At 35.8% G+C, this 72,089-nt stretch overlaps 3 protein-coding genes and 1 long non-coding RNA gene across 8 annotated transcripts; all 4 read right to left on the bottom strand.

The window, feature by feature from the left end:
- Positions 1-7,927: 7,927 nt before the first annotated feature.
- LOC113350527 lies at positions 7,928-10,791 on the bottom strand. Of its 2 annotated transcripts, none has more exons than XM_026594674.1 (2): positions 9,502-10,791; positions 7,928-9,401 (listed from the first exon to the last, which is right to left on the bottom strand). In XM_026594674.1, exons 1-2 carry the CDS (start codon positions 10,590-10,592, stop codon positions 8,132-8,134), a joined length of 2,361 nt encoding a protein of 786 aa, XP_026450459.1. In that variant the 5' UTR covers positions 10,593-10,791; the 3' UTR covers positions 7,928-8,131. The 2 variants fall into 2 exon arrangements, with proteins under 2 accessions (XP_026450459.1, XP_026450460.1); XM_026594675.1 differs by having other exon boundaries at positions 7,928-9,398.
- Positions 10,792-46,588: 35,797 nt separating this feature from the next.
- On the bottom strand, positions 46,589-47,942 carry LOC113352862 (uncharacterized mitochondrial protein AtMg00810-like). Its single transcript, XM_026596622.1, has 3 exons — positions 47,653-47,942; positions 47,376-47,568; positions 46,589-47,215 (listed from the first exon to the last, which is right to left on the bottom strand). The coding sequence occupies exons 1-3, from the start codon at positions 47,940-47,942 to the stop codon at positions 46,589-46,591; spliced, it is 1,110 nt and encodes a 369-aa protein (XP_026452407.1).
- Positions 47,943-58,197: 10,255 nt separating this feature from the next.
- LOC113354548 lies at positions 58,198-62,479 on the bottom strand. 4 transcript variants are annotated; one of them, XR_003361942.1, is made up of 11 exons: positions 62,365-62,479; positions 62,145-62,214; positions 61,973-62,035; positions 61,828-61,876; positions 61,662-61,708; positions 61,341-61,397; positions 61,071-61,229; positions 60,285-60,421; positions 59,824-60,092; positions 58,689-58,910; positions 58,198-58,606 (listed from the first exon to the last, which is right to left on the bottom strand). XR_003361942.1 is itself a non-coding variant. In XM_026597848.1 (6 exons), coding segments are annotated over exons 1-5 (378 nt in total). In that variant the 5' UTR covers positions 61,510-61,557; the 3' UTR covers positions 58,198-58,910; positions 59,824-60,051. The 4 variants fall into 4 exon arrangements, 1 of the variants encoding a protein (XP_026453633.1); XR_003361944.1 differs by having other exon boundaries at positions 61,071-61,211; XR_003361943.1 differs by having other exon boundaries at positions 62,388-62,479.
- A 113-nt stretch (positions 62,480-62,592) lies between these two features.
- LOC113354549 lies at positions 62,593-63,526 on the bottom strand. Its single transcript, XR_003361945.1, has 3 exons — positions 63,279-63,526; positions 62,878-62,961; positions 62,593-62,656 (listed from the first exon to the last, which is right to left on the bottom strand). It is a non-coding gene; the product is annotated as an uncharacterized LOC113354549 (long non-coding RNA).
- Positions 63,527-72,089: the final 8,563 nt, after the last annotated feature.

Below are 72,089 nucleotides of genomic sequence, written 5' to 3'. Positions count from 1 at the left end.
CGGAGATATAGTTAACGCTGGTTGTGGGGCGTTGGTAAAGAATACGCCGGTTGTGGGGCGTACATATAGTTCACGCTCGGAGAAGGGGCGTAGGTATAATCTACGCCTGGTGTGGCGAACGTATAATCAACGCCTGAATGAAGCGTACGTATAATCAACGCCTGTTTCAGGCGAACGTATAATCAACGCCTCATTCAGGCGTACGTATAATCAACGCCTCACTCAGGCGTACTTATAATCAACGCCTCACTCTTCTCTCAGGCGTACGTATAATCAACGCTTGGTTTCACTTAGGCGAATGAAGGAATCAACGCCTCATGCCAGGCGTACGTATAGTGTTGGACTTGTATTAACACACGTATCGAGCACGTGTGAAATTAAAGCCCAGACAATCTCTAACCACCACGTATAGCCCACGTGTTCACTTGCCCTTTACCCTAATCTTCTCCGTCTTCTTCTTTTCTTTTCTACCTCCTCTTTGTTTCTACCGCCCACAAACACAGCTTCTAAATCAACACATCACAGTAACGAGCAGTAAAAGAAAAGAAAAAAACGAGATACTTGATGAACCCGGGTTACAAAAGAGGTATGTTTTTTTTTTCTTAATCTCTTTTGTTTTATCCATATTTTTGTATAATTTATTTAGGGTTTTATTTGTTAAAATTAGTTTATATAAAATTGGGTTTTAACGAACAAATATGAATATGAAATTGGTTAAATTTAATTGGGTATGTGTGTTTTATGTTTTTTTAGAGATTAATATGTATGTGAAAAAACCATATTTGCTGCTTATGTAAATTTGGTTAATTTTTTTTTTTTAAAATAGTTATAGAAGATCTAATTTGTGGGCGGAATAGATTTATAATTTTTGGGTATTGTAAAAATCTGTGGTTATGTAGATTATGTGGGAAATAGTTCTCACCCTTCATCTGTTTCAATCAACCTATTTCAATTGAGAGCTTCCTTTTATTGCTTTTCTGCATGTTGTCTGTTGGTAATTAATTTTAGTGAATATGGTTATCAATAATTGTAGTTATGTAAATTATTGGATTAATTTTAAAATTATTGGATTAATTTTAAATTATTATAGTTATGTAAATTATTGGATTAATTATTGTTTTTCTGCATGTTGTATGTGAATATGGTTACCAATAATTGAATTTGTATTGTTTTTTATTGAATGTTGAGGTGATTAATTTTAGTTATGTAAATTTTGGGAGTTACATATGTAGAAGAGCTAATTGCGTGAGTGTGGAATTGACTTTTTAGTGATTTTTATGGAATCTTGAAGTGATTAAATTGGGTTGTGGAATCTTGTAATGATTTTCGAAATGCATCGGTGACGATTTAATTTGTGTTTGTGGAATTATAGAATTTGGAATTGATATGGTTTGTGTTAAGGATTTATAGTATTTGGAATATAAATGGTGATGGACTAATAAAAATATTCGTTAATGAGGGTTGGTCTTTTAATAATGTAACTGCATCTATATTGTGTGTGCACAGATGTTGAACAAATTCACAGCGCGGTTCAATGGTCGCATGAAGGCGAAAAAGAAACAAAAATTTGTAGACGAAGAGGATTATAACTTAATCCCTACTGGTACAATTAAGGAGGTTGATATTCCCCGGTTAGGGAGGTTTCCTATACAGCAAGATGATAAACCGCACGCTACTACGGACATCACATTTACAGGGGAGCACAAGTTGAAGTATCAACATCGTGGATCTTTGGCATCGGTAATTCATCACTATCAAACTATTTCACAACACTGTCCTAGAGCTAAATATATTATTAAAAAAGCGGAATGGCAAAATTTACTGGACATACAATGTAGCGAAACCAACCATTCAATGGTTGATTATATTGCTGAGCGGTTTTGGGATACAACAAACACTTTTCACTTCCCATTTGGTGAGATGGGATTCACCCCCCTAGATTGGCTCATGTTGACTGGACTGAGTATCGGTGATGGGCCTGATGTTCCTTATGATTCGGGGAAGTACCAATTTGAACATGTTCGTGAGCATATCTTTCCGGATATCCAAGATTTCACGCTCTGTCCAAAAGCACCGTCGCAGGTTTCAAATTCAATTACAATTAAATATTTAAGGTCATATTTCTTCGAAGACAAGTTGGTTGCGGCTGAAAATGATAGCACCCTTGCTCATAGAGTAGCAATTGCCTTTTTCATGTATGTTTTGGGACATTTTTTCTTTTCTAATGCAAAGACTTATATTGATGCTGGATGGTTAGCTGCTTTTGAAAATCTTGATGTAGTATCCACGTATGACTGGGTGGTGCTGCGTTTTCGAAATTGTATGCGGCACTCCGTTTATCTGGGAGGAGACAGAAGGCACTATGTGGTCCATTCCAAGTATTAGAGGTATTCTTTCAATCTAGTTATTTTTCCTCTCATTGTTTATTTTGTTGCTAAGTTATTAAATTGGCTAATTATTTTGATGGAGTAGTTTTGGGGGTATGAATACATGGGCATATGTCGACCAGAAATCCCAGAGGCGAGTACAGAACAAAAATGGCCCGTATCTTCTAAATGGAATGTACCGAAGAATACAAATGATATTTTCCGTTGTAGGGATTTACTGAGTAAGCTTACTGCTGAACAAGTGACATGGCGCCCATGGGAATCATACAGAGAAGTTCTTGCATCTGATATGGGATGCACGGCTACGCAGCTATCAGACTCGAGATATATATTTTCTTACATGGGCATTGTGAGTTAATTTGTAAATTTTATTATATAACATACTTACTATATAACATACTTTTTTTCTATATAACATACTTACTAAATTCTTATTCCCTTTCTAACTGTACAGCACAACATGTATCTTGGTGAAAGGTGTTGGCGGCAAAACCATTGTACTTTCGCTGTTCCTATAAGACTACACACAGTTATAGGGGATATTGGCAATATTCAAGCCGAACGCCTAAAAAAAGAAGGTTTGGTCGATGCAACAGAGATAGTGCAAGTTGTTAAAGATTATGATATATATTTACAATACTGGAGAATGGTAACCAACTCCAAAGATTACGTGACTCATCCTATTTGGGAAGCCCAAACATATGGGTATGTCGGTGACTTGTATACGGTCCCAATTGAACAACCTGTTGAACATGTACATATCCCTCCTCCACATCTATTATCCCACGTAAGTGTACTTTCGACTTTTTATTGTACGTTCGATTTTTGTTGGTATATTTGTACTTATGTATTTTATTTTTTCTTGACAGCATGAAGCTTACACATTATTTCAAGAAAATGCTGATTTTAATCAACAATTTCGCGAATTTACATTAAAACAAACGAAGGAGAGGATGGACGTTATTATGTCGAAAGAAGCAGAAATACAAAGGCTAAATAATGCGAACGTTGATTTGCAGCAACAACTATCTCTTTTCCGTATGCCGCACACTGTCCAACCTCCCTTGGATACGGTTCCTTTTCCCAAACAATGCCATCACAAGTTTGGAGTGTATGAATCAAGGATCAGCTTCAACAATGTCCTCAGTCAATACCAATCCGAGAACGCACATGCCTTTTGTGGCACCAAGATCGTCCACTTCGGATAATGATAATATGAAGGGTTAATTTGTTATGACTATTTAGATGACCTGTCTTTGGAGTTATCTTTTCTTATCTTATATAGTATAGTCATATCATATATAGTATAGTCATATCAGGTCACTGACAAACACTTTATCTTTTTTGGAAAACACTTTTGCGTGAACCCAAAAAAATATCTATTTTGGTTTTTTTAATGCTCTTGAAAATGGGTTATAAATTAAAGACCTGATCACTCAATATATGAATAACAATACATCTCTTCTGCTTCATATAGTAATGGAACACTATGAGAAAACCGCTCATTATTGCTCTTCTGTTTCTTCTTCATCTTCTTCTTCTAATAGTAGTTTTTATTCCTCGGATGATGATGCAATAGCAATTATGCAAAATAACATGGCCGTTAGTTTGGGAGTCCTTGTTACAAATTCAAAATGGCCTCAAACTCGTATCAGAATACCAAGAGATCGTGAGTCAGGGGCTGAACTTCTATGGAACGACTATTTCTCTCCGTACCCAAACCAACCACCCAATGTTTTTCGCAGAAGATTTAGAATGCGTCGACAATTGTTTAACCGGATAGTGGAAGGTGTTACCAATGCAAACAGATATTTTGTTCAAAAGCCCGATGCTTGTGGAGTTTTAGGATTAAACCCTCATCAAAAAGTAACAGCAGCAGTACGAATGTTAGCTTACGGATGTGCGGCAGATGCAATAGACGAGTACTTACGCATAGGAGAAACAACTGTGCTGGAAGCTACTCGTAGGTTCTGTAAGACGATTGTGAATGTGTATGGGAAAGAATATTTGCGTGAACCAACGGCTGGTGATATTGAACTGTTGCTCAAGCAAAACAAAGACCGGGGATTTCCTGGGATGCTGGGTAGTCTAGATTGCATGCATTGGAAATGGGATAAATGTCCGTCGGCAGAATCTGGGGCTTACACCGCGTATAAAGGGAGCGAAAGTATCGTGTTGGAGGCAGTGGTGTCGTATGACCTATGGTTTTGGCATGCTTTTTTTGGTATGCCCGGTTCTAACAACGATATTAATGTTATGAACCGTTCATATGTTTTTCGAAGTCTTGTAACAGGAAAAGCACCGCCGGTGAGCTATGAGGTGAACGGACATTCATATGATATGCCGTATTATCTAGGTGATGGAATATACCCAGAGATTCCTACTATTATTATGGCCATTAAACATCCGGTTGGTAGGAAAAAGGAAATATTTTCATCGATGCAAGAGGGTGCAAGAAAAGATGTTGAACGGGGATTTGGTGTACTTCAACAACAATTTGGAATCATCAAACAACCTGCAAGAATGTGGAATCCAGATGTGCTTGCCTATATCATGAAAACTTGTATTATCTTACATAATATGATAGTCGAGGATGAGCGTCTACCCGGTGACTGGCCACATATTTAGAAGTGCTTAACGCAGCACGTTAATATATTAAGAGCATAGCAGCAACCGGTTAATATATTGAGGCAATCGTGACGAGTTTTCCCAAATTAGAGCTCGCAACCGGACGTGCAATGCGTAACAAAGATGCACATATCGCTTGCGGATGACTTGACGAATATATATGGGCAGAATATGGGAATTAAAAATTGTCGTTGTCATTTCCTTCTCTATGTTAAATTTGGTAATCATCCTCAAGTTTCCCAAATGATTTTGTACGTTCTATTATCTCTTGGTATGTAAACATCCTCAAGTTAATTAAGGTCGTATGTTTCAAAAAAGTAGAAATTTAATTCAAATCAACGGAAGTAAATTTAAAATCCAAAAATTCCATAATAATAATGCTAATTGTTCAGATAATAAGAAATTTAAAACATAATACTACTCTCATAAATAGGAGAAATAATTAAGGTTTGAACTTCCGCCTTTGTGTTAAGATTGGTTTCTTTTATCCGAACTATGTCCGCCCTGCGAAGTTGGAAGTACTCTTGTTGTACAGGTTCCATTTTTCAAGATCCATCATAATGATGCGAATTCTTCGTCTTCAGCTTGCTTGGCTATTTTTGCGCATGTTCAGTGTTTTGCTTCAAACTCTGCTGCTTTGTTCCATCTTGAATCTTGATTGTGTGGTAATGAGTATTGAAATTTTGTGTTCTTTAATAATTATTCCCATCAATTCCTCTTAGTGACTGGATTTCTCTCTCCATGTTTCTTCAATCTTTTTGCTGTTTTTTTCCCCATCTTACGAAGATATGTGTTCTCTATGTCTCCCCCATCTGTGTCGTACGGTTCTCCTTGAGTTGTTGTTTGCGGTCCTTCATCATCTTCCTCGTTATTCTCATAAGTGTCCAAATCATGCGTCGTATCGAATACAAAAGTCGATCGCCGATTATATTTATATTTCTAACACAACTGGGTAGCACTCTTCGTGCTTAAATTTTTCCCATCGTTGCATTCCTTGAACCTCTTGTTAACTTCTTCAAGCTGTTAATGTTTTTAAAAACACTTAAGTACATGGGCACTTATTAAATATTAGAAAACAATTGTTCGAAAAATCAAGAATGTTACCTTCTTTTCAGGACCCCATCCAGTATGATATTCACCTTCAACTTCTGTCTCTTTTGCCGAAAATAATGCCACATCTTTACTTATTCCCTGATATCGTTTTTGCCAAGAACTCCAAGACCGCTCTGTATTATTAGGTAAATGAAGTTCAATATCATCCTTGATACGAGTCCACAACGTCGCCTCTGATTGATCAGCTCCAACACTAGAATCTTGAGATATAGATAAATGAATTTTACACATTGTTACATCTTCGATTGTCGTAAAATTTGGACCTCGTGCTACTCTTGGTGCCATTGTAAGCGAATCCGTGAAAATTTTCCAAATGATTTGAAAGCAGAAATAATATTTCTTCTTATTGGTGTCATAGATAGTTTGAAGTATTAGTTGGAGGAAAATGTCACAGGATCTCATGTGTATATATAGGTGTTTCTTCCGAAATTTTCAACGTTCCAAAATGTTTTCCAAACTTTCCAACGTTCCAAATTATCCAACGTTCCATTTTCTTCAACGTTCGAATTACCAACGGTATAAAAAAATTTCAAAATCAATTTTGTCTAACGATTTAAATTTTTTTTTTAAACTCAAGCGGAGCTATTAAGTCCGCTCAACAACAGGCGTTAACTATATAAACGCCTGGCGTGGGGCGTTAACAATATCAACGCCGGGCTGGGGCATTAACTATATATACGCCTGGAGTGGGGCGTTAACTATATCAACGCCGGGATGGGGCGTTAACTATATATACGCCTGGCGTGGGGCGTTAACAATATCAACGCCGGGCTGGGGCGTTAACTATATATACGCCTGGAGTGGGGCGTTAACAATATCAACGCCGGGATGGGGCGTTAACTATATATACGCCTGGCGTGGGGCGTTAACAATATCAACGCCGGGCTGGGGCGTTTGTATAATCTTCGTCTGAATGGGGCGTTAATTTTATGAACGCCTGGCGTGGGGCGTAAACTTTAGCAACGTCCCAACGGGCGAACATTTCAGCAACGCCTGAACTGGGCGTAACTTATATACACGCCTCTTTATGGGGCGGTGACTTTACTTACGTTTCACAACAGACGTAGATTATATACACGCCCGATGACAAACGGTGATTATACATCCGCTCCACTATATATAGTTTTGGTCTTGGTCCCAGACCAAATATGGTCCTGAATTTGGTTTTGGTCCAGATTTTAATCTTTACTCCGTCCCGTTGCGTCTTGTTCATGGACCATAATTATAGGTTTGGTCGTCCACTGCAGTTGCTCTTAGACATGCAAAATGCCGAATTTACTGTGTGCCTTTTGTGTGAGATGAATAGATGATCGGGTAAGGAGACAATGCCCGGATAAACTGGATATATGTACCTCCGGGACTTTTGAGTGTCTTTCTCATGGCTGAGAATGAGATGCCCGCCAGATCAGTCAGGGCCCCGATAGTTTTACTTCGATATCCTGTCAATGCACTTCGGACCAAGACGCTCTTAAAGACGATACATGGTCACTTAAACACAAGACACAACTGACAAGTGTGCACCCGAAGCTCTACTACGAGGGCATCACTAAGGCGCACTTGCAGTTATGCTGCAGGAAGACACCTCCATTTAGGGATGATTAGTTGATTACCAATCTTGGTGGGGGAACTTCCCAAACAATAATCTCTGGAGTTTGGTTCTCTAGTCTAAAGAAATGCAAGGCGTATAAAACACTCATGGTGTGTCAGGTCATTATGTCAGATAACACACTCTGCATAACAATTACATTGCCTTCACGGCAACAATATTAGCATCCTATTCAGGTTTCAGACAGAAAAAGTAAAACAGAAACTCTCCATCTTAGTGCAACCGCAACAAACCGATTTAAGGAAGAGTTAAGTTGTAGAAATCAATCATCTAAAATACAACACTGCCTGGAGGCTCTCATGAGTTAAAGATACACAATTACACATAAATAATGTTACACTTGATAAAAGATGAAACTGAAATGTTACTCAGAAGTAAATAATGGATCCATGTAGATCTAAATGCTAGACCAGTCAAAATTTGGGAGTGTGGTCTCTGACAAAGTCGGTTCTATCCAACCGCACCTTAAGTTGTCTTTCGAGTTACAATAATCTGTGCCATAATTTTCACTCTCAAGAGAATGATATTCACCGGAATCAAGAGAATAAAATAGAATTCCTTCGTTCTGCAACCTTGGAAAGTAGATTCTGTTCTCCATTCGACTAGTCGGAGCAATTGTTGCCATACAAGAAGTATTGCTGATAAACAACACAAGCCTTCCTAAATGCTTAACTTCAACCCAAACCATTTCCGTCATATCCAATCTAAATACCCGAACCCATTTTCCATAGTGGCCTAACAGTACAGATAACAGCTTTCCTTCAAGCTCTACCAAGTAACTCTTATAGATGAAATCACAATTAGGTGGGGGTACCATGGACAAAACTTCCCACCTAGTACCATTCTCTAATGTAAATACACCTAAAGTTCCGTTCACATCCAAGCAATAAAAAGCTCCTTTGTAGAAAATTGGACTGTTAAGACTCGGCTCGAAATCCATGTTTGTTCTATTGGGTGGTAAATAAACATTATCATACTGATTTGAATACGTCCAAAATTCATCCCCACGTTTAATGAAGGAGATAAATACTGAATCATTAGCGAAATTACTGATGGCAAAAACAACGCAATCTGAAGAAGTTGGCAAGGACGAGAAAGAGATACCTCGGAATTGATAATTACTTGGCAAGTCTGGAAGTTTGATGATTGCTTTCGTGAATGGATTGTAGAAGAACACACTAAGGTAACCTTTTGACAAGAGTAACCAACCACCTTTGGAGAAGCGAATTGTTGAACCTTCTAGTATCTCAGGAATGCTCGTGAGGTAGTTCTCATCTTTATGCATCGGGTTTATAAAACTGTAGACAGATTCATTATCCTTGGCGAAGACCAGCCATGGAGACGAAACAGTGCTTTGTAAGCTCCTGGTAGAACAGCAACTTCTCCAATTCACTATAGGGAATACCAATCGATAGTTTCTACAGACAGCACGTAAATGTACATAATCCAAAAGACTTAGACAACTTGATATGAACCACACTATATCATCATCAAGTCTATCCCAACCCTTTACTTCTTTGATATCCTCTTTCTCATCATCATTGTTCATAATAGTTCTTCTACTGATTGTCTTTTTTGCTACGCTAGATTTTTCTACTGCCTTAGTATTGTTACTTCCATTACCTGACATAGAATCTGTTGCTCTTCGTCTATCATCGTCATCCCTACTAAATAAAGGCAAACAAAAAATTACAAATCATCAATCATGAAGGCGGTGAGTTTTCTTTTAGAAATCGCATGTATACTACAAGTGTTTTTCAAGCTTACCTGAGTGTTGTGGGAATCATGAGCCAGTTAGGAGGGAACCATGGCTTTGGTAGTTCTGGACATGGCAGTGAAAGCATAACGGATTTATCTTCCAGGGCATACTTGTAGAAGCACATCTCATTAGGTTGTGTAAAATACACACAACCCTGTGTAAAACCTAACCCCCTGGCTGAGCAAGATAGCCTAGTAGTTCGACTTATAAACAAGACATGATCATCCAAGCTTGTCACCTCCACCCATGACATTGTAGAGAAATCCAACTTTAATATAATCATAATGGTTACACAATATTGATAAACACCTCTAGTAATGAAACATTTATCAATCATAAAGATTTCATCAGAAGTCTCCACATAATACCTTAAAATTTGAGAATCAAGGACTCCCCCCATTGACTCATATGTGACGTCGTTACTTACCTGAATTTTACTTGTAGAGGGTATTTTAGGCTCAAGCTCATGTTGTATCTCTATCTCTAAATGTTCATCACCAAAGCACATTATATATAACTTTCCTTTAAAATAACACATCGACCGAAGCTCGCCAACGCCATATATGTCCTCAATCATATATGTTCTCCATTTTTCGTCACCAGGATGACAAAACAGAAGACTTGCTTTCCCTTTTTTTCCTTCTCTTCTAAAAAGCATAAAAACCATGGAATTTCCATTCCCAGCTTCTAATGTAGCACTAGTACTACTACTCTTAGGTGGTGAAGTCAATAGACAGTCACTTAAACAATATCCATCTAATGTATACCAATACAGAAAAGAAGGCAACTCTATACTCTCCATTGTCAATGGATTCAATAGAAAACAATCTCCATAATTCCATGGTGTGTAATCAAATTCATCATCATCACAAAGAACAATTAACCACCCTTGATGAGAATTCTTCTGATAAGCAGATTTACCTTTCAATTCTGGTATGAATTTTCTACAATTTGTGTTATTTGGTTCAGAAAAATTATAAAAAGCTTGAAATTTCTCACCTTTTCCATATGGGATAACTAGCCAGGGTGCTGCCTTTGGTAATGGGAGAGATCTACGATTACTCCTTTGATCTGTTGATGCTAACTCTGCCTTCTCCATTGGAGGCTGCAGACAAAGTGAAACTGAAGTGAAAACCTAATTCATTAACTTAGCATTTATAGGGGAGATTAGTTACCTAATCCATCTTAAACAAGGATTAAGGAAAGAGTAAAACTGTAATTTAACATGTCTTGGAAAAAGAAGCCGATACAAACTAGGAATATCAACTTTTCCTCTTCAACAACTTCATCAAGCGGAGGAACACAAAATGCATTGCCAAAGTTAGCACGTTTCTTAATTTTAAATCAAACCCTTTGTTTTAACTTTTAAGGGGAACTTAGGCGCAGGCCCAGAATTTTTTTATTTTTTACCGCCAGGCCCACAATTAATTTCTGATACAGTCGCACCCATAATTATTTAAAAATATTTAAAACGTATTGAAAGACTCTATTACCATTCATCGTTTTTGGGCATAATTTTTTTTCTTCTCCGCCGGTTTCTTTCCCTATTCCTCCATTAATCTCTGTAACGGATCTGCAAAGATTTTTTCTCCATCTTTTAAAGAAATAAATCATTTAAAATCGATGATTCAAAGAAGTAAATCATTTTTGACTAAACCCTAGAATACATTTCAACAAAAATGGATGAAACAAACGAAGAAGAAAAAATCAAGTAGAAGAAACAGAAAAAAAGTTATGCAGCTAAATTTTAACTGCATAACAAGTTATACATAAGTATAATATGTTGCATAACTTGTTATACAGTTAAAAACTAGTTTATAACATGTTATGCAGAAATAATAATATGCATAATGTCTTATGCATCTAAACAAAAATGATGCATAACCAGAAAAGTGAAAACAATAATGCATAAGACATTATGCAGCTAAAACAAAATAATGCATAATGTCTAAAAAACCCTAGAAAATCAATTTCACACTCTAAAAAACCAACCTAGAAACTACTTACAGTTTACAAATCCTAGAAACAACATTTCGAAAAAATGAACGAAACACAAACAAAATGTGCATAACAAGTTATGCATAATAGGTCATGTGTTTTACTTTTAAATAACAAATGTTACGCAGGAAAAATAGTGTGCATAACTGCTTATGCAGTAAAATCAACTATGCATAACTCCGTAGCTTATTATGCATAACTGGTTAAGCAGTAAAATCAACTATGCAGAACTGCATAACTTATTATGCATAACTGCTTATGCAGTAAAAACAACTATGCATAACTGCGTAACTTATCATGCATAACTTGTTATGCAATAAAAGCAAACATGCTGAACTGTGTAGCTTACTATGCATAACTTGTTATGCAGTAAAAACAACTATGCATAACTGCGTAACTTATCATGCATAACTTGTTATGCAGTAAAATCAACTATGCATAACTGCGTAGCTTATTATGCATAACTGCTTATGCAGTAAAAACAACTATGCATAACTGCGTAACTTATCATGCATAACTTGTTATGCAGTAAAAGCAAACATGCTGAACTCCGTAATTTATCATGCATAACTGGTTATGCAGTAAAAGCAAACATGCTGAACTGCATAACTTATCATGCATAACTGGTTATGCAGTAAAAGCAAACATGCTGAACTGCATAACTTATTTGCATAACTGCTTATGCAGTAAAATCAACTATGCATAACTGCGTAGCTTATTATGCATAACTGGTTATGCAGTAAAATCAACTATGCAGAACTGCATAACTTATTATGCGTAACTGCTTATACAGTAAAAACAACTATACATAACTGCGTAACTTTGACTGCATGACTTGTTATGCAGTAAAATCAACTATGCATAACTGCGTAGCTTATTATGCATAACTGGTTATGCAGTAAAAACAACTATGCATAACTGCGTAACTTATCATGCATAACTTGTTATGCAGTAAAAGCAAACATGCTGAACTCCGTAATTTATCATGCATAACTGGTTATGCAGTAAAAGCAAACATGCTGAACTGCATAACTTATTATGCATAACTTCTTATGCAGTAAAATCAACTATGCATAACTGCGTAGCTTATTATGCATAACTGGTTATGCAGTAAAATCAACTATGCAGAACTGCATAACTTATTATGCATAACTTATTATGCGTAACTGCTTATGCAGTAAAAACAACTATGCATAACTGCGTAACTTTGACTGCATGACAAGTTATGCATTGTTTAGAGTATCTGCATAACCTGTTATGCATATAAAGTTATGCCTTCCCTGATGAGTGTTATTAAATCATGTTGCAGTTTCAGGAGAACTTTAGAGATGAGTACAGTGCAATTGAATTGGAACTCTGTGAAATCGAAACTAAAAGATTGAATCGAAAAGATCTACATTGATCGTAAATTCAAAAACAAGCTTAAAATATCTAAAAATCGATTCGAAAACCTAAATTAAACTCTGTAACTTAGAATAATATATCATAATCTTAAAGAAACTAAAACCTAGAATCGAATCAAGATTAAACAAGATAAGAATCAAAGTTAAACAAGATCAGAATCAAAGATAAAACGAACGAACCTGAGCTTGAATTTCAGATTATCTTTGCTGAGTAAATTGAATCTCTCAATCAGCTCCTTCGCAACTCTCGATAATTCAATACTTCAGCTCTCGCTCCGGCTCTATCTCAATCTCTCAGAACAAAATCTCAATACAAAATCTCAAAACATAAAGTGAGGTTAAACTTGGAAATAAAATAAAAAGAAAACTAAATTTTGAAAATTTTGGGTCTGCTACGAATTTTTGACGGGAAAATGGGTGCGCGCCTGAACTTTTCTGTCCGTGTGTTTGACAGTGGTGGAAGTTGAGAAAATGGGTTTGTCTGTAGTTTTCACAATTGGGAATCTCTACAAGAAGGACAAGAAGGAATTGACACGACCTCTACAAATACCACTGTCAGTTTTTCAAATACTTTTTCTTAAAACTTATTTCTTTAAACAACGCGGAACAAAGTAGAGTTCATCATAATTGTAAAAACATATCAAGTCCTTATTACGAATGTGTTGGAATAAAAACCAGAAAAATTAGGTAAATTCCCAAGTATTTTTAAAACATGGCTCTAATGGACGAGTAAAAATTGATCAACTAACCCAATGTTATTAAAAATTTCTCCTGAGTCCTGACTCTTGAGAATTTGTGTATTACCTTTTGGTAAAAATGATCTCTCTAATAAGTTAACATTTGAATACACCAAATTGTTTCCTTATAATGATCTCCCAAATCCATTAAATGTTGATTGGCTCGTTTAGCCGTACCAACATTAACCAGCACAATTTATATTTTTAACGTAACTTTTTTTTTTTGGTTTGAAACCAAAATTTTGAAGCATATTACATTACTTTTCTCTTTAATTTTTATATTTGCATTCTTTACAACCAAATTTTTACTAAAAAAAATTAGATGAAGAAGGTGAATTGGAAAGAAAATCATTTAAATTTGGCAAAGTTATCCAAGAGTTTTATCGAGGGAGAATGCTTTATATTATTTTTTTTTTATCGGCAAAGAAAATAGTTTATTGACAAAAATATAGAGGGTATAAAATATTTATACCATCCTAATCCAAAAAAAGAAAAAGACTCAAACGCCTTATACTTTACGAAAACTTATTTATCAAACCTAAACACATCAATTAATTTTTTTTAAAAACATATTGGTTTGTGTAATGGATTAAAGTTGATGTGCACGGAGGTATTTTAGCTTAATTTCTCTCCAATGTCTCAATTTCATCACCACTTTATTATTATATAAATCGAAAACTTCAAAATAATCAGCTAGCATAAATAAATCACTACTGAGGTTTCCTTCGAACTCTGGTGTGGTGATAACAATAGAGGTATATATAGACTTCACTCATTTTCCTAAGAGCAAAATGGAAACACATATCGTGTGTATCATGTGCCAAACGTGAACCATGAACTTGATGTTAAAGCATCCAAATTTGTCGTAGAATATCATCAAATTGTTGTTCTTTTTGTGCCAACTTCCAATGGATTACACACAAATGGACAATGTGGATTCTGAGCAGTGGATGAACACACATGCGGTATGTGGCACAGTGAGATCTGCCTCAGCCGAAATATTTAAGACCGCAAAATAGGCCAGACCGGATTGTCAGACTCATTGACTTTGTTACATCAGGGCAGGCTCCATCATTGGCCTGGTATTATAATTGATAACTTTAGACTTGTCGGCTTTCTCTTGCGGAACTGGTTGCACATACTACATCGTTGACTTGACAAGTACACTGGCTGCAACTGGTTGCTTTGGCAAATAGAGGGACATAGTTGAAATATATAATGGCTGCAGCAATAAGTAGACACATAATGCTTCATCTCATTCAATATGTGAAGTGTGAAGAACAACATATGTTGATGTCTTGACGAAGGTGAGTTGTTATAGATTGAATCATTTTTTTGGGACCATGATTTTTTTGCGGGGAAGCATGATTTTATTTTAGGCAAGACATTATAAGTAATTCTAAGTCATCCCTTATCTAAATGTTTTTGTTAATACCAAATTTATCCTCCTTAATTAAATGTGTTAGTTTAATGATTAGTTAGTTATTATTTAATGATTATTATGATTAGTAATGATTAGTGATTAGTATGACTAGTAATGATTAGTTACCATTAAGAAGTTCTATTACAAAAAATGAAAAATTTTCTTTGCCAGAAATTTTAAATTTTTTTTGCGATTAAGTTCGTTTACCCAAATTTATGACCAAAAACGAACTTAATGATTAATGATTAGTATAATAATCATTACCAGTAAGAAGTTCGGTTACAAACAAAATTGAAAATTTTCCTTGCGATCAAACCGAACTATATATTTCGTGTGACCATTAAATAGTTCGGTTACAAAAATATTTAGAACTTTTTACGATCAAACCGAACTTAAAGTTTGGTAGGGAAATGTTTTTTGCAACTAACCGAACTACAAGGTTCGGTTGGGAAATGTCTTTTGCAACTAACCGAACTGTTAGGTTTGGTTGGGAAATATTTTGCGAAATAACCGAACTAAGGTTCGGTTGGAAAATGTTTTTTGCAACTAACCGAACTACTAAGTTCGGTTTGGAAATGTTTTTTGCCACTAACCGAACTATTAGGGTTCGGTTGGGAAATGTTTTTTTGATACTAACCGAACTAAGGTTCGGTTGGGAATTTTTTTTTTTGCGAAATAGCCAAATTGTTCTTCATGTTCATCATTTCCATTAGGTTCGGTTAGTTCCACAAAGTTTTTCACATAATTCCTAACCGAATTTCTCTCTCCAATTTCCATTTTCAACTCATTTGATGATTAATACTCGTTCAAGGAAAGAGAGAGGAAGAAGAGAATAATTTTTTTGTTTCAAAACTAAATTTTTTTTCGATTCCCCCTGTTTTTGTTTTTGTTTTTGATTTTGATTTTAGTTAATAAATTCATTTAGATTAGATATATATGATTATTAGATTTATATAGTTATTATGTTAGTTTTAATTTAAATCAAAGTAAAGGGTAAATATGTATTTATCCAACTTTAGGACACCCCTTATAAGTAGGGGAAATTAGGGGGAGACCCAAAAAAAATAATATTCTCATTCTCAGGCCCACAATTAATTTTGTATACCGTGACACCCACAATTATTTCTCTGACACCCAAAATTATCCAAAATTATTAAGAATTAATACATAACTCGTTATGCATACTATTTTTTCAGGCATAACTCGTTATGCAGCCTAATTTTTCAGGGGTATAATTGGCAACGCAACTTGGATGTAACATATCTAAAAATCCGCGCCTTGGAATTTTACAAATTTTATATTGTTGGAAATCTTTTTAAGAGAGCTACACAACGAGTACAAACAACAATATCAAAATTTTGTTTTTCACGAAAAAAATCGGAGGTGATCATCATTTTAGGCTAAATTTTCGAAAACTTGATACATAACCATTATGCAGTCACCAAAAAAGATGCATAACACCTTCTGCAGACGCATAACGAATTATGCAACCATTTTCTCCACTGCATAACAAATTATGCCACTGCATAATTTGCATAACAAAGTTATGTAGTCATTGTATTATAGGTGCATAACAAGTTATGCTCTCTTTATTTTTATAGGTTTCAATAGTCACAAAAAAGTTACTACATAACGTGTTATGCAACCATTTTCTAAATTGCATAACAAGTTATGCAACAACTTTTGTATATGCATAACAGGTTATGCAACCATTTTCAAATCTGCATAACAAGTAATGCATCAATCAAGTCTTAGCTTCCTTGTTCAGGTCATGACATCTGCAACACCTCTGATTCAATCGACTACTCATACAGCATGCATCCTCTTCCCTCCACTTCCTTGCTTATTCTCTGACCATCTAACCAACAACAATATCTCATATATTCTCGACTAGTGCAACCAACAAACATCTCCACTTCGAATTCAAATCAGCCAACAAACAGTCCATCTCCGAGTTCCCATTGCAGTCGCAGTTTTATCTCCACATTCTCTATCTTTAATTCGCAGTATGAACCACAGTTCTATTTCGGTTCCAGTTTTGCCAACTAAACTTATCTCAGTCATTAGAGGACGCAAAGCCAACACAACTAACTCCAAGTCATCACCGACAACAGTTGTTCACCCACCTTCGACTTCTTAACCTCCAACTCTCGACAGTTTTAACCCTTGTTTATCTTTGCCAAAAAACACCATTTTTAGTCATAATCTACTGTAGATTGTAGAGAAAAACATCCATGCCTTCATAGATCGAACCCTTTCGTGCAGACCCTAAACCGATGGCAGCGACAACAGCTCGAACACAACACCCATCCTCCATTCGATCAAACATCCAACAGACCATTCATCCCCTTTGCGAACAGCTCCATTGGACCACTTGACATTTCTCTTCTTCAGTGATGTGCATTTCTTTCATGCCCGGTAGTAACAACTCTAACCAGCTACCCAATCCAGCGAACATACAATGAGCTCAATCTTTCAACGAATCCCATTTTCAGTCTGTGCATCAGATTCTTGTTCACGTCCATGGAAGCGATCTCAATTTCCTCAACTCTACACTTTATGCAGAGCCAATTTTGCTCGCTGCCAGTTCCGCTTCTCGGCTACAGCTCAATTCCGTTTCTCCCTGCCAGTAACAACTTACCCTCTCCTTGTTTTCTCATCTTCTCCACAGTAAACTCACGGCTAAAACTCCACAGATCCATTATATTCCACCATCTGCATCTCCCATTAAGCATACGTGAAACCATCTAGTACTTGAGAAGGTTGTGTGCAGCACGTGGCGTAGGTTGTGTTCTTCGAGTGTACTTGAGAAGGAAACCTTCGGCTGAGACACATGGTACTCGTAAAATCCATGGAAGAAGATTAATAGATACACAATCTGAATTGAAATTGCCATCCGAAAATAGTAAATGCATAAAGATTTACTAGAAGCCTAGAAAATCTCCAATTAATTATAATGTCTTAATCTTGCTTGAAATTGTCCGGTTCATTACCAGATTCTCTTTCTGTTCATCACAGCAGTTTCTTGCTTGAAACCCCCATCAACCACTATATTCTTCAATAGCAACAACCCATGGCAGTAACAGCTCCATTAACCTTCTCAGACCCTATAATCAACCAAACCGATTTGTTATTTCATCACATAACTTCAATTTCTCCTTCTTTGTTCTCTGTTGCATCTCAACTTCATGTCTTCATTGTAAACTCTAACACAACCACCGTAAATCCATTTTTCCATCTACGAATTCAAACCCCCTTCCTATAATTCAATTTTTATACATCTGACCTTCTGTATAATGACCTAATTAAACCTATCAGAACACATTCCTCAATCGTCAACAACATCAGCGATTCAACTTCCAAATCCCACATCGATTTTCAACAGTAAAACCACTTCAAATAATATTTTTACTGGGAAGAAGAAGGTCCAGAAACAACATCAACAGATCTAGAAGCAGATAATAATCTTTTTCCTCTTCTTCTCAATACAGCGGCAGCCATGGAAAAAGAAGAAATCTCGGGAAAACATGATTTTTATATATTTTGGGTTTGAGAATAATTTTCTTCCAGAATTTGGGTGCGTACCTGTAGTTTTGGGAGCGTGGGTTTCACAGTAGAAACATCAGGAAGAATGGGTCTCCCTGTAGTTTTCACTTATAAGTATAGGGAGGTTGACCTAATAAGATCATGGTCCCCAAAAAAACCATGGTCCATACAAAATAGTTCTATAGATTTCATAGGGCAAAAAGACTTATGTCTTATAGGTTAGCCCAAGCCCAGTTGGGTTTCCAACCTAATTTAACGGTCCTAGAGAAACTGGGAAGCTTACTACAAAAAGGAATTGACACGACCTCTACAAATAGCAGTGCCACTGTCAGTTTTTCATATACTTTTTCTTTAAACAATGCGGAACAGAGTTCATCGTAAACATATCAAATCTTTATCACGAATCGGTTAATAAAAAGAATTGCTCAAGTGAGCGCGAGTAGACCTATCACGATTTGAGCCTAAGAAAGTTGGTATTGCTCGTGCTCATCTCATGACGAGGATCTTCACGATCAAGGCTTAATCACTCGGGAAGCACATGCTGTTGAAGTTGATAATCAAGACTTAAATAAGCCTTTGATACATGAGTGAGAACTATATACTTCTTCAGATGTGATTTGGCACTAACTATTAAGATACTCAGAGCTCACAACTACATGGGTGGGGAAAGCTTGTTAGGAGGTTGTTTGGGCGGAACTGAAGGTGAGCTAAGGCTAAGTACTGATTATAGCTTTAGCATCGTTTTCAGTTGTAACATATCTTTAGCCATACGACCCCCAAGTTTTGAATTTAACCACCAATTCGTATTATTGCCCACTCTACTAGCTAAAGAAGAAGAAGCATAAGAGGCTCTGAAAATGGGCAAAAGGAATTCATGCACATAAAATTTGATCTTGAAGCTGGTAGAGGTCCTGAGAGTTTTAAGCGAAAAAGTTCTCTCAAATATTTTTTTTGTCAAATCTAAACCGTTTTACATTCCTTTATAATATCAAAATCAAGAGACAAATAATCCGTATTATAAGATAGATTATTGAAAATTGCAAAACTAGGCCTTTCTTATTAAGTAAGTTTCTTTTGATCAGTTCAAAACCAAAAACAAAAACTTCTGGCATTCTTTAATCATATGGATATATCAACCCGTTAATACTTCAAAATCAATACCGTTTCCTTGTGTAACTTAGATTCACCCACAGTTTACTCCAATATCTCAGTGTCTCTCTAACAAATTACTTGTGCTTGTTCCAATATATTCATTTTATATTATCCTTAACAATCTGTGATACACACACTATTTATACAAACTTGATTCCGAATGAGGATTTGCTCTAGAATTTAGTTACTGAGGGAGTAGTTGTATGACTCTGTAGACATGATAAAACTGTCGTGACTTCGGAACTAAAAAAGAAAAATAAATAGTGTGAACATTTTGGTTTATTGGGTTTTCATGAATTTGTATGAATTCGTTTGTTACAAATTATTTTTTGTGCTGCACGTTTTATACTTGATTATTTTAGCCTCATTAGGTTTCTCTTCCGGAACTGGTTGCTTCTGCAATTAGAATTCTGTAACACCGCGTTTGGTTGGAAGAATTGGATTACTAGGAATTCAATTATGGGGAAATCCAATTCTTGGAATTGAATTCCATGGAATTGGATTCAATTCCAAAAAATTAGCGTTTGGTTGAGGTAATCCGATTTCTTTTGTTTTTATCTTGGAATCCAATTCCATTGCACTAATAGACCAGTACAATGGAAATCAATCATTTTGGAGGGAATTGGATTCCTAGGAATCAAAATTCTCAATTACATAGAGTTGGCTTGGACAGTTTGGTTCAAGGAATTGGTCACATTCCCAGGAATTGGATTCCAATTCCTTGAACCAAACGCGCTGTAAGTTCAATCGGAAACATACTTTGTCACTGGTGAGTTATCGTAGTTTTCATTTCAAGACTTTATTTGACAAAGAGTTGATGCAATATAAGCACAACTGCAAAATATGGGCCTCTGCGTAGAGGGATGTTGTAAAACAATGGGCCTCCCTTGGCCAAAAACTATCATGGTATGGGTAATTTATTAGGGTTGTAAAATGTATACTGAGTTTTCATTTAGACAGAAACATATCACTTTATCAACTGCTTGTAATCAACTTACTATCGAGCGGTTGTATGACAAGCACAGTGTGGATAGGGTTCCCATAATTTTCATGTCTTCTGAAGAGAATGTGCCATGCCAACTCTCAACAACCATGAATGATTAAAAGTTAAAAGATTTAGCTCACCATCTCAAACGAATACAACATGTGGCCTATTGATTAAGTGTTGCATAATTACTTACACGGTTACACCAAATGCTTTCACATTACCCCCTAGGTCCAAACTTACGCTCTCCTATTTTTTGCAGTTTGACTTTGACCCCCTTTCTCTGCAAAATCGTTTTAGTGCCCTAGGGACCTCACATGTGGAACAAAAAAAAAAGCAACTCCCCTCGAAATGTGGGTGGGCGTGGGCCTTCCAACAGAAAATGCAACACCCGGAACACTACAATCAGGTCCCCTTGCAACATTTCCAGCGCCTTGTAACCTGTGGGACCCCTAGTAATTTGGATTTGACGAGAGATGATGTCCATTATATTACGATGATTTTGACATTAGGTCTTAAATATTTATCCTCGTCCGTTGAAATAGATTAATCAATTATCCGATCAGATCGAACTGCTATCAATGCTTACAAACTATATTTTTCTAATTTACAAATTGTTTGTTGAATGAGAAACCAAAGAGAAACAATAGCAGGAATAGGTGGTGACTGCACTTTACGGGATGATGAAATCTACCATTGTCGAAATCTAAATCCGAGAAAGCGTTCTTATTCTTATTGGTTACCCGATCTTATATTAATCTTGCCCATAGTTTTCCTTTAATTTGGATCGACGCGTAGTTTACTCTAACATCTCAGTGGTAACATACTTCTCTAGGTTATCTGTTTTCGCCTCAAAATGTTGCGAATCATTAACGTATTTTCCATACAATATTTAAACAAATATAATTATTAATGATAATTCTTTCTGAATTTTAGTTACTGAGTAATTGTATGATCTCCTGACATAGAACTGTCGTAGCTCGGGAAAAAGAAGAAAAAAAAAACGCGTGAATATTCTGGTGTGTTGGTCTTTCATGATATAGGTTTGTTTGATTTGTGTGTTGCAAATTATTACTAGTTTTTATCATATACATCCGATAATTCCTGCCACTCTTTGATTTATAAGGGCCGATATCAGCTCTACTAGGAGCTGATACCAGTTCATCGATCCAATGGTCGCTTGGATCTTTTTGTCCTATATGCAATGGTATCAGTTCTTAGTAGCTAGAGCTGGTATCATGCCCTTATAAATCATGCACACTTCTTTTATTTTTTTTGAAGCATGAAATTGTAATAAGATTATTAAGAGGAAATTACATTTGGGTAAATTTTATCCAAGGAGTCATCCATTATAACTTGGTTAATGCAAGATGGGACTATGTGATCCCACACCAAGGCTGAAAGGTTTCCTAAGTTGCTACGGTCCGCAACAAGGTTCGCCAGCCCGTCTGCAGCTTGATTACCTTCCCTGTAGATGTGTGTAATGACGCATTGTGGGAGTTGACTCATGATTAGCTTGGTTTCTGAGATCATACCTGAAATGTACCTACGCGGCTCAGCATCTGAAGATAGGAATCGAAGCAGATTTTCTGAATCGGTTTGGAATTGAACTTGTGCCCAACTTCGTTCTTTTGCTATTCTAGACGCTATGAGCATGGCCCAAGATTCAACGGTCAACGCAGTGGTGATCCCAGCAGTTGTGCTACCGCTATTAGGGTGTTGGCTGATGAATCTCTGCATATGAAGCCTGCTCCAGCTAATCCGGGATGTCCTCTCGCTGCGCCATTTGTGTTGATCTTAATGCAACCTAAATTAGGTTTTGTCCATCCTACCATGATTGTTGTGGAGGCTCATGTGACATTTTCAGGGTTGATAGAAGCTGGAATTCAAGGTAGCACGGGAAGGAGATTCGTCTGGTCCCAAGAGAATTCTTGTTGAAGACTGAGAGCCATATGTGCTACGTTTCTCGGGTTTGGTTGCTTTTGACGATAAATGTAGTCATTCCTAGCTATCCATAAAGACCAGAAAAGGAAACAAAAAACAATATTGATGGAACTGTGTACTTTTAGCTGTAGGATTTGTGAGATTTTCGTTTGAGGATTTGGAAGGTTTGGAAGATTTTGGACGACACTTGAATGGTTAGGAAGTCCCATGATGAGAATGTTCCATGCGGTTGTAGCTACTTGACAATGAATGAGAATATGATCAGCGGTTTCTGGATGAGAATTGCATAGTGGGCATATGTCGGTGTTGGTGAGGTGGATATGGTGTAAAATGGCGAGGGTTGGGAGGCCCTCATTGATTGCTTTCCACAAGAAAATCTGTATTTTTGGAGGACATGGAAGTGTCCATAGGAACTTTGATGGTGGTAATGGATGGGCATGATCTGATGTGCTTACTAAGAAATTGTATCCAGATGATGTAGTGTATTTTCGAGATTTGGTGAAAGGCATATGATTCTATCAGAGGGGTTGTTTTGGGGGAGGTGGATATTCACGATTCTTTAGGTTATGTGTGGGAGTAGAAGGTTTAGTTTATCATGGTTCCAGGTGTGACTGAGAGGATCAATGAGGTCATCGACCATCTGAATGGAGTAACAGTTCTTCGAATCCAAGATATTAGAGAATTGAGGGATCCAATTGTCTTGGATGGGGTTGTTAATCCATTTCCAATTGTGTGGAAAATATGTTGTTTCATTGTAGGAATGAGAGATGCTAATTGCCTCCATTGAGGGCTGTTTGAGGAAGGGAGTTTAGTTGGAGTTCCTGCAAAAATAGGTTGTTGTTTCAGATATTTTGCGTTGTAGAGGGAAGCCAAGACCGGATCTGGTTTCTCATAAATGTTCCAAACCCGCTTCATAAGTAACGCCTTGTTATGCTCGCTGCTTCTACGTATGCCTAGCCCTTCTTGTGACTTGGTTCTAGTCAGCTCGTCAAATCCCAAGGGGTGAAGTTTCTTGACAGACGAATCATGCCCCCAGAAAAAATTCCTTGTAATTTGATCAATTTTTTTGTGTACATGTGTATGAAGATATTGTGCTTGCATTATGTGGTTGGAGGTAGGGATTAAGGTGGATTTTATTAGAGAAAATCTTCCTGCAGGTGTTAGGTATTCTGTCATCCATCCCTTTGCCTTATGCGCCAGTCTATTTAGCAGAGGTTCAAACAAGTGGAGGGAAACTCTTCCTTGTTTGAATTGGATTCGTAGATAAATGGGCATATCAAAAGCTTGTTGAAGGGTATGTACCTGAGATGGGTCAAGCTTTTGGTGGTGAACAATAATGGATTTGGATGTATTAATTTGTTGTCTTGCTGAGGTACTGTAACGTTGGAGAAGGTGTTGGAGATGATTCGTACCCTCTGATGAAGCCTTGTATGTTATGAGAAGATTGTCTGCATACATAAGATGGAGAATTGGTGGAGTTTTTTTGTGAAATTCGAAGTCCCTCCACAGCTTTTTGTGTCTCAAGATTTCCTAGGTTTGTTGAAAGTATTTCCGCACATATGATAAACACATATGATTAGAGTGGGTCCCCTTATCTTATTCCTCTGGTTGGAGTGATATATCCATGTGGTGTGCCGTTAATGTTGATAGAATATGTGATTGTTGATATGCATAGCATGATGTATTCTATAAAAATTGCTGGGAAACCTAATTTGGTAAAGGCTTTTCTAACAAACCCAGTCCAAGCTATCATATGCTTTTTGAATAACCCGTTTAAGAGCTATTTTGGGATCTTTGGTGTTGGTTGATGTTCTGATATGGTGAAACAACTCACCAGTGATTGCTATGTTATCTTGGACAGATCTTTGGGGTACAAATGCACTTTGGTAAGGGATTATTAGGAACGGAAGTAAAGGGCGTATGCAGTTGACTAGAATTTTTGAGATGATTTTGTATGTGACATTACAAAGTCCTATAGGCCTAAATTGAGATGGTTTGGATGGATGATATACTTTAGGGATTAGAGTTAGGTTTGTATGTTTCATGAGTGGATGGATATTTAGGGAGTTGAAAAATCTACATACCATTTCTATCAACTGTAAATGGGTTGTTTCCCATAAGACTTTGAAAAACTTACTAGTATAACCATCTAGACCTGGAGCACGTTCAGAACCAATAGAGAATATGGATTTTTTAATCTCCTCGGGGGTTATTTCTTCCGTCTGTGAGGTGCATTGGCGAGGCGTTAACCTTGGGGTTATTTCATTAAACATACTTTCATCGATCACTGTACTTGGTGCCGTATATTGATCAGTAAAATGATCAATCATTAGTCTGACAATGGAAGTTTTGTCTGTAATCCAATTATTTTGTTGGTCTTGAAGTTGTTGAATGTTTTTACGGCTTTGATATGTTGCTTTAGTATGGAAGAAAGTGGTGTTACGTTCGCCCGATTGTAACCATTGAATTCTTGATCTTTGCTGCCAGTACGTTGCATGACAATCAAGTAATGTCATGTGCTGAGCCCGGAGTTGTTTTTCCTGAAGCAACCAAAACGCTAAGTCATTGCCAGTACGGGTAGCGCATTGATGTTGTGCCATTTTTATTTGGGCAGTTGTTTCTTGATCATAGTGGGGAGGTGACCGAAAGTTTCCTTGTTCCAATCAGTAAGAGTTTCACCAGTCGAGATGAGCTTGAGATGTAGGTTTACTGTGGGATCTGCATCATTCAGTCTGGTCCATGCAGAATTTACCACTTGTGGCAGTTATGGGTGGGTAAGCCATAAATGCTCGAATTTATAGTTTTTGCTCCCTTGCCAGTCAATTGCTCTCGTTTGAAGAAGAAATGGGGTATGGTCTGAGTCTATTCTTGGTAGATGAGTAACTCCTGCATGTGGGTAGGACGTTCTCCAACGTTGAGTTGCCATAGCCTGTCGAGTTGTTCTAGGATATTATCTTGTCCTTCCTGATAGTTTTTCCATGTGAACGGGTCGCCTCGGAATCCCAAATCCATGAGTTCCATTTGATCAATTAAGTTAAGGAATGGTTGAGTCTGAGCATATGTTACTTCTCTACCCCCTTTTTTCTCTGATTGATCCATAATCTCATTAAAGTCGCCAATGAGGATCCAAGGATCATTGATGTTGGAGAAAATTGATGGGAAGTCATCCCAGAAATCTTTTCTTGCAGCTGGATGTGGGGGTCCATAGATGCATGTGCACAACCATGGTTGATCGGGTGCCGGGGGAGTGACACGGACGTGTATATAACTGTGGGAATGTAGGATGATTTGCACATCGTAGTTATCTTTCCATATTAAGCATAGTCCTCCCCTCCTACCAACTTTAGGAACAGAGAAATGGTTCTGAAATTGAAGTGATTGTGCAATAAAAGTCATACGATTGTTAGTAGCCAAAGTTTTAGATAAAAAAACAAATGATGGTTTTTGCAGAGATATTAAGCTTCGGAGATGTTGTATTGTGGTTTGTTAGTTGATTCCTCGGCAGTTCCATGGTATAATGCTCATCTTGGAAAAATCAAATGAGGTTACAAAAGCAGCCGGCAAAGATTAGTTAAGGTGGATACACGAAGAGAATTTCAATGACTAGGTATAATATAAAAATTAGAGAATTGCATAAGACGTAATCAATTTAAACAGTAAAAGGGAAGTTATAATGTAATTGAGGTAGAGAAAGATTTGATAAGACAGTAGTTTGATAGGACTTACCTGGGGGATTGAGATAATCCTTTCTTCATATTCGGCACATACAACGGAGGAGTGAAGGGGTTGGGAAAAACCCGATTTTTAACAAGAAAACTAATGCGAAGGAATGTTGGGAACCAACGAAATACAAAAAGGTTGCACAACATGGTTATATCCCAAGATAAAACAAATTCTAGTTAAAGGACACCAAACGAAAGCCTTTAAGAAACGCCACAAAAAAAATTAAGAGGAAATTTAAGAATATATGTAGATGGTCAATCTATATCTTAATGAAATATAAGAACATAGACTATTGAAAATTGAAAATGTTAAATCTCTATAGTCATTCTAGCCTAAAAACATGATCCTAGATTATAGAACATGGAAAGCTAAACATATATTCAAACCTAATTCAATAAACCACACATCAAAAATAGAAATATTACAGGGAAACGACCGGGTGTCAGGTGTCAAGAAAGATCAGGTGGGATTGCGTAGGATTCTAAACTAACTTTCCAAGGAAATTGCATACTGCAATTCGAAGAAAATTACCACAAACATGACTCATATTATCTTTTGTAGATCATTACCACAATTTCAATAGAAATTACATGACAAGGAATAACCCATTCAAACCTCAAAATCACACAAACCTGATTGCAATTCATCTACACAACCAAAAGGAGCACTAAATGACAAACAAGCATACAATTCAAGAGAAGGAAGGGAAAACATAAAACTTCACCTTGAACAACAAAACTTCCAACCACCCAGAAGATTAAAAAGAATACAAACATCAAATTACTGACCAGTTATGTATATGTATTGAAAGTTGAAACCAAACAATGAAGTTAACATACCATTAGCAGATCATCTAAAACCACAAAATCAATTTTATTCACCTGATAAGTTTAGCAAAACACTTTTATCATTACGTCTCGGAAACATTACTAGGATAGCCACCCATTGAAGTCCCAAACAATATTCCAAGAAATTACCATACTTCACTCACATTTATATGTACCTCAATACCACAGCAATGTCATAATGAAACAATCATCTTTAATATACTTCACACTACCCAAATAAACTAGAACCTAGATTTCATGCCAAAATGACCTATTTAAATCTGAATTTAAGTTACTTTAACAATTAATCAAATAACAAGGCTCCAACCAGAAACACTAACTAATAACCAATACCAAGAACACAAGGAAGATAGAGAGGAATAGAACACCTATAAGAAAGAACACCCATGTTTCAGAAACAGACATTAGTTATTTTTTTTTTTGGATCGAAACACCAACCTCTGAAAGCCCCTAAATTGACAAACTTTAGATCGAATATTGAAGAAGAAATACTAAAATTGATAAAAAGAAAACCCAATCAAGACATATAGGGACGAGATTTAACAATAAAACTTCAAAACTTCAGAAGAAATTCCATTACGACCTAGACAGGATATTCCTAAGCAAAGGAAAAGGGGAGAAAGAAGAACAAATTCTTGCCTCCTTAAACATCCTCCGTGCCTTAATCATATCTCGATCTATATTCCCATGCTCGTGATTTGTTTTCTCTCCCAAGCAGTCCTAGGGTTTTCTAGCCGGAGAAGTAAAAAATCGACATTTCTAATTATTTAGTTTGAGGCTATTGTTGTGGATGCTACCGCTTCTTCTGTCTTACTTCATTGGTCTATTGTTTTTGTCTCTCTCTAGTGGGACCAATGAGTTACAGATTAAAAAATTCAAAACTAAAAATGTCATGTCACTTTCACTTTAGATAACTTTGTACCCTACAATGTTTGCAATTCCTTCCTTAGGTAAGCATGTTCTCCGTGTTGTGGTATCCATAAACATTTTAAGAGTAATTCAACCTATTGACAGTGATACCATGAACTGGAAGCTGAGCATTATCAATGTTGTTTTTACCCCTGATATCGTAGAGCACATAAATAATAAAATAAGGATTACAATTGTATCTAGGTAAAGATCAACTTTTTTTTTAAAGTGACTATCGAGAATACAACCATTATAGTGTTTACAAAGATAATGAATTCAGAGATTAAGTTACCACCATCTAAACTCAACACTCTCCAATGATAAAATAATTACAGCGTTACAACCATCAAAACCATCAATTGCCAAAAACAGATAAATGGGACTGGATTACATGGTCATATTTGGATTGTTCTTATTAGTACCAAACAATTTTAACATAACTGTACAACACGGAGATGCTAGGACTAACAAATTATCCAACCATTTCTCAAGGTTTTTCATAAGTAAGTTAAATTAAATGGTAATGTTTGGGTTGTAGAAGACAACTCCAAACAATTTAACATTACTGAACAAGGTAGAGTAGTTCGACTATGAAAATGATCCATCCATTTCTCAGACTTTTTTATAATAAATTGACTAAATAACAATCTAAAAATAAATTAAAGTAGAATGAAGTAAAAAAACTCGGTCTGACTCGGTCTAAGGCATTCTGAATCGGTCTTAAGAAGTGTCCGAGTCTTTGTGAAAAGTGTTGTTGTTGTTGATGTTACTGTTATTGTTGTTTTTGTTGTTGTTGTTGCTGTTGATGTTGTTCTTGCTCTCTTTGTGTTATTCTTGAAGAGATTGATGTTGATTATCATGAAACTAATATTCTTTTGAGAAAAATACTTCCAGTGTAATTGAACCACATCACTATTGAATAAAGCGGAAACAGATCGAACATCAAAGTATTGAAACGATATATCCTAATAACAAACCATATACATGAAACAATATATTCAAAGGAGTAGAACATAACAATAAAACTCAAATCTATAAAATAATTAAGAACCCTAGAGTTTTTTGAGTTCATGGATTCAAAATAGTAGGAACTAGTCGAATCCAAAAATCCAATTGATAAAATCTAGATCTAATCAGGAAATTAACTCTAACTATTACTGAAATAAAAGATTAGATGTATCAAATCTTAATTAGAAACAGGAAATCAGTAAAAGTAGTAAAGCAAACACATAAAAATAATCACAGTGAAGAAAGATCTATGAAAATGGAATAGGAGAGAGATTCTGGATGGTAACCGACTCAGTTTCACTCCCTGGAAAGCAAATCTAAGCCAGAGACGGTTTTAGGTTTTCTGGCTTTCTATTATCTTTGAAAGAGAAAGACACAAAAAAGAGGATTAATATTTTTCTTGGGAGGTAAATATCAAGTTAGTTTCAGAACTATCAACTAATTTTAATAATGTTCTTTTATCCAAACCCACGAACTACAAAAGTATTCTAAAATTAAGGATTACTTGAGATACAATTCCTATTATACTAAAAACAAAATGATATTTTTAAATTTAAAGTTTAAATATGAACAACTAAAGACTAAGTGTACCCCTATTCCATTTCCAAGTAAAGGTATTACTCCGAAGTCACTCAAGTTTCTTTTCCATCAATTACTTAATAATGTGTTGCTTTTTGTTAATCGATCAAACTGGGTATTTTCAACCATGAAAATTGTAAAAAGGTCGCTTGCATAACAAATTGGGTGATGAATGGACGATCCTAATTTGATTTTCTACGTTGAGAGATACACATTTGATTTGATCACAAACGATATTATCATGAACATGATTCAAAAATGGAGACTTAGAAGTTGGATAATGTTTGTATTAGGTTATTTAAGCTTTTATTTGTGACTAAGGCTTTTACACTTATCTGAATGATGATGGACACAAAATTAATAAGAGATCGGTATCTTACATCACATGTTGTTTAATTATGATCGAAATTTTTAGGCATTGCTAAATTAATTAAACAAATTACAATTGACACAAAATTAATGAGAGGTTGGTATCTTACATTACATGTTCTTTAATTATGATCGAAATTTTTAGGCATTACTAAATTAATTAAACAAATTACAATTAAAGTATAACTTGTGAATGTATTAACAGTTCAACTATCTCTCTTTTATTATCATTTTTTTTGTTCTTGCATGTACATCGTAGCCACATAGAGCGAAAAAAGTAATATCACATGTTCTAAAGTGAAAACTAATTGATTTGTGGTTCTGTTTCAATTTGTTTCTAGACATTAGTTAGTTAATTCATTTTAAATGCTTTATATTTATACTACAATGTGGTTTATAAATTCCTTAGTTTCAACATTATAAAGTGACTATTAAGAAAACACATAATTAGGATATGAGGATATTTCTTTTTTTTAATCAAAAGGCGTTCCGATCCGCACAAAATTATATTCATGTCAGAGGCGTCCCTGCACACAAAAATTTACTAGTTAGGTTATGAAGACTTGTTGTTCTATGTCTTCAAAGAAGGTATCTTGAATGTACGTAAATTACGGCCACCTCAGCCTCTTCGGTGACTATCATAATGTCATATATTCCAATAGCATGGAACCACAATTTATATTTTCGAAAATTTGGAGTTTGGTTTAGGTTCAAGTACATAAGCTAGATGCTAATTAACAAACTAACTTTTTATTAGGAATTCAAACCGTTGCAAAATCGATTATAATTTGCCTTCATTCGCTTTTATACTACTTTTTGTGAACAAGTAGTTTTTCTTATGCCTCCCATTCCCTTCTTTTTTTGTTTTTTTTTCTTTGCCGTTTCATTTACTTTTGTGTTCAACTGGTTTAAATTTTTTCCAACATCTTTATTTTCATCACCTTCTTGTAATGAAAGAATTTCTGGGTTAATCCGCTGCCTTATAAAAATCACCGTTAAAACCCTTTTTGGAATCTGGTGCAATAATAAATAATAGAAATACTTATAAAATTTAGTCATGTCCCAGGAGTGAAACGATAACACAAGTTTTATGCCAAAGATAAATTTTCATGGTACAAACATGCTTATGAACCAATTTCTCACGAAAATATCATCTCATTTTTGTTTATTTTTCTATGGATTAGCTACATTGCCAAAGTAGACATCGTGCATTTTGTGTAGCAGATCAACATATGCTTGTCTATGTCTTAATTTTTGGAAATATAGCGCGTCTTTGCATTTACATCCCATCATACCCCTTTTTCGTGTTTGTATCCGTTCTTTCCTTGCAATTTTATGCATCTGAACATGCTACATTAGCTTACAGAGTACATTAGGTCAGTTAAAATTTGTAAACACCATTTGGATATCCGTTAATTAGATGATACATAAGAATGAAAATCGTTATATATTTCAAGGAAATCATTATCGTTTTCTTCAAAATACCTCGGACTCATTGTTAATGACCGCTATATATAAATATATCCTCTAAATTGGTTTGGGCATTAATCGGAGACGAAGCCAGGAATTTTAGAGAGGGGTTGCAAGAAAAACAAATGCACATAAAAATAATTTAAAAAAATAACTAGCAAATTTTTCTTTCCACAGTGCATCAAAAAGAAATAAAAAAATTTGCATGCTTCAAAAAAAAAAATAATCAAAAATTACGTCACAACCACCTACTAAAAGTCGATGACAATCAAATTGCCACATACAAGGTGCAACCAACCAGCAAGAGGTCTTTGATGGGGATATATGCTTCATTTTGGTTTATAGATACAAACGGCGAAGACTTTATTAGTGTTAGTCAAACACTAACAGCTAGTGATAACAATCATACTCGATTTACAATATCTCACTGTAACAAACTTGGAAGTTATTTCCCAAGTGGATGATTCAGATTCATCATATGTGTTTGTATGTTAACATTCATATCTGGGGAAACATAAAATGGATATTCCGCGGGTTCTTACCAAAGACGCAAAAAATCTCAAAATATTTTCGCAAAACACATGATTATTCCACCGAATGAAACTTATGGATTGTATGGAGAGTTTCCAGCTAAACAGGAAAAAAACATCCTCACAAAGCCTAGTCATGGAAAGTGAAATAAGTGAGTTTGAGAAGAAAGAATTGCACACCCTTAAATTTCAAATATCTCTACTAAATCTTAGTTTTGGAAGTCCAAATCGTGGACTAGTCGACTTTTGCACCCCCTAGAATCTTAAGAGTCCAATAGTATATGATCCAATTTGTCTGCCGGGTTTATTTAACATGTCTCCGCCCCTGGCACTAGTTATTATGAAAGTCAGAGCTAACGAGTGCTTAGATGAAAGGTTGTTTCCAGCTTGAGACCCCTTCCTCGATGAACAATGTGATTGGTACATGAAGCTCCGACGGTTTGTGAAACTATAGAAAATTTCCGGCGGCTTGTGAATATATTCGGATACGTAGATTTTCAAGCGTTTTTTTCTCTCTTTTTGAAGCATGATTTTCAAATGCTAACAGCCGTTATGGGATAACTTCATTTACCATCAATATTTACTTTTGATTTGGGTCCATGGTAATAGAACGATTTGTTCTTGTTAATACCAAAAGGTATTCCCCATGATACTAACTTGCACCCAATGGTTGTACTCCCTCCGACCCTAATTAGATAACCTATACCATAAATAAATGGGGTGATAGATTAGTATTATTATAAGAAATAGCCATATTTATATTCATTAGATATGTGTTTTAAAATGCTTTCCGATGATACAAAGTTTACGAAAATCCGTTGTATAATTTAAGAGATAAATCATTTCTAAATTTACTAGTAAATTTTAACTATGTCATCTAATTAGGGACCAAGGTAGTATATTATAGTGGCATACAAAATATCTCAAAAGAATAAATTAATCCTTTTCAAAAAAATTTAAATTATAAAGGTCTCTGCCAACCTAGATGTCCTCTAGTCTAGTAGTGATCTGCTCATCATGTGTATAGATTTATGATAACATAAAATTTTCCATGTAACACATTTTTCTTTTCTCTGGCGGGTTCCCGTATGATTGATCGGAACCTAACCAATACGTACTACAAAGCGTGCAAACTAAATATCCACTTTATCATGAAAGAAATGCGAGAAACAAAATTAAGAATTTACGCCATCAAGGTCGTGGAATAAAGTCCGCTAAGTTTTTGATCAATAAACTATGCCTACCATTTCTGCTATCAAGAATTGGCAGCAATTCAAAAAAGAAGGAAGTTTTTTATGTTTTTTTTTTTTTTTTTTAATTGGCAGCGGATACTTTGAAACAAACCAACAAAAATCTCTCAACTGCCGCACTTACCTTGGAATCGGCAGCCTTATGGTATAGTATATTTGCATTTAGAAGTACTACCGCCAGAAAATATTTATGTTATGGAGAGCCCATAGCAGCACGCTGATGTTATGAGGAACTTTTTGTTTGCCTTTTTCCCCTCTAATTCCGCTACTATGAAGTTTAAGGTGATTTTAATGTTCCGTTTTCTTTTTCATAACCCCATCCAGTTTCAAATCCTGGTTATATATGAGACTCACACGCATCCATCGCGCCTCCTACCTTAGTCAGATCTGTGTTTTCTTCAACACAAAGTCTGAATATTAAAAGTAACAAGAGTTAACGATTCATCCAGAGCAATCTTTGGAGACGATACTCCTTGATGTGTCAGTGTTAATTTTTGAATTTGAAGTTCGAATAGGATTAACACGTAAGCGGGGTGATAGTTGAAAAACTAACTCTTGTCTCATGACTATGAGATTACAAAGTTTTTATAAGGCTGTCATTTTTATACAACTTCTTCTCATAGAGCTCATTTACCATCGGTTATTAATTTTCTGATCCCCAACTTTGTAACCTTCTCTTGTTGGTTTATTTCCTATTTCATTTTAGTAATTTTTGTGTTCAACTGGTTTAAGTTTTCCCCGACGTCTCAATTTTCATCACTTCCATATAATTAAGAAAATTTAGTGTTAACCATCTAGTATGGAGTGAAATTACCGACGTCTCAATTTTCATCACTTCCATATAATTAAGAAATTTCAGTGTTAACCATCTAGTATGGAGTAAAATTACCGTGAAGACTCCCTTTGGTCTATGGTGCGATGATAAATAATACAAGTAAGTGAAATAATATCACAAGTTTTGTGCCAAACATAAATTAACCGGTGATCTTAGTTTTCATGTGACATATATTTTACTAACCAATATCTCACAAAATATCATCTCAATTTTGTTTATTTTTATATGATTTAAATACATATAGACGTCACGAATCTCGAGCCGCAAATTAATTTGTATGTCCTAGTTTTTGTGGATACTACGTTGTTGTAATCTCAGGCATGTCATCTCAACATACTAGTCTACAAAAGTAAGTTGAGATATGTAAAAACCATCTCATGTTCCTAAGATTTCAAGAAAATTGTTATCATAATTAATGAACACTATATACTTTGAACATATAATTGTACACTTTACCGCCGTTTAATTTGGGCTAGTTCAAAATATAACTCATACCTTTTTTAAATTAGATTGATACTTAGTGTACTCCAAAATCTCGATTTTACCTTCAATCAAAAACTGTACTTCTCTATTTTATTTGTATTCATCCCAAGATTTTATGTATCCTTAACATTTATGGTGCACTATTTATACAAATTTAATTACAAATTATTTGTTTTGGAATTCTATAAATCTCAAAGACGTTAAATGTCGTGACTTCGGAAAGAGTGTGAACATTTTGGTATAAAAAGTTTTTGATGAATTTGTATGGATTTATTTTTGTTACATATTATTATTGTTATGTCGCTTATATATTCCATAACTCTAACATTGCGATTATCCAGCTCAATCGCAGGTCCATAAGTGGACATACAATGGAAAAAACAGTTAGGTCGTTTCTTTTGCGGAATTGGTTGCTTTAGCAGACAGAAGTCCATAAGTGCACAAAATGGATGTAATAATAAGTGGACATAACGGTCAAATTTATATGTTTGTACCCATTAAAATGGTGCACGTACATACCGCACAACCTGTCAATTTGATTCATTTTGGGAGCTCATTCGGTTTATGGTAGAAGCCCATACGGTTTATTATACAATCCATACGGGTTATTGTAGAAAACCCATGGTTTATTGAAGAAACTCAATTGGTTTATTAAAGAAACCCACAGTTTATTTTGGATGCCCCGTCGGTTTATTGAGGCCCAGTTGGATTATTTTGAAAACCCGGTATGGCTTGTTATAGAAACCCAAATGACTTATTTTGGAAGTTATTTTGAGATAGGCACAAATCTTGGAACATAATATGGATCTTCCAAGATAAATACAAATTTTAAAGATGGACATGAATATTCCAAGGTAAATACAAATATTGTGGAGATAGACACGAAGCTAAGATAGACAGGGTCTTCCAAGATAGATATAAATATTGAATAATGATAAACATGTATATCTTTCAAGATAATACAAATGTTGTGGAGATATATACAAATCTTGTGAAGATAGACATGGATCTTCCAAGACACAAATCTTGTAAAGATAGAAAGAAATCCTCCAATATAGATACAAATCTTGAGAAGATATAAAAGGATTTTTCAACATAGACTCAAATCTTGTGAAGATATACAAGGATCTTTCAAGATAAACATAAACCTAGAGAAGATAGACATGGATATTTAAGAATAATACAAATATTAAAGGATAAATACAAATCCAGGTGCTTATTTAGGATAACTACAAATCTAGGTGGTTATTTGGGATAACTTCAACTAGGTTTCGTTTTTGCCTATAAATAGAGGTTAAAATCCAACTCAAAAAATAAACAGTTTTTATTCCTTCTCTCGACAACTCACCAGCTTAGAGCTCTTTTTGATTTTAGCATTGGAGTGCCTTTGGAGTTACCCCTGTAGTTGCCGGAAATCCTACACTACACTCTTCATGTGATTTCATTATTAATCAACTCATTTTAGGTTTGTATTCTTAATTTTATTGATTAAAAGAAAATCTGCGAATGAGAAGGTAGTAAGAAACATTATCCTTTTCTAATAACAATATTGTTGCCTCTGTTTCTTATCTGGATTGTAATTCGCAGGGTGATAAAGATGTAAATAAACCTCTCAAGAAATATCGCCACCTTAAAATTGTTCCAACCTCTGTTCCCTTTCACTTACTCATCTCTTCTAAATCTCCTGCGACATCTTCGCAGGATAAACCTTTATCTCCAATTCGTGAAAAATCTGCCTCAGACTTCATTTCTTCAGTTGACCTTTGAATGACTGAAACTTCCCCTGTTGATCCTGCTGTGAATGAAACTTCTTCTCTTCCCATTGAGAATATTTCTCAACCTTCTATCTCTACCAGTTCTCTACCTCAGTCCCTTCCTCTTTCGAAAGAAACTATGGAAGGGATAGATACTGCCTTCAAAGTCTTATCTGAGGTTCTGGATGATGTCAAGAAGTCTTCTACTGATCCTATCAAGTCTAATGTTTGCGAAATTCTGAGCAACCATTTGGGTTCTGAAAGAGCTGCTTCGTAGACAGCTTTGGAAAAAGAATGTAATGCTCTTCGTCTCGAAAATCAGAAGCTTCAAAATGTTTTACTGGATCGTGACAATCTTCGCAAGAAGAATGATGAATTGAGAGGTATAATTTTCTTACCTGTGTCTTGAATTTGCCTTTTTAATGGTTTTATCCTTCCCATACTTAATTATCCTTGACATCCCTCTATCGGATGTTAAGCTTTAAACCAGAAACGAATAATGTATCCTTGAAATGCCTTTCTTATTTCTAAGAGAAAAATCTTCAGTCTCGACTTAAAGGTTTAGTTGGAGATAAATTTGATGACGCAATGAATCATTGGGAGAATAGTTGTCTGTCTTTGATTCAACACCTTATTTCGCAAAAGGACGGTAGTCATAATAGTTTGACTGCCTTAATTATATTTTCTTTGTTATATCTCTCTGAACTCTTTATATTAATGAAATTTTGTATTCTATCTTTCGCAGAGTCTGAGAAAAATCTTCATTCTTCTATTTCTGTTTTGGAGGCCAAATATGCCAAAATTCGCAAATAAAATGCATTGCTTATCTTTACTCTTACTGGTTCTCACGACCGAGCGGAACGAAGACTTGATTATCTTGCTTATTTTAAGGATATTCAAGATAGGAATCATCAGAGAGCACTTCTTCGCCAAGTTCATCTCCGGGCTGAAGTCCTTGTAAAAGACATTTTATTATCCAACTATCTTCCTCCTACATCAATTGATCCTTTAGAAGTAGATGACGATGAAGTTCCTCGTCCTGCTGATAGTGATTATGATTACGAAAGCGGTGCAGAGGATAACTTCTTGGAAGATGAAGAAGAGGTTCCTTCTAAAGAACTATCAGCTGGTGTTAATCAGAATGAGAAAGAAATTTCTCCTGAAGAAGTAATTGCTGAAGATAATCAAGATACTAGTCATGGCGAAGATCAAAACCGAAATGAAAGAGAGGCTTGCGAGAATATTGGAGAAGAATTTCTGTCATCTTCTGCTACTGAAATTAATACTGAAGCATGAGCTTCTTATCTAGCTTTGTTTTCTTGAACTGTCTTATTTTTATCACTTTTGAGAGTTACATTTTTCATCCAACTTTGGAGTCAACTTTTCCTTTTAATATTTTGTTGATAAGAAAGATAATGCTTCTTGTGTATTGATTCCCATACTTTCCTCTCATTATCTTTCTTGCAAAAAAATAATATGTTACGAATACTTATAATTAATTTGTTTTATCATATGGTCTTATTTTTCCTTCTTAATTAAAGGTCTTATTATGCCACCTCTTGTCATTGCGACAAAATCGCAGGACGTCCTTGCACTTTCATACAAAAACCCATTGATCTTGGCTTAATTTTTTTTTTGTATTATGATCTCTTCAGGAATGTTGCGACAATATGACAGGCCTAAATGTTCTTGCGAAAATAAAGCCCCATGACATTGCCGTCTTGCGACGAAATCGCAGGACGTCTTCGCACTTTCATGCAAAAACCCATTGATCTCGTCTTATCCTTTTCTTTTGTATTATTTCCTCTTCAGTATTGTTGCACAAATATGACAAGTCTTAATATCCTTGCGAATAAAAAGCCTCATGACATTTGCATCTTAAGACACTTATCAGCTCCCTAATGGAGGGTGCCGCCCTTATCTCCCCCCTGGTTGCCCCTTAAAGAAGGCGTACTTCTACCATACAAGGTTAGCTCCTCCCATCCAGTCTTAACAACAACCAGTTTTTTTTGCAGCCTCTTATCCCTTTTACCTATAGGGCTTATGGTTACGAGACTGCACCCTAAGTGGGGTTTTCTTCAGGACGAGTGCATTATAATCCAAGACTTGTCAAGAATGGCAAGGTACGCTTCAAACGTCCCTGGCACTCTTGACTCAACCGTGTACCTCGGCGCCTTGATCAGATCTGCACTCCTTGGGAGAGTCCTTATTACCTTAGTCACCCAACCCAAGTCATATGCTTAAGCTGAGAATCCAAGGTGCCTCTCCCGGATGGGCTTTATTGACCCCAAATCTCCATGACTCAGGTTCCGGTGGCGGTGGAGCCTTTCCCTGAGCCATGCAACAGGTACCCCCTAATATGACGTACTTTAGGTCTTACATTTGCCTCTTGCGAAATTTTATTCGCGAACTAAGGTGTACGCCATAAAGGTTCTCCCATTTCTTTTATGTCATTGTTATGTAATTACCTCTGCGAAAATTTCGCACATCATGATCTTGTTTTGATATGAGTAATCTTGCAATTATTCTTTCAAAATCCATAACTTCTCAAAGCTTCTTACGGATAATATTTTTTTAAGTACAACCTGTTCCATGGTCTGTCTAATCTATGACCAACATCTCTTCCTTCTGGATCCATTAATCTATAATCTCTTGTTCTAAATATCTCCTTAATGATGTAAGGTTCATCCCATTTTTTCGCTAATTTTCCACCATTTTCTCGCTGATATATAGGTTTTTCTCGCAGAACTAAATCTCATGGTTGAAATTCGCGTATTTTGACACGTTTATTATATTCTCAGGCTAGTCTTCGCTGATAATTCTACATATGTTGTAAAGCTTTTTCTCTTGTTTCTACTAACTCATCAAGTTTATTTAAAATAAAGCTCGCACTAAGATTTTTCTCTCAAGCTTGTCTTTTTGTTGTCGGAATAACAACTTCTGTTGGTAACACCGCTTCAACTCCATATGTTAAACAAAAAGGTGACATTCCAGTAGCTTCTCTTCTAGCTGTATTATAAGCCCATACTGCATTATGTACTTGTTCGCACCATGCTCTGTGATGTCCTTCCAATTTCTTCTTTAATATATCTGCAATTGTTTTGTTTGTTGCTTCTACTTTCCCATTAGCTTGTGGATACAAAGGAGTAGATTTTCCACATTTTATCTTGAATGCATTAAGTAGCATTTCTATATTCCGTCCTTCAAATTTTTTCCCATTATCAGATACTAACTGTGCAGGAATTCCGAATCTGCAAATGATATTTTCGAATATGAATGTAAATATATCTTTGTCGCGAATATGTTGTACTGCCTTCACTTCTGTCCATTTTGTGAAATAATCTGTTGCGACTATTAAGTATCTTCTTTGTCCAGATCCTGGTAAAAATGTCCCTACAATATCTATGCCCCACTTTCCAAAAGGCCATACACTAGTTGAAGATGACAATGGTGTTCCAGGTGCATGTATTTTCTTTCCATGCCGCTGACAATCTTCGCAACGTCTTGATATTTGTTTTGCATCTTCATGCATGTATGGCCAGTAATAACCTTGCGTTTTTGCTCTATGTTCCAAAGATCTTCCTCCACTATGATTGCCAGCATCCCCACTATGTAACATTTTTAGCACCTTTTCTCCTTCCTCTCGTGTCAAACATCTAAGTGATGGTCCATTAAAGGACTTTCGGTATAACAACCCATCTCTTAATTCATAATTCGTTGCACGACTTTTTAACTTGTGTGTTTACAATCTATTTCTTGGTGTTTCTCCTTTCGCCAAATATGCATGAAGTTCCATTCTCCAGTCTGCGATATTGTTCATTTGTTCTTCTTTTTCATTGTCTATTATCATCACGTCCACGTCTTCTTCTTATTTATTGATTGATGGTGACAAAAGTGTTTGTATTTTTATACATCTCGCAGTTGGATCTATCATCATGCTTGAGATGAAAGAAAAAGCGTCTACGAGTCTGTTATCCTTTCTTGAAATGTGCCTCCATCTTATTTTTTGGGATTTTCGCTGACAATTCTTCAACCAGCTTCTTGTATTTCTTCAAGGATGGTTCATTTGTAGTATACTCTCCCTTTATTTGGTGAATAACTAGCTGCGAATCACTAGTGATCCTGGCATTTTCTAGTTTCATTTCTATTGCGAATCTTAAAGCATGTACCACAGCTTCATATTATGTTTCATTATTAGTGGATACAAATTCCAATCTGAATGAAAAAGCCATCTTGATTCCTTCTGGAAAAATTAAAACAATTCCTACTCCATTTCCTTTTCCATTTGATGATCCATCTAGCAATATCTCCCATCTATTTGGTTCTGTTAACAAATCTTTTGGATCTCCATGTTCTTCTTCTACCTCCATCATTTTTTCTACTGCTTCATCTTCTTCTAAAGGAAATTCTGCCAAAAAATCTGCAACAACTTGTGATTTTGGTGAAGACAAAATTTCATATTTAATATCAAAGTGGCCTACTTGTGCGTTCCATCTCTCCACTCTTCCTGATCTTTTAGAATTCTTCATCACTGATTCAATTGGTACCTTTGTTAATACCTTTATCTTGTGTGCTTGAAAGTATATGTGGAGTTTAAATGATGCATAAACTAATGCTAAAATTAACTTTTCAATCTTTGAGTAATTCTTCTCGGCACTATTAAAAGTTTTGCTAATGTAATAAATGGGTTTCTCCACTCCTGTGTCTACTCGCAATAACACAACACTTAATGCATGCGACGTCGTCGCAAGATAGATCAATAATTCTTCTCTTGATTCTGCTTTTTGTAAAATAGTTGTATTCATAAGATGTTCTTTGATTCCTTGAAAAGATTTTTCACATTCATCAGTCCATTTAAATTTCGCACCCTTCTTGAGTATATCGAAAAAAATATTTGCATTTGTCTGATGATCGCGAAATAAATCTCCCCAGCGAAGCTAGAAGCCCTTTCAACTTCTGTACATCTTTTATTGTTGCTGGTGTTGGCATGTCACGAACTGCTTGCACTTTTTCCGGATCAACCTGTATTCATTCCTTTAATACAATGTAGCCTAAAATTTTTCCCGAAGCAACTCCAATAGTACACTTCTAAGGATTCAATTTAATGTTATATTGCCGCATTTGTTCAAAAATCTCCCTCAGGTCTTGTACATGGTCTTTAGCTTCTTTACTCTTTACTAACATGTCGTCCACGTATACTTCTAATGTTTTGTGTATCCATTTTGCGAACACCTTCTTTACCATTCTTTGATATGTCGCTCCCGCGTTTCGCAAACCAAATGGAATTTTCGTGTAACAATATAAACCTCTAGGGGCAAAGAAAGCAGTATGTTCTTGATCTTCTTCAGCGAGAGGTATTTGGTTATACCCTTTGTACCCATCTAAAGATGATACCCTATCATTTCCCGCTGCGGATTCCACCATTTGAGGAATATCTGGTAACGGAAAACTATCTTTGGGGCAAACTTTGTTTAAATCAGTGAAATCTATGCAAATCCTGATTCCTTTGTTTTTCTTTGGGACAATGACCATGTTCGCTATCCATTCAGGGTATTTAGCTTCTCTTATAATTCCTGCCTCAAGCATTTTCTGTAGTTCTTCTTCTATTTGGGAATGGTAAGTTGTTGCAATTTTTCTTAGTCTATGTTTAAATGGCCTCACATTTTTGTTAATCTTAAATTTGTGGCATGCAATTGATGGATCTATTCCTGGTATCTCATTCATGCTTCCTGCGAAAATATCTTTGTATTCTCGTAACAAGTTAACAGTTCTTTCTTCTTCTTCTATATCCATTTTGGTTCCAATTCTCAACATTAGAGGCTCCTCTATAGTCCCAACGTTTATTTCTTTTGTTAGTTCTGCGGCAGTGTAACTGGGTTTAGGTTCTCCCATTGGTGTTGGTTCTTTTACTGTTTTTATGGGTCCTTCTCCTTCTTCCGAAATTTCGCTGGGTATTCCTTTGCCTTCTTTTGCCCTTATCATATATACTTTAAATTCTTCTTCCTTCTTTGCTTCCTTTGCCAATTTTCTACGAAATTGTTTCTTTTTTGCTTGTCCTTCATAATGTTTTACTTCAATTTGATGACATAATTTCGCATTGTCAACATCTCCTCTGATTTCACCTATTCCATTTGGAGTGGGGAATTTAATACATTGATGCAACGTTGATACCACAGCTTTTATCGCATGTATCCATGATCTTCCTAATAACATATTATATGGCGATTCCATATCCACCACGCACAATGTTACATGTGTTTCGATTTTTCCAAGTGGAATTCGTACCACTATCTCTCCTTTAAGTTTTGTTGTGGATTTTCCAAAGACGTGAACAAAATATGTTGAACTGGACTTTTCTTCATCTTTAAATCCCATTCCCCAGAATGCGTGATAAAATATTATATCAACTGAACTTCCTGTATCGATTAAAGTTCTGTTCAATATCCATTCTCCTGTGGATTTTATTGTTGTGTCCTTCTCTTTTCGTGTAATAGGCACTGTGATGACCAACGGAGATGTGTGGTTCAAATTTTCTTTTGGTATTTCTTCCGCCATGAATGCAATTTCTTGCTTTTCCCAATCTTTCAAGGGTGATTTTTTTTCTACCGCCATAACTTTCCTTCCTTCAAAATTTCGTTTATGTATTCTTCCTTGGATGTTTTCATGGAATTCATTAATCATCGTTTTTGTTATCATATTACACTCCAATCTTTTCCCATTTTCACTAATTCTATTCATCTTTCTTCTAACTGATTCACTGATTTGTTTAATCACTTTCTTTACTTGAATATTCTCAATCAACAATCTTCAACTTTCGATCTTCAAGTCCCTATTTCTAGCGCCATTATGTAGTTGCCGGAAATCCTACACTACACTCTTCATGTAATTTCATTATTAATCAACTCATTTTAGGTTTGTATTCTTAATTTTATTGATTAATCTTTGGATGTTCTTACAAGAAAAGATAAAGAATTCAAGAATGATCTCTGCTCTAAACTTTCTCTCTCCTATTTATTTGTTTCTTACTCAAAAAAGATCTCCCTCTTCTTTACAACTCGAATGACTATTTATAAGGAAATACATAATGGATGACACCTAATCTGTCCTTTATTTTCGGATATGGTCTGCGACATTCTCGCAACCTTACAAATATCAATTTCGCAAACTCTCTAATTTTCGCAGGACTATCATATCTTTCTCGTGATCTTAGATGTCGTCATTTATTTTAACATTTCTGGAATTGTTCTGCGACGCTTAAGTGTTGTGTCATTAATAATGTCGCTGAAACATTATCATTGCGAGATTCTGATCCTACAACCCCGAATTCCCATCATCCATTTTTGGAGAACTGAAGCAACAACAACGATTGAATCATCTTACACGCATCTCTAAGATTATTAAGGTAATTAATTTTACACCAACCCTATCCAAGTTCTATCGGTTGGTGATCGAATTTATATATTGGTAAATAGAGTTGTCGTTCACTCGGACTTGATGAATTGATTTTAAGAATTAATAAACTAAAAGAAAAGAAAAAATATACACAAAATATTGTCATAGGATGAAGAGTGTTACTAGGACTAGGATTTCGTCGAATTCATAACATAGGGTTCAATTTATTTATTCTTAACAATTAAAGATCAATGAATAAAATTAACATGGACTCTAGTTTGGCCAAGGTAGATTCTCAAAAGATTAGTTGTAAATCCTAAGCATGATGTATCAAAACATTTAAGCTAAGCATACCTCATCAAATTAAATGACAACCAATTAATTCAAATCATATTTCAATTAAAATTAATGCAAAAGTCTTAAAAAGAATTAAATAATTTTACCCATGTATGAAATTCGTCTTCCTCCGTCGTCCCAGTGTTGGGGTTTAGCTCATCACGTCGAAAACACACTTAAAATATTTATTCATGGCTCAAAAAGTGTTTACAAGATGATGAAATGTAATGAGAAGAATAAAACAATGATTTTGCTCTCCTAAAACTCCCCTCTCTCGATCCATCTGTTTGGTCCTACTAGCACCCTATTTATACACAATAACTCATTACTCAAACATCTTTTCAAAATCTTCTTCCATAACTCCATCAGATCTTCTCTTTAATGAAAGATATCTCATGAATAATTTCTTTCTCCGTTATCAAAAATCTTCTTTATTTGCTAGAATAAAATCCTAGGGATATTATCTTTTTTTATTTTTTAAATAAAACACCAGATTTTCTTTCTCCTTTTCAATAAAAACCAACTCATAAATATATTATCTCTTTTACCTTCAAGATATGGAAACTTTATGTATAATAGGCAAGAAGATATCTTTGCCTCGAATCTTTAAAATATCCCATAAATTCCGTGAATTTGTTTCAAAATGAAGAAGGAGAGAGTGCCCCTATCCATTTGCTGGGTGCCTTTAACAAGATTGGTGCCCTTATCTGAAATGAGGATGCCTTTAACACTTTTAAGCCAATTCTTCCAAAAATGTTTATTCCCCAAAAATACCTACAAACACAAAAAACACTGTAAATAAATACGAAATCGAGTGCCAACAATATATAGTATTGAGATCAATTTAGACACAAAAATGTGTCTATCAGTTGGCATGTTGGTAATCAATGTTTAACCAATCCTAATTGGTGCTTGATCATGTTTTATATGTAAACAACATGACTTTATGATCAAGGTGAGTTGTAATACTTTTCAGGGGTAATTTTCGTTATCTGTCCCGCCGAAGATCATAATTTGAGTTACCTCCCCTACATAAATAGAATTAGTGAAACCTCCCCTCGTTAGGATTCCGTCCAAAAACAAGTTAGCTGAGTCACCAGTTATACACAGGTGGACAAAAACAAATACGTGTATGCCATGTCGGATGTTAACGTGTGGTAGATCCAACATGAGTTCAGTAAAATAATAATATATTATCGGATTACCTATTCATATATTTTTGAGTTTCACCACCGACACCACCATTTTCACCTTCTTAACCATAGCCGTCACCAGAACTGATACAGTTTCAGGTATTCAGACTCATTGAAATACAATTGAACTCCCATGAAAACTTAGTTTGCACAGAAAACATATTTCAGAGAATCTATCCCCAAATTGATTTATCAACCATAAATTATCGATAATAATCACAAATTGATAAATCTAGGGTTCATAAAACTCATACAAATTTCTGAAAAAAAAAGCATGATTTTTTAAAATCAATCATCATCTGTTTGCTAGAGGAATTAGGGATTTCATGTACATTAAATGGCTAGTTGCGAATCCAATAATCAACAAACTTACAAAGGAATTTCTTCAATCCAAACTTTGTCTTCAAACACCACCGTTTTGTGCTATTACGGGAATAAGAACAACTCCTCTAGCAGCAGAAAGACTAATCACAGCAGTAGCTTACTGCCTCCCATTCTTCAATGGAATTCAATGCTAGTTTGAGCAGATTTGTTAGGTTTAATACAACCCAATCTGTGGTTCTTGATGTTTTGTTGGTTCAGAGAGTGTTTAATTAATTCTAGAAAAGGGTTATGGTTTAAGTTGATGATGATGGGGTATAATTTTATCTTTGTGTTTGTTGTGATTTATTTTCTGTATAGTGTTGGGTTTTTTATTTTGGGGGAACTCCTTATTTGCATCTAGAATATGATATTCGGGTAGAAATCTTCCACACTTAATCTGGAGATTGATCACTTGTGTTTATATTGTTTTCAAGTACATTATTCAGAGAAAACTGATAAACATAAATATAAGTAAGATCCTAGAGAATAGTCGTAGTGATCTGTTGATGACTTGACTCTTGAGAAACGACTTCCTTATTCTGAGGAGATAGTTGAGAGTCTTCTGCAATTGACTGAGTACCCTTAATGACACCTTCCATCAAGTTAAACTGGAGTTGACGGATGTTTAACTTTCCTCTGATAAATTGAAATCTAGTTGAAGATAACCCCTTTGTGAAAATGTCAGCTAATTGATCTCGTGAGTTGATGAACTGCACCTTTAGTAGTTTGCCTGCTACAAGCTCACGAACAAAGTGGTTATCGATTTCTATATGCTTTGTTCGTGCATGGAAAATTGGATTGACCATCAGATAAGTGGCTCCTAGGTATCACACCATAATGAGGGTGTAGGTGTGTGAATTCCCAATTACTTCAACAATGATTGGATCCATATGAGTTCTGAAGTAGCAATAGCTATTCCACGATATTCTGATTCGGTGCTAGACTTCAGAACAGTCTTTTGCTCTTTTGCACTCCAAGAAATTAGATTGTCCCCAAAGTAGATGCAGTAACCACTAGTTGACCTGCGATCATCTAAACTTCCTTCCCAATCTGCATCAGAATAAGCATTAAGAGAGTAATCTTTGTCAGGTTTGAAAAACAACCCATAATCAATAGTTTGCTTCAAGAATCGCAAGATACGCTTCACCCAATGTTCAAGATATGGCTCATGCATATACTGACAAGCCTTGTTTACGGCCACTACAATGTCAGGTATAGTAATATGTAGATACTGCAATGCCCCTACGACACTCCCGTATAGCGTAGGATCTAAGAAATTTTCAGTACCTTGACGCTGAAGTTTTGTATTTGCTTCTAGAGGAGTGCAGACAGGTTTAATGCGATCCAGCGTTGTGCGATGAAGAAAATATGATATATATTTTCTTTGAGATAGTACCAGATTATTTCCCTGCTTCAGTACCTCAACACCCAGAAAGTAAGACAAAGCACTCATATCTTTGACAACAAAAGCAGCACCCAAATCTATTACCAACTGATCAATCAACTTAGAGTTAGACCCAGTTACAACGATGTCATCGACGTAAATTAAAATGTAAGTAGTAAAGTCTTTTGTCTTCTGGATGAAAGGAGAGGAGTCTGCAACTGAAGCTTTGAACCCTAGTTAAAGAAGATAACTGCTGAGACGAGAGAACCATGCACGCGGTGCCTGCTTGAGTCCATATAGGATTTATGCAACTTGCATACATGATCAGGGTAGTTCGGATCCACATAGCCGGCAGGCTGTTTATGTACACTTCCTCTTCCAAAACACCATGCAGAAAAGCGTTTTCAACATCTAGCTGACGCAACTGCCAATTATTCATTACAGCCAGGGAGAGCACAAGCCTGATGGTGCAGGGTTTTATAACCGGAGAGAATGTTTCACCATAATCTACCCCTTATTGCTGAGTAAAGCCTTTGGCCACCAACCGTGCTTTGCGACGCTGTAAAGTTCCATGGGGGTTTCGTTTAATTCGGTAAACCCATTTAGAGCCAACAACATTCATGCCATCTATATACTTCACTAGTGAATAAGTTCTATTACGGATAAGTGCATTAATCTGTGTGTCCATGATTGCATCCCTCGATTCAGGTATCTTGCATGCCTTTGAGTAGCAAGTGGGTTCCATAAAGTCCTCATCAAGCAAAGGATACTTAGTGGTTGTTAGACATAACTTTTGTATAAGTTTTGTAATACCTGCTTTAGCTCGAGTCACCATGGTATGACCTTATAACTGTGGTTCAGTTGACGACTGTGCACCAGAGACGTTGGCAGATGAAGACTCTGCAGAAGTAGAAATCTCAGCTGATGCAACAGGAGAGGGTATTGGTGAATCCTGAATTGGTGCTGGAGAGTTTGGTTCTGGTGATGCCGGCTGTTGAAGTTGAAATTGCACTGGCGGAGTTTGCCTGAAAATAGCTGAGCCAAGAAGATCCGTACTTGTTGCAGTTGGATTTTGTTGACAAATCTCAGGAGCTTGCTGCTGTTGAAAAGAGAATAGGAATATGGTTTCTTCAAATCTCACATGCCGTGAAATGTATTGCCTGTTGGTTGGCAGATGAAGACAAATATATCCTTTATGAGCTGCACTGTAACCTAGAAACACACATGGTAGGGATCTCGGCTCTAATTTGTGTGCATTGTAAGATCTGAGGCAAGGATAAGCAAGATAATCGAAAACACGCAAATACTGATAATCTGGTTGCTTATTAAAAAGTAATTCAAGAGGTGTTTTTTTTATCAGAAGTTGACTTTGGTACTCTGTTGATAAGATAGCAGGCTGTTGTAAACGCCTCAAACCAAAATTCCTTTGGCAGGTGAGCATGAAACAATAGTGCAAGGTCACTCTCTGTGACGTGCCTAATACGACGCTCTGCAAGGCCATTTTGAGAAGATGTATGGGGGCAAGAAAATCTATGCTCTATGCTGGAATCATTTAAATAAGAAGTGATCTTTTTGTATTCAAGAGCATTGTCAGATTGAAAGACTTAGATTTTATGACCAGTTAAGTTTTCTACTTGTTTGTGAAAGTGAACAAAAATATTGAATGCATCAGATCGTTGAACCATAGGGAAAACCCAAGTATAATGAGAGAAAACATCCATTAATAACATGTAGTAACGGAAACCATTTCTAGAAATTTGTGGAGATACCCAAATATCAGAAACAACAAGACTTAAAGGTTTATCAAAACTGGTAGTACTGAGAGAAAAAGGAAGCTTCTTACTCTTGCTAACATGACAAGAGTGACAGTATTCAAACTTCTTATTTAAGACACGAAGTGAAAATTTTCTAATTATTTTCGAAACAGTGCCTAGCATTGGATGACCAAGACGCTGATGCCATACAGGTAAACTGGCTGAAAGATAAGTCTGTGGAGATTTGAAGTGATTGATGTCACCTATTCCATCGAAAATGTATAACCCATTTTCATTCCTCCCCTTTAGCAGCATTGCTCCTGTGCATTTGTCCTTCACAACCAAAAAGTTGGTGTGAAACTCAAAGAAAACACGATTACCTTTGCAGAACTGAGAAACCGATAGAAGATTTATTTGAATCTTTGGAACATGATACACATGATTTAAAACAAAGAAGCGTGAATTATGAGTGAATGTAGCGTTACCAATATGTTCAATTTCAAGACCAGTGCCATTACCAACTCGAACTTGATCCGTTCCTTCATACTCATACGAAATGCATAAGTTGTTCACATCAGCAGTTAAATGATGCGTAGCACCAGTATCAGTAACCCATTGTCCATCAGTTTTTCACCAGGTAAGGAAATATAAGCTTCAGGCGCTTTGGTTTGTTGGATGGTACCTTTGTCGTAGCGAAACCAACATCGATATGCAGTATGGTTGCGCTTCTTACAAATCTGACAGAATATTGGACCCTGAGCAGCAAACCTTTGGAGATGTTTAGGACGACGATTGTTATTTTTTGGCGGATTTGGTCCTCTTGGTTGATTTAGAACTCCTCTTGGTGCATTTCTGCCTGCAGACGATGAGGATGAAGTGACAACATTGACAACTGACTGTTGTATCTGAGACATCTGATGTTCAAGACTCATCTAAAATGTCAGAAGATGAGTAATGAAAGTCGCTATATCCATTGTTTCAGCAGTACTCAAGGTAGTAACAATGGGATCATATGCATGATTTAATCCATCGCAAATGGACTGCTTTTTCTCATGAGCTGGTACGGTGTATCCTGTTGCTGCAAGCTGATCAAACAAACGCTTAGCATCATTTAAATATGTCTTCAAAGTATTATTACCTTTGTTCAAGTTATGAAGCTGTCTCTTGAGATTCATTTGGTGAGAAAATGTTTTTGGAGCAAACTCAGACTCCAACGTGTCCCATATCGCCTTTGCAGTATCAAGATCTGCAACTACACTGAGAACTTCAGGAGTCAAGGTCGAATTCAGCCAACCAACGATCAGAGAATCTTGGTGCTCATATGATGTGAATTCAGGATTGATATCCTCACTTTCTGGAAGATTCCTTGGAGGTTTTTCTTTTGTTCCATCGATAAACCCTGTTAAATCATAACCTTTCAAGATAGGCTTGAACTGAGCCTTCCATAGTACATGATTAGTTTCGGTATGTTTCAAAGTGACTAGGTGATGGATTTGAACTTGGCGAAGAGTATTTGTAGCTTCTGCCATTGTTGTTGTTGATGATTTAGGGGTTTTGTTTTTGGGTTTTTTTTTTTTTGATAGTTGCGGAAGCTAGACTTGGATCGAAAGGCTGATACCAAGCTAGAATATGATATATGGGTAGAAATCTTCCATACTTAATGTGGAGATTGATCACTTGTATTTATAGTATTTTCAAGTACATTATTCAGAGAAAACTGATAAACAGAAATACAAGTAAGATCCTAGAGAATAGTCGTAGTGATCTGTTGATGACTTGACTCTTGAGAAACGACTTCCTTATTCTGAGGAGATAGTTGAGAGTCTTCTGCAACTGACTGAGTACCCTTACTGACATTTGCCTCTGATTGGGGTTGCCGCTGATTGACAACTTTGAGTCTGTGTTTGGGAAGAGATCTGGGTTATGAGTTTTTATTCCGAGGTGTAAATGTAATGGAAATGGAAAATTTTGTTCATGGAGAATTTTGGGATTTAGGGTTCTAATTTTGTGTGTTTTTTGAGTTCTAATTTCTGCATTTTTGTTGATTTGGGATTTAGGGTTCTAATTTTGCGTGTGTTTTGAGTTGTAATTTATGCATTTTTGTTGATTTCTGTTCTAATTTTGCTTCATTTTGCTTTCTCATAATTGACTTAGAACGGCGAGTGGAGGCACCGATGAGGAGCTAACGGTGAAGAAGATGACTTAAGGGCATCCACGCGTTTGTTTTTGTCCACCTGGATATAGCTGGTGACTCAGCTAACTTATTTTTGGACGGATTCCTAACGAGGAGAGGTTTCACTAATTTTATTTATTTAGGGGAAATAATTCAAATTATGATCTTCGCCGGGTGGTAACGCAAGTTACCCCTACTTTTCATATGACAAAATATTTATGCTGTATAACCCAAACCCAAATGTTATCTGCTAAATATCACTTTTCAAAGTCAGTCGATAAGGTCATGTGACTTTCCAGTTTTCGACTGAAAAAAAAAAAATCTTTTTGTCATGGTTCACATTTATCCAATAATGAAATTAAAAAAAAGAAAAGAAAAAACTTTCTTTCCATTAATTGTTTACACTCTCGGTTAACCTTTGATCCAATTCTCGGTCTATTTAATTTTTCATGTCGGTTCTGTATACACTTGGTTAAGACTCGCTTTGGACTTTGGTGAGATGATATTATAAACTTCATTCATGCCAGAATAGTGAAATTAACACAAGTTATGTGCCAAAGATGCTAATCTAGGTCATAAACCATCTCTGTTTATGGCCCAATATCATTTTATTATGTAAAATCGGCAAAGTTTTTATTTTTAGCCCACTTATATCAAGCCATTCAGACCATTTATTGTATTTGTGAATTTTAATTAGCCTTAACTACGTGGTTCAATATCAAAATATACCGCCTTCTTCAGCCAGTGACATTCTAGCCTTTCCCAAGGAAGAATCTTGTGTTCGTAGCTGATTCTAGTATATCCTTTTTTACCCTCTTTCCCTTTGCTTTTCTAAGGTAGAGTCTTTACTTGTGCATTTGTATATTCTTAATCTATATGTTTCCAGTTTCATCAATATATATATGTAAATAAACATCGCCGTATCTCAAGAACTTTTTTGCTTTTTACAGGTAAATCATTGTATAGATGAATTTTAGTTTCTAGGGTGAGTAATCCTTTTCTTTTTTTCATAACGTGCCCCGGGGATCACAGAAACAACTATGTTGCATATTCTAAGAATGCATTTATATAGAACAACTATTTTACATATTCTGAGGCAACCTGCAATGCACTAAGAAGATTCTCTGAGTATAAAAAGTCTCCTGGCTAACTGTACTGGTGTTTCCGATTGGTTGCTTGGTAATATATTTAGAGCTTCTCCAATCGGTGGTTGTGTGTGTTTCCTAGGTGGCAATATAAATAAGACATCCTCATTCTAATTTTTCTGTAAGTTTAGGGAGGAAAAATAGTTCATCTCCAATGATGGTGTTGGTGATTTTTTATGAATTAAATGTAAACTTTATTATTAGTAGTTTTTAGATTTTGCTAGAGCTAAAAATGGTTATTTAATATATTGGAATTAATTTAGGTAAGCAAAAGCTTACTATGATAGCTTCACATTGTCAAGATGAATGTCTAAAACTTGACATTCACCTTGACAATGTCTAACAATAATGAAGCCATGTCATCTTCACATTGATTTAAGAAGTTGGGGTTGGAGAAGAATTTTAAGGAAAATGAATGTTTGTCCTATGTGGACTTAGACATTTATCCTCACATGTATTCCATTGGAGAAGCTCTTATAGTTGTATTATTCTAAAGTGTAAAATTAAGGGAAATTTGGGAAAATGTCCCAATATAGGGTGCAATGTTCGAAAACTGCCTCAACGTTAAATATAGTTGGAAAAATGCCCCAAAGTTAAAAAAATGCAGTTAAGTCCACATGTATGAGCTCACATACGCGAAAAAAAGACAAATACAACCTTCAGAATTCAGGATTCTGGGTGTAAAATTCAGGGATCGGGATTTAAGCTTAAGGCTTCAAGGTTTAGGGTCATGGGGTTTAGGTTTTTTCGTCATTCTTTGTTTTTTTTTCACGTGTGTGAGCTCGCATATGTGGGCTTAACTGAGTTTTCTAACATAAGGGCATTTTTCCAACTATATTTAACGTTGGGACAGTTTTTCAACATTGTATTCTATATCGGGACATTTTTCCAATTTTCCCTAAAATTAATGCATCTCCCACTTGCACCACCAACGGAACAAATTGTTATTATTTGAGGTTGGCACCAAATACTGCGTAGTCTATAGTCTCTCTGGATAAAAATGCACATTCTCTTCTTACAAGTAAGTAATCTTGTTCTCTAATCATCATGTCAACTGAGGAACTATTACGGGAAGCAGACACATCTTCTGTCGAAACCGGGGGAATCCTATTAATCTGGATACTCTTCTTTGAAATTTTTCATGTCACTGACAATTAATTTCTGCAAGGCGCCGGCTTTCCTAAAATTAGTTTCAAGAACCTGACCTCCACTTCAGTTCCCGAATCAGCTTATCTTTATTTCCTTTTGAACAAGACCCTCCAAACACAAAATTTCTGTTGACACCGCTTGACCTTCTTCCATAATGACAGCTCCAATACGTAACAGAATTTATGTTTAAAGGCAACTGATCTTTCTTTCTAATTACCTGCTCCTCCAAATCAATGACCGGAGAGATTCTAGACTAGGCGATCTCTGCAGTAAGTACACAATCACTTGAAAATAAACTCTCTTGATTCTAAGTGATGTGATCATCAATTGTTTAGGTTGTCAAAGCTTGGCAGTGATTCCAAAAAAACCTACTGCATTAAGGTTATAATGAAACCTGGGCCATAAAAGCCTTATCTGTATGTAATGTTTCCTTTAAAAAATCACTAAATGAAATTTCTCACTACTACTCAATATCTTCCTATAACCTCCGGATAACAATGGCACCAACAAATAAATATGATAACGCCGGGAAACTCAAGGACGTACACAGTATTTATATCATATTTTAAAAAAATGATATAAATTATGTTCCCACAGTATTTATCAGTGATTTCTAAGTTACTGAGAAAGTACTTAGCGTAGTACACACTGAGAATGAAGGCAACATGTATCCCAGCTAAAAAAAGGATAGTTACACAGCGAAAGATTCTCAACTATAATTGATTGTTGTAACATATATATAGGGCTCTATTATGCTAATTGATGACATTCTTCACACAAACTAAAATGTAACACTTAAGGATCAAACCATAATACTTCATTACTACATAAACTTGAACATTCTTACTGATTTTTTGAACAAAAGAGAAAACCACCAATATTGGAGGCCTACATTCTTCCTTTTACTGATTAAGGAGGAACAATTACATCATCATCACCAACTATCGCCTGGGTCATAGTACTGCACTGGGACATTTGCATGAGGCGGAGGAAAAAATTTCGACGCCAGTGGTACTCTCAGCAACTTCCTTGAAATATTATTGCTCATCTCAGTCAGTACTAGCTCGTTATCATCTTTAGCTGCAAAATTTTGACGACAACCAAAAAGAAACGATCAGAAGTCCCTATAACATTATTGTGTACCGTACACGACCTTGTTCATTGGGCATGCAAGTTGCAACACATGATCACGAAATTACATATATGTCACGTTATGATATACTAAATTTTTGAGGCACATAAGACGGACCTTCTAAATAAGCTCAGAAGTGAATATCTACAGAAGATATCAGCATAAAAACTAGTATTACTAGGGTTTCTTCCAAATAGGCTTTTATTTTTTAAGTGCTCTATGAAGAGAAAGTTTTTAATAGAACCGAGAATACATACCTGTAAATCTTATCTGTACCCTACTTGTGAACCGAGAATACATGGTTGCAAAACATGCAATTTCCAATTTCAGTAGGAGTAGTTGGTTTTTTGAGATTCCTAGCTGGATGAATGTTGTTCTTCAGCGGGATTATAACAATATGTTTTCACTGATTCTTGATTAATAAATCACTTTTCTTATTTAAAAAAAAAAAGGGTTATGTAAAGTACCTGGAGTGATGGTTGTTAACAAGTTAAAATCAATGAGCAAAAACATGAACAACCAGATTGTTCTTGGATATCTTATGGAAATGGACTTCATCCGTTGATGCTTGGACTACAGAGTGTCGCAGAAAGAGAGATGTTAGATAGAGAGATCCTGTATGTCCTTTCCTTGCCACAATTTATACATATCACGTGGAGTTTGACGGAGACTTATATTTACTCTATCTCTATATATATATATGTAATGCGCAGTCAAATTCATTAATCATGCACCACTGAGTCAAAATGCAGTAGTTCCGTTTGAGTTCACTTTCGAGTTTTTTCTAAGCAGTGATTAAATACAAGTATAACACTATAACCCACGCTTTGACTAAAAGCAACCCTGACTAAATACAATTCTCTTAAATACGAAATTAACTAAATACAATCTTAATTACTTTAAAGTTTTAACATACCCTCAAGGAGAGATACAGAATCTATGCAGGTATCAGTGTTCCTAGCTTAATTGATTTCTTGTTTATTGGGATGGAATTGGCTGCTAGCTTAAGAACAGAACAGGACCCGGGTGACATTTTCATTCGTGTAAATGCACAAATTTTCATCAAACTACTCCACCTCTCTTAAGAACAGAACGGAACCCAAGTGACATTTTCATTCGTGTAAATGCAGAAATTTCCATAAAATCACTCCAATTCTCTGTACCTTCTATGGAAATTAGTTGCATGGATCTTCGTTTTAAGACGCACTACCTTGTTGCAAGTTAACAAACAGTCAACAACTTGCATGAATGAATAAATGTGTAGTACAACCTGCGTCTTTAAGGAAAGACCAATAAAAAAAAACAGTCAACAACTCTACCCCACTTGACATGAGAGATTTGCTATAGGGAGGAAGCAAAAATCCTACGGGAGGAAGTTTTTTCAGCCTTAATTGATCTGGACCATTGGATTGGATGAGCTGTTTTTTCCTCCCATATATTTTCTTCCTCCTATAGCAAAACTCACTTGGCACTATTCTGTTAGAGAACCTATTGGGCGAAAAGACTGTCGACAACTCTACCTTGTTGCAGGAGAAAAATGGGTACTAAAGGTACCCTTAATAAAACTCCATGTTTAATTAAAAAAAGAACACGTAATTCGGATACTAAAACTAATTGAGGATAGAGGAAAAAGACAAAAACGGGATATAAACAGTAAAGCAAGGTCATCCCTGTCCATGTATTTTAACTAATTTTTAATTTGCCCCTCACTAATCATATTTAATAGTTAATTATAATTAGTGAAGTTAATAGGTTCGTTTGATGATGATTAGTATAAATCATTAACGTTGAATTTGTTGATGCAACAACATTAAATCAAGATATTTATGATCGTGAAGTTTTAGGTGAAGAACCAACCCAGGAAAGTAAACAAGCTGAATATATAAGTACTCCAATTATCCATGTATAGGTATTAATGTATTGAAATTTGATTTTTTTTTCATTGAATCCGCCTTTATTACGTCTGAAAACCTCAGTGTCGGCATGGTAAAAGTATTATCGAGTATGCCGGTAGTGGTGCCGGCATGGTCGATTCCCAAATGAACTATGCCGGTTTGAGGACAAAAACATGCAGAAAAAAATTGTCTGAAATAGCAAGTATCGGCATGGTATCATCCTGAATAACCATGTCGGAACTCAGTATCGGCATAGTATTCATCCTAAATAACCATGTCGGTACTGAGGAACCCAGTATCGGCATGGTCTTCATCTTAAATAACCATGACGCCACTCAGTACTGGCATGGTCTTCATCACTACCAGCATGGTCTTTATCTCTAACGAATGTAAAAAAAATAAAAAAATCAAAGTGAGGAGCCGGCAGAGAATGAGAAGGAAATTTGAAAAGGAGTGAGAAATGTTTCGAATTTAAAAGGGAGTAGGGTATTTTTTATGTTTGATTTAGCTTTTATTGTTTTAAAGGGTAGTTTCGTATTTTCGTCCTAAAAACACCCTTAAAAAACACTATTGGTTGGGGAAAGTAATTTATATCTCAATTAATTTTAGTATTCCGTAATCGCGTTCTAAAAAACGGTCAGTTATGAGTAAAATTTGATTTGACTTGACTTCTCCGGTACTAAAGATCCCACAGAATCAGCAGTAAGATCCCTTTCTATTTTATTTATTTTATTTTATTTTTGATATTTGCTTTATAAAGATCGAGATGCGCACAAGTTTGAAAACTTGTTAAAAAGGAGAGCAAAGATTTTACTAATTATGAGTAAGATTTGATTTTTGTGTGATAGATCCAAATTACTCTACTAATAAATTTTCATATGTACCAGAAGCCATTTGATTTTTGTGTGATAGTGATAGATGTCAACTAGCCTTGGAACGGGAGATAGACTGAGATATTAATTACCAAAAAAAAAAAAGTAGCAGTGGCTTGTTAAGAATGAATTTCTAATAAAGAGAATCTGTAGAATCTACAGCTATCTCATCATGTTTGTACGATCATTTTGCAATATCCATATGTCCACATATTGGAAACATATATTGTAATACATTCCTGTGTGAATTGCACGGTCTGACAGCACCTTGGTGGCTTCATTTTATTTTGCAACTGACGATTTTAGTTTGTTGGCTTTTTGGCAAATTGCACTGATGGTTGAAGCAATCGGGGTCAATGATTACAAAATATGTACTGTTAACAAAGGCTCATGCGGCCATCCCCGCCAATTCAATGTAGTTTGCAATGACTACTATGGTGCTAGAGGAGAATGCACAGATACTGGTCGCGTTTACACTTATCCTTGTTCATCCGGTTGAAAAATTACCAATTTGTCCGTGCCACTGTGGGTGGCAATGGGCCCATCTCATTATCTTTGTTCTTACGTGTCCCCCAACAACTATTGATAAAATAAAATGTTGCTTGCCATTGGGTCTGTTTCGGCCGGGAATCCGCTGAAAGAGTGCTTGAGTATCAAAAAATCAAAATTGAGATGAGATGTGTTGTCTTGCTTCAGCGGGAAAATTTATAGAAACTCATACAAGAGTGGGTGAGAAACTCAGGTGAAAGACACGGATCGTGCCTGGTGCATATACAAAGAGAAGACGTGCTCTAGAATCTGAAAACCTACAATCTCTTCTTATGAATACGATGAACTGACAATGGATGGCATCTTAGAATTTTCTCACCACCTTTTAACTGTATTTTCTGAAATCTGGATAACTTTATAGATGGCATATATATCTCATAAGATACTGAGAGCTGGGATCTTGAAAAACTCAATGCCAAACTTCAACAGTAACAGGACTTCATTTTTAATTTTCTACTGAACATCATCAAACGACCATAAAAACATCATAAACTCTTATGCGACTGACTCATCTTGACACATTCTGTTACAGATACTGCTATCTATTCAAGGATTTAACTCCAGAAACATTAGCATGCAATGGTTCTCAAATTATGAGCAGTAACAAGCCCGACCATAGAGCATGAGCATACCAAATATCCCATTTTGTATCTACCAAATTCCATTTTCAAACATAAATACGAGCTAAGAAAGACATTCATGTTACATTACTACTTGAAATTGAATACCAGTTAAAAACGCGCCTATTCTACAGCTGAACCTCACTTCAAATTCATCTGAATAACTCACCTAAAAAAAATCCAATACACCAAGTTGTGTGCAAGTAAAACCTGAGAAGAACCAGAAGAACAACTATTATAGCCAATGCGCAAGGACGCAGATCAAAGCAGCAAATTAGTCCGTTACACATACCATTTCTCTGAATTTCAGGTTCGAACATTGACTAGAGAGATATCATGCAGGCAGATCAAAGCAGCAAATAAGCTTCCCTTAATACCATCGTACCACAGAATTTTCAGTTTAAGGCAGTAGCAGTTGACGCACAAAAGAATAAAACCCTGTTGGATCTTAACTCTTTATGCAGATATTGTACACCGTTTATGACTGGATTCTTCAAGAACCCGCTATGTTACCCTGACAGGAGACCAATAAATGTTAAGAGGCGGTACCCTTGATTTACAATCTACAAATGTAAAAGCAGCTTGGTTATCCGCAGAATATTTCCCTCTAAAGCTTATGGACCAGTACCTATTCAAAGTATCTTAAAGAAAACATACTTCAGGTTTTTCTAAATCTCGATATCAGTTCATGTGTTATGAATAGGCCACACCGTGTGAAGAGCAGAAAAGTACATGCAATTAGAATAAATAAAGTATTATGTACACAATGCGTTATTCAATTTTCATAACATTATATAGCTAACAATACGTCATTCTATTTTCATGAGATCGTAATATGATACCAAATTTAGCTAGAAATGGAAGCTAAATGTTTCCACTTAGATACATACACACTCTTCATTTCATTCAGCTTTTGCAGCTGAAAATCAAATAATGCAATTTTTGCGCACTTTACCTAAACACAGATTACTCGCAACAATGGAAGACACTAGTTCTTTCTTATTTCAGTGAACGGACAAGGTTCATTAATTAAGTATTGGAACATAAAAAAACTCTCGAGGAAAATTAAGGAACATAGGATATACATGCAATAGTTTTGTTTCCAGAGGTTGCGCTTTGCGGTCCTAACACCTTCACCGAAATACATAGCTATATCATACCGGCATGAAGAAGAATAAACTTAACTCTAAACTTGGAACAAGTATGTTACTCAAGAAGCGGTGATCCTTGGGGAATGAGAACCAGCACAATGAGTAAAGCAAATAGTTTCAATACAAGTCAAGGTTTTTCCTATACTTTTAAGAACTTTGCGACTGAAACAGCAATTGTTATATAATAAAAATTTAGGGCCTCCACGGATATAAAAGAAATCACTATCAAGGTCTACAGAGCTAACAAGAAAAAGGACAAATTGAATTTAGGCACACCTCTCCTCTTTTCTCTTCCATCAACCCTCCTCGAAATCCATGACGAACGTACGAGGCTCAATTTCAGCACATATTGCAATCCAAATACCTTTATTAGTTTGAGACCTGAGACAGAACTTTTACACCTCTGGTGAAATTCAATACAAAATCATGAATAAACATCTATGTAACAAGAAATGGAGTCAGTAAATGATGATAACTTGCCTTCCTCTAAAAGCATCCATCTCTCTAGAATTGGCACAAAAGACTGTTCAAGCGTGTGCTCTTTCCTGCACAAATTACGGAGTACAAGATTGGGATCTTAGCTGAAGGACTTTAACATTGTATATCTGAGATGAAAGATACAGACTCCAAACAAAAAAGACAGGGTTCCAAAAATGAAAAATCAAGTCGAGCCAAATAGTGTCCAAAGTGATAACACAAACTCATTGGACTTAAACGAAGTGAAAACAAAATCATACTGCTACTTTGAGGACCCATGACGGAAACCACGACATAAGAAAGTCCGCATTCAGCCAGCTTAACTGCCTTGGAAATTCTAGCAAGTCCCATCGACATTAAATGAACCAGTTGAGTGGAGCAACACTCATCATTTGCTCTGAAAAAAAAAATAAGGGCGGGACAGAATCATATTAGCACACAATAACATTCAAAGACAAATCAGATTGGATATGTTAACCAATAACATGTATTTAACTCCAAGACATTGCAGACTTCAGGTACTCAAGTTAACTCCACCAAGACATTTAAAGAGAGGTCCGATCTTGCAACTAGGTGTCAAACCAGCAGACAAAATACTTGAACTACTCAACCTCCTCAAGCTCTAATCAAAAATTTAATAGAAGCTCCCAAGCAAAACTAAAACCAAAAGATCGGGACACCAACTAACTCGAAGATATATGTTTTTACAAATAATTTAATTCTATTTGCATATGATCATAATATGATACAAAATTTAGCTAGAAAAGGAAACTAAAGGTTTCCATTTAAATATATCCATTGGAAGGGGGTCTCTCCGAATTGGAATGGTCATAGTACAAATTAATTTGAAACATCATTATCCTTCATTTCAATCAGCTTTTGCAGTTGAAAATCAAGTAATGCAATTTTTGCCATTTTACCTTAACACAGACTATTTGCAACAACGGGAGACTCTAGTTCTTTCTTATTTCACTGAAGGTACAAAGTTCATAAATTAAGAATTGGAATATAAATGTTAAGGAAAGTTAAGGAACATAGGCTATCACCTTGTGAGCAGGAAAGTCAAGATCCTTGTTCTCCATGATAATTTTCCATATTTGTTGTGCACTAAAAGAAAACCCTGATGCACGAAGTACAGCCCTTTGATCTCCAGCAAGTCCACCAGGAGCAATAGAATGGTAGAACCGCTGTGTTAGAGCAGCCACCTTCATTTATATCAAAAAATATAATTATACAATATCAAAGACGATTCACAGAACACAAACAGACGTTTTTTTTTCCCCTTTTCCTTAGTTGCTCACATCTATTGTGCATACCTGTTCCTTGAATTGCTCTTCCTTTTCTGTGTAACTGTTAAGAGCTGTAACCTCAACCTGAAAATTCAAAGTAGTAACACATAAGTTGCATAACATGCGCTTCTAAAGTGGTATACGGACTAACAGTAAAAATGTTCAGACTAAGCTTATAATCATATAATGTCATCATTAAAAAATTCGCTTAATGGGGTATCTTTGTGAGCTTGTGGTTTAGGAAAATTATCACATATCTGCAGAGGACATACTTGTGGAGGACACAAATCATAAAGATTAACAAGTTCTTCGTAGTTCAGAATGCAGAAAGATTAGTAGGTCTGTTACCTTCTGAATATCTTCCGGCAGAACAGATCCTTATTGTACAGTGGTGTCTATCAACAAACAAAGAACAGGGGTGGATATGTAAGATAAGTTATCAACCATCAATGAAAAAAAAACTTGCATCAGCCAAAAAAAAATTAATAGTTAGGAAAGAAGTTGAAAGACGCACCCTTGTTTTGTCACGTTGTGTTACGTGGACTGAACACTCGCAATTTAAACTGTTAATAGAATAGCACCGCAAGAATTCAATTCACAACTTCTAAGATGAAATATACTAGCTGGCATAACATAAGAAACATTTAACTTAAAAGCACCTGAAAAACAGTCATTAAGAGTGGCTTATTGGCAGCTGTTCATGGCTGATATCCTGACACCACCTTCAGCAATAATGTTTATGAGATCAACAAAAATGGGAACTTTAAAAAAATACCTTGTAATTTAGAATATACAGGAAAGCGCACAAAAGGTAGGAAAATGGGAGCTTACATGTTTATAAAGACAATATCTGATACAGCAAGAGCAAAAAGGGCATCGTGCTTCTCAAATGAAGATCATCCTGAAAATAAATCAGAAGTACCGAATCAAAAGAACTGCGCAATGCATTTGGGTACAATTTCAAGTCAGTAATATATCAAGGAAGCTGAAGTGATTTTGGATAAAAAGTAAACACAAGGAAAATAAAATTAAACTGTGCATGTGATTAAACCTTATAGGGTCTTTTAGACACACCTCTCCTCTTTCTCTTCCGTCAGTACCCTCCAAATCTAGCCTACAAGGCTCAATTTCAGCACAAGTTGCCATCAAAATACCTTAGTAGTTTGAGACCTGAAAATGAAACATAAATTTTGCATCTTTGGTGAAATTCGATACAAAATCATGAATCAATATCAAAGTAACAAGAAATGGAGTCACTAAATGATGATACAGTAACTTGCCTTCCTCTAAAAGCATCCATCTCTCTAAAATTGGTACAAAAAATGGTTCAAGAGAGCTAATTCCTGCAAAAATTACGGAGTACAAGATAAGCATTTTAGCTGAAGGACTTTAACATTGTATCTCTGAGATGAATGATATGGACTCCAAACAGAAAAGACAGGGTTCACTTGAACCGTACTAAAAAAATCAAGTTAAGCCAAATAGTGTTCAAAGTGATAACATAGCTCATGGGACTTGAGTGAGATAAAAATGATTTTGTTATGACTTGAAAACAAAATCATACCTCTACTTTGAGGACCGATGATGGAAACTTCGGCATAAAAAGGTCCACATTCAGCCAGCTTAACTTCCTTGGAAATTCTAGCATCTATAAGTTGAATGGAGAAACATTAATCCATTTGCTCCGGAAAACAAAATAAGAGCGAGATAGAATCACATTAGCACACATAACGTTCCGAGGAAAATCAGATTGGATAAGTTAACCAATATACAAGGATGTTAGAACTCCTGAATTTAACTTGAGTAACTCTAAATTCTTCATAAGTTACAAATTATCAGGTAATTCCAGTTCTTCCTATCCATCATAACTGAAAGTTTTCATTTTAACCTAAACAACAACTATACTTCAAAATTTAAACTCCCAAACAGTTGAAACGAACAAAACAGAAGAAGAAGAAGTCAAACCTTTAAGGTACGAAGATTAGCAAGTACATATTCGGTATATTCCTCATTCTCCAGATCATCCACCTGAACTTCTTCCAGACATTTCATTTTAATATCCACACTCACTTTTCTCTCCAGCTTCGTATCAACCCTATTTCCTTTCTAAAGAGATCACTAAGCTGAGATTTTCTCCACAAAGAATTCTGAGAAACCCTAGAAATCGCCATTTTGTTTTTCTCTGAGAAAGAAAAATGAAGAAAAGGCGTTCCTCTCACTCTAACTAGATACAAAGTGGATAGAAAGGTGGGCTCGGGCGGGCGGTATTGTTTTTGAACGATTTGTTGGGACCATGGTTTTTTTGTGACCATGGTTTTATTTTGGGTAAAGGTATTAGAAGTAATTTTAGGTCATCCCATATCTAGTTATTTATTTAATACCTAATCTACCTCTTAATTAATTTTAGATTATGATTAGTGAATGATTTAGTTAAAAACAATTAGTGAGATTAAATTAAAAGATGGATTTATTATTAGTTGAGCAGAATTATTGAGAGAGTAGAGTTAGAGAAGATGAAGGAGAAAAATATGGAAAATAATTTTTTTTTCCAATTCACTAAGTTTGAGTATTCAAATGATGAAAACTCATCTGATTCTTCATCTCCATCCTCTCCTAGAATATTTGTTAATCTTCAAAATGATCCGGATTTGAACTGGATTTTGAACAGTACGGTTACTTTATATGAAGAACAAGTAACCGAACTCATCTGAAGCTGTAGTTCGGTTGCCCCGTGAGATGAACAAGTAACTGAACTCATCTGAAAGTGTAGTTCGGTTACTTGTTCCAAACACGCAGGTTACCGAACTCTCTAATAATTTCTAGGAGTTACAGCGTTATGTTCGGTTGGTTCTCAACTAACCGAACTTTCGTGTACAAAGCTCGTTTGGTTCGCAAACTGCATGCACTTTTGATCTAACCAAACTTTATGTAATATAAGAGTATATAAGTTTACAAAGTCCGGTTCTTTTGCAAACTTGAACCTAACAGCTAACCAACCGAACTCTGAGTTCGGTTTCTGTGATAAAATTGTGAAGTTACCGAACTTAACAAACAAACAAAAATGTGAAGTTCCAACATCTATTGGCTAAGTTCGGTTACTTTGTAGTTTTAAAAATTTTTGCGAACAAACCGAACTCTATTAGCTAAGTTCGGTTATTTTGGAACTCAACATAGTGGCCACAACAACACAGTTCGGTTAGACTGGATTTTTTTTTTTTTGGTTCTAAGGGTGGAGTTCGGTTACTTTGTAATTTTAAATTTTTTTGCGAAACAACCGAACAGAGAGTTCAGTGACTTAGTTTTAAATCCAATAGAACCGAACTGTTCTTCGTGTTCTTCATTTTCAAGAAGTTCGGTTAGTAAACTAGGGTTTTTTGGAAAATCGACCTAACCGAACATGGCTCTGTAACTCCTATTAAAACCCTATTTTGATGATTTCTATTCGATTGAAGCAATCAAAATCAAATTAAAGCGAAGGGTTTGTTGGAAAGTACCTTCGAAGTGGTCCCTTGGCAGAATCAGGTTGCGGCTGGCGTCTTTTATACTCGATAAAATTATTATGTAACCGAATTTAATTGTGATTGCATTGATGTTGTTACATTTCTTAAATAGGCGGTGGTGGTGGTGGTTGGAGGAGGTGGTGGTGGTAATCGGCGGTGGTGGGCGGTGGTGGTGGTTATATATATATATATAGGTGGTTATTAGGTTGGTTTTAAATTAAATTAGGTTAAGGGTAGGTTAGTCATTTCAACGTTTTAGGACACCCCTTATCACTATAGGGAAGGTGGCCTAATAAAACCTTGGTCCCCTCAAAAAAACCATGGTCCCTAAAAGATCGTTCTTGTTTTTAACTTAGACCGAAGATGAATTTTGAATGAACCCTGATTTTGGGCATATCAAAATCTTTCTAGGCATACTGAATAAAGACAAAAAGGGATGTGAAATAACAAAATCAGATATCCCCTTAACCAAATTGTTTTTTAATGGCTAATTTACCGTTTACGTATTAGTGTTAGTAATTTGGATTAGGGATTAAAACTTTTGTTTAGTGATTAAGATAATTTTCAGAATTATAAAGGTTGTTTAGATGAAAAAATTTGGGAAAAAAAAATCAAAGTTTTGATTGAGAAAGAGAAGGAGAAAGTGAGAAAAAATTTCGTCTTGATTCAATGGAGGATGAGGAGGGTCATAATTCATCTAAAAAACCTAGGAAAATACACATCAACTATAACAATGATTCCCAAATGGTTAATTTCTTTATGGTTCGGCGAACCAGGTTGAGGTTCGGCTTAAATCTATGAGCCGAACCAACCAATTGATGAACGGTTCGGCTCGCTGAAACTGTTTACAGTATACGCCGAACAAATATTTTCCACTTCCAACCCATTTGCTAGACACTAGTTCGGCTTGTATGAAAGTTTAATAGAAAGCCGAACCTCCTCCTGAGAGTTTTTGAATAAAAATTGTCAGTGGTTCGGCTTATATATTTAAAATCGTATGAGCCGAACATATTATTATTAACGGTTCGGCACATATTGAGAATATCGTATAAGCCGAAACCTCTATATGTTCGTGGTTCGGCACAAAATATGATTATCGTATGAGCTGAACATAACTATTAATTTCCCTTTGTAGTATTTAATCTTGTGATATTCTTTGTAGTTCGGCTGAAAACTGATATGCATTTTAAGTCGAGCCGTTCATATGCACTTTCAGGGTTCAGTTTCAAGAACAGTTCGGCGCAAATCTAAACTTAATTTTAGGTTTTTGTATCATGAATCGACGATTATCAATTAACTTTTCACGAATAGAGAGGAGGTTCGATTAACTTTTCAAGAATCGTCGAATAACTTTTTACGAATCGACGACAATCAATTTCGGCGATGGTGGATGCAAAAATAAATAGAGAGGAGGTTCGGCGAGCGGCAGAGGAGATGAGGAAGAAGAAGAAAGGTTGGAATGAAACTGATTTTGTGTTTGTTAGTAATTTAAAAGATTTAAGGGTATATAAGTAATTGAACTACCCATAGGGTACCCCTTATAAGGTCACCCAAGTTAGGACTATTACTTTGTATGCCTAGAAAGATTTTGGTATGCCCAAAATCAGGGTTCTTTTGAATTCGGATATTGTTTCCCAGTGCGAATTAGCATCTCTAGTCTCTACACATAATTCAAGATTAACCGGTATCTATTAACTTGTAGACCGAAATAAAACTGGTGCGGCTATGATGTGGTCGGGCCACATACTTCAAGTGCGTGACCCCTCTTAGTTTTGTGACACCTATTATAAAGTAATAAAATAAAGTCTTAAAACACTTAAATACCAAAAAGTGTAACTAATTCTTTTTCTTAACTCCCTACTTTTTCTCAAAAAGTGAAATATTGATAGGGATTTAGAGGGGTCAGGTTTTTAGTAGTAATAGGTGTCACAAAACTAAGAGGGGCCACATACTTGAAGTATGTGGCTCGACCACATCATATCCTTGGCCCATAAAACCGTGTTTGTTTGCATCTGGATCGCAATCTGGATCCGAGTCGGTCCCTGACTCGTCGAGAGTCAGATGTTAGACCGTTTGTTTTCTATTTTAAGCCGGATCTGACTCAGATTTAATCCCTGACTCGGATCCGTTTGAGTCAGGTAACAAAATACACCTGGTCATTTTTTTTTCAAAAAATAGAATGGCTATTGTCTATGAAATGCTAAGCCAACAAGGTTCTTGGAGTTTTGAATTTAAGAGGGACCTGAATGAAGTGGAAGTTGGGGAAATAGCTTACGTCAGATGCTTGATGGAGTTGCTCAGAACATCAATAACTGCATGGAAGAAGATACAAGGAAATGGGACTTTGGTAATGATTTTTCTGTAGCTAACTGTTACTCCTCTATGGATGTAGATGGCTTCTTAGTTTTTCCTCACAAGTGGATTTGGAATCCTAACGTACCATTAAAAGTGTCTTTTCTGGTTTGGTCATTATGTCACAATGGTGCTCCAACTTTAGATATTCTTCTTAAAGTTGGATTAGTGTCTCATATGTTAATCTATTGAGGAATCTCAAAGTCATTTGTTTCTCCACTGTAAAGAAACCATGAAACTCTGGAATTACTTTCTTGACGGTTTTAGGGTGAACTGGGTTTTCTCAGAAAGTGTGAAGACAAACATTTGGGAATAGAAGAACAGGAAAAGCAACTCAATGGTGAAAAAAATTTGGGGGATTCTTCCTTTTGCAATCTGGTGGAACATTTGGAAGGAGAGAAACTGTAGACTCTATAATAATAAAAAAAGAGAAACTTGGACCAGCTCATTGTTTCGGTTAAATGCACAATGTTTAATTGGTCTGTGCATACTAAGCTGTTTGAGGGTTATTCCCTAAGCACACTGATTTGTAATTGGAATGTTGTTATAGATAGCAGCTAGTTGTACTCTTTCTGCCACATTCATTTTTTTAATGAGTGAAGCATTTTTTCAATATATTTTGCCCTTTATCTGTCAAAAAAAAAAACACCTGACTCATGTGACCAAACCACTCACTCACATATATATTTTGAGTCAGACCTGACTGAGAGACGAACATATTCAGTCTGATCCAGATGAGTCAGGTGATTTAAGTCAGATCCTGACGACTCAGATCCAATAAAAGAAAAACATGTTATAAGCTTCCTTTAGTGATATATGTTTTTGTGGGGTGTAATCCCAACCTTCGGTCCCTTGATCTATATTTGCGTATTAAAGTATTTTATCACCAAAAAAGCCATTTTCGTCAAAGTTACAACAATATTAACTTGGCTTACTGATGTGGTTGTCTAGTATCACCATCACATTGTTCTCCGGATTGGATACAATGGTTGTCTAGTATCACCATCACATTGTTCTCCAAATTGGATTCGGTGATTGTCTAGTATCACCATCACATTGTTCTCCGGATCGGATACAACATCCTAGATATCCAGAAGAAGATTGGATGTTGGTAGGTCGAATCTCTCTGTAACAATATTTTGGAAATAGAAAAAGAAACAGAATGGAAATAAATGCTAGGCCTTGAAAGACGCCCAATGGCTAATGGGAAAAAATGGGTCTAGACTAATCCTAAATGTGAAGACAGACTTATCCGGTTACTTGAGAAATCTTGGAAATTTTCTATTAAGTCGACGTATGGAAGAATGCACGAAGAAAAGAATGGCACGCCTACTCTTAATGTCGGAATGCATAAGAATTACAAGAAATTGTGGAGACTTAACATGCTGCCAAGGGTAAAACAATTCTTGTGTTATTGTATTCAAAATATTCTTCAGCAAGAGACAAGCTTGGTAATATAGTGCCTGATAATTCTTGTCCATACTGCTCTACTCACATAGAAATTGGCTCTCATTTTCTAATGGAGTGCAACATATCCAAAGTTGTTTGGTTTTCCTCGAGTGGTCTTCAAACTATACCAAATATGAATCTAGAAAAATGGATTTGCAGTTCGTTTGATGATCTCATTGACAAGCATATAACTGAAGAAATACTTATAAATAGAGCTATTATAGCTTGGCGTGTATAGACTTACAGATGTGAGAAATTTTTTCAAGGCCATGTGATCTCTCTACATGATATTATCATCAGTTGTCAGAACTATTGTGCAGATCAACATAGTAGTTGTACTATCCTGAACAGACCAAACCTCATAATTAATAGAGTTAACTTGTAACGGGAACCCCCTCCCATTAGCATCCTTAATATTAATTGTAATGGATCACAGTCATATAATACTGGTGGAGTTTGACTAATTATTCGTGATTTTACAGGGCTTTCAGGGGAGCAAAGTGAAACTATCTAGCTAACTCTTGGAGTGCCAATCAAGCAGAATGTTTCGGTCTAATGGAAGCAGTCAGACGGACTAGTAAATTACACCTGGAGAAGTATTAGAGCATCGCTCGATCGAACTCACAAGTGTTGTTATCTCAAGCTTGTTGTCAAAACTATGTCTTGATTTCTAGTCTATATTTAGTCAAGTCTCGGATTAGGATAAAAGTATGTAGTTGAGATTCTGATATCACTGCGTTCTACCATTTGAAAGCGAAGATCAATAGGATCTTTGGAGAACTTCAACATCAAAAGGTAAGTGAAGACTGAACCACCTATTTCTTAAGTTTTCACCTTTCTATCTATGCGATATTATCGCATGACTAAATTAAAAAGTTTATGCATAACAAAAATTTCGAGTCAAGTTTATCTTGAATATCTTTCTCGAAATATGCTAAGCTTAAGAAATTCTTTTCATACTTGATGAATTTGGTGAAAAGCAATTTATTGTTTATGACCTAATTATGATTCAAGATTTAATGATTTGAAAATATCCTAGAACATTGATATGTGTCATTGATGTTATTCGGGAATGTTTCGAACCGATTATTAGAAAGATATATAATTATTATAAATTTGGACACAAGACAATATGCATACTAGTTCACACACTGGAGAACTGTTATAGGTCTGGAGCCCCAGTACACGAACCGGCATAGATATAGTTCGGTAGCGACTTTTTGGAATGCATACCCGGTATCCATACCACAAAAAGTCTGTGAACTCGTGAACCAGAAAGGTACGCATACCTAGTATGCAAACCGGAAAAGATCTGTTGGTTTCAAAACCAAAAAGGTACGCATACCATAAAAGATTTGTGAGTTCCTGAATTTGTTTTTGTCTTAAAGGTAAACATACATGGTACACGTACTATGACAAATATATTCACGAATACATACAATACACATACCTGGTACACGTACTTACCCTGTCGAATATTTTAAGATGCATCAGAACTACTTCTATGAGATAATCAGCATTTGAATAACTCTCTAAGAACACATATAGACATGATTGATCACATTTGTGACTCAAGGAAAGTCTTAAAGTGTTATATGAAAATGGTTAAGTTTATTGTTCAATTGGCTAGTTTCGGCTAAATTTTATGAACCAAGTATTATACACGATTCGGTTACGATTCCTCCTAAGCAGAGTGTATCTTTTGTTATGTTAATATCAACTCAAGTTTTTCATCTACCGGTGATTATTGATTGTTTGGTTCCAAAGTTGTGTTAGCTTAAACCTAAATCAACCTTGATCTTAAAAGTCCATATAGAGAGAACCTCAAACAACTGGGATCTTTGAATCCCCGACACTATTCTTGTGTGTCCTAGTTGTAAACTAGAGTCGTCCTCTCCTTCAAACCCTTATATGGTTTAGCGACTAAAAAGACTTCACCCCAGGGATTCGTGAAGCCAGGTCCAACTATCGTTATCTTGATAGTTTGAGTATCCTGATCTTGTTTTGATTGTCGAGACTTGCTCCAACAAACTAGATAAATAGTAATTACAAAGTTTCTTCGTCTCATACTTTTTGATTCCATAAGTTTATACTTGTGAGGTGAATAATAATCTAGGCTGCTCTTCGGGATTCATAAGACCAGATTATGAGGTTTGCTAGAATTTGTCTATTGCAATCGATTTCCTACTTCACCCTGATCTTTGATCAGAACGAATATCATATATAGGCTTATCTGTGGGAGGCAGATTGGTTTAAACTCTTTAATTTAGTTGAATCAACTCTTAGGATGTAAAGGACGTCGTTTAAGGGAAACAATTGCGCAGAGTCTGGGATTCAAGAGGCGTAAGGAGCGTGACTATAATTCTCTCGGAGATCTATATTGATTAAGTGCGAACCTATACTTGACTATTTCGGTAATTAAAGTTATATTGATCTAATATTACAAAGGTTGGATGTTCTAATTGATTGATCTTAACGCACAACCTGCGATATTTCAATTATATAACAAAATATAATGCGTAAAAGAAATAACACAAGCACCAGAATTTTGTTAACGAAGAAACCGCAAATGCAGAAAAACCTCGGGACCTAGTCCAGATTGAAAACCACACTATATTAAGCCGCTACGGATACTAGACTACTAACAATTAACTTAAGACTGGACTCTAGTTGAACCCTAATAAATCTCACGCTGATTCAAGGTAAAGTTGCGCTCCTTACGTCTCTGATCCCAGCAAGATACTACGCACTTGATTCCCTTAGCTGATCTCACCCACAACTAAGAGTTGCTACGACCCAAAGTCGAAGACTTGATAAACAAATCTGTCTCACACATAAAAGTTTGTAGTATTGAATAAATCTTTCTCCGACAGAAATACCCAAGAGTTTTTGTTCTGCCTTTTGATAAATCAAGGTGAACAGGAACCAATTGATAAACCGGAATTATATTCCCGAAGAACAACCTAGTATTATCAATCACCTCACAATAAACTTAATCAACTAGCGAAAAAAGTTATTGTGGAATCACAAACGATGAGACGAAGGTGTTTGTGACTACTTTTCTATCTTTCCTATCGGAGATACAAATCTCAAGCCAATTTTACAATTGCACTCTATCACGATAGAAACAGCAAGATCATATCACGCAACTACAAAGAGAATAATTGGGTCTGACTTCACAATCCCAATGAAGTCTTCAAGTGGTTAACCTACAGGGTCTCGAGAAGAAACCTAAGGTTAAAGCATAATCGACTCTAGTAATGCAACTAATAACACGCATGAGGTGTGGGGATTAGATTTTCAAGTTTCTAGAGTTCTACTTTATATAGTTTTCAAATCAGGGTTTGCAATCCAAATTACCTTGGTAACAAAGCATTCAATATTCACCGTTAGATGAAAAACCTGATTCAACCAAGCTAATATCTTTCAACTGTTAGATCGAACTTAGCTTGCTACACACAAATGAAATGTACCC

This window comes from Papaver somniferum, chromosome 2, assembly GCF_003573695.1.
Source record: "Papaver somniferum cultivar HN1 chromosome 2, ASM357369v1, whole genome shotgun sequence".
Classification (NCBI taxonomy): domain Eukaryota; kingdom Viridiplantae; phylum Streptophyta; class Magnoliopsida; order Ranunculales; family Papaveraceae; genus Papaver; species Papaver somniferum.
This window is presented reverse-complemented; position numbering and strand designations above follow the sequence as displayed.

Coding starts and splice junctions, on each gene's coding strand:
- LOC113352862 (XM_026596622.1), bottom strand. CDS start 47,942: ATGGTGACTCGAGCTAAAGCAGGTATTACAAAACTTATACAAAAGTTA. Junction 47,569..47,652: donor TTACAGCGTCGCAAAGCACG/GTTGGTGGCCAA, acceptor CTGCACCATCAG/GCTTGTGCTCTCCCTGGCTG. Junction 47,216..47,375: donor AAGCAGGCACCGCGTGCATG/GTTCTCTCGTCT, acceptor TTGATTGATCAG/TTGGTAATAGATTTGGGTGC.
- LOC113354548 (XM_026597848.1), bottom strand. Junction 60,422..61,070: donor TTGACTTTCCTGCTCACAAG/GTGATAGCCTAT, acceptor TTTTTTTTTCAG/AGCAAATGATGAGTGTTGCT. Junction 60,093..60,284: donor CATGGGTCCTCAAAGTAGCA/GTATGATTTTGT, acceptor TAATTTGTGCAG/GAAAGAGCACACGCTTGAAC.
- LOC113350527 (XM_026594674.1), bottom strand. CDS start 10,592: ATGGAGAAGGCAGAGTTAGCATCAACAGATCAAAGGAGTAATCGTAGA. Junction 9,402..9,501: donor ATGATTCCCACAACACTCAG/GTAAGCTTGAAA, acceptor GCCTTTATTTAG/TAGGGATGACGATGATAGAC.